General features: G+C 45.6%; 2 protein-coding genes across 2 annotated transcripts in view; both read left to right on the forward strand.

Annotated features, from left to right (window-relative positions):
• Positions 1-8,963, forward strand: part of LOC309557326 (microfibril-associated glycoprotein 4-like) — a 25,856-nt gene extending 16,893 nt beyond the window's left edge. The window contains exon 6 of the mRNA XM_082259993.1: positions 8,260-8,963. Coding sequence (XP_082116119.1) covers positions 8,260-8,507 — 248 coding nt within the window. The 3' untranslated portion in view covers positions 8,508-8,963. The remainder of the gene's footprint in view (positions 1-8,259) is intronic.
• A 29,393-nt stretch (positions 8,964-38,356) lies between these two features.
• Positions 38,357-60,679, forward strand: LOC309558483 (microfibril-associated glycoprotein 4-like; the record flags this gene model as incomplete). The annotated part of the gene is made up of 6 exons (XM_082261554.1): positions 38,357-38,394; positions 38,474-38,580; positions 38,969-39,123; positions 54,585-54,681; positions 57,048-57,242; positions 60,426-60,679. Exons 2-6 carry the CDS (start codon positions 38,481-38,483, stop codon positions 60,677-60,679), a joined length of 801 nt encoding a protein of 266 aa, XP_082117680.1. The 5' UTR covers positions 38,357-38,394; positions 38,474-38,480.
• Positions 60,680-60,948: the final 269 nt, after the last annotated feature.

Consider the following 60,948-nt stretch of genomic DNA (forward strand, 5'->3'; position numbering starts at 1 on the left):
TACCTACAGCACAGTACCAGCCAGCAGTACCAGCCTTAGCCAGAAGTACCCACAGCAATACCAGGCAGCAGTACCAGCCTGAGCCAGCGGTACCCACAGCAGTACCCGTCTGAGCCAGCAGTACCCACAGCACAGTACCAGCAATTAGTACCAGCCTGAGCCAGCAGTAGCCACAGCAGTACCAGCCAGCAGTACCTACAGCACAGTACCAGCCTGAGCCAGCAGTACCCACAGCAGTACCAGCCTGAGCCAGCAGTACCCACAGCAGTACTAGCCAGCAGTACCCACAGCAGTATCAGCCTGACCCAGCAGTACCAGCCAGCAGTACTCACAGCACAGTACAAGCCAGCAGTACCAGCCTGAGCCAGCAGTACCCATAGCAGTACCAGCCAGCTGTACCCACCAGCAGTACCAGCTAGCTATACCCACCAGCAGTTCTTTTCAAAACTTACCACCACAAAAAAGTTGACTGCGCTCCAGACTGACCGACGCAAACCTGGAAAACCTGTTGCGAGTAGCAACATCATCAATACCAGCTAACATCACACACCTCACCAAAGAGAAGCAGTTGCAGCCATCACATTAGGGGTGAGTTAATTAAATGTTTGACAAAATATAAGGTTAATTTTTAAGGTGATAATTTTGTAAAGCCCCCGAATGGTTTTATAAATACCCAAATGGCCCTTGGCAGAAAAAAGGTTCCCCACCCCTAACAGGGCCTAACAGATCACTTCAATCTCCCAACAGGTAATTATGTCAACAGGTAATTATGCCAAAAAATTCCAATCTCTCAGATTCTTACCAGATCAGCTGACCCAAACATAAGTAAATGGGTCCAATAAAGCTTTAATCTCCAACCCTTCTGTGTCTTCTTTATTATTCTTCTTCCCAAAAAAAATAAAGCTCATCTAGTGTGATACCTTCAATATAATAGTTTGATCTATAATATTTATATTATTGTGCTCACTTGTGTATTCAGGGTGATGCATGTAACATCACCAGTGACTCGTGACCTGTTCTCTTCTTCTGCCTATATTGTTATTAGAAGACAAACTTTGTAGAACAAAAGCAATTCTTTCTCCAAACCACCTTCAAGTCCTGAATCTTCCTCTTGGCAATATTCCCCAAGAAAAAAAAATGCAATAGTGTAGTATATCCAAAACAAACATATATATATATATATAAATATCCTTTAAATTGTGCTCACATAAACCTGTGCTTTTGTAAGTGCTAAATAAGTGACCCATTTCATTCAACTAAAGTACATCTTCCCCCATGTACCAAACACCTTACCTGAACAACCCCCTAAGACACCGGGTTGGGTGATCTTGCTTGTAACTTCATTGTTTATGAACTTCCTTCTCTGGTGATAAAATACTCAGCTCCTTATAAACAGTTTAAAAGCAGGACATGTAAAGAAGAAAATTAAACTCATAGTGTAGAAAATCCTATTAAAATTGCATTTAATAAAGTCAAAATTCTCACATAGGCAGGTATTGTAATTTTTCCAATAACCAAGATACTGAAGGAAGAAAACGCTGCTCCACGTGTGTGATGGTAGCTTAGAGGTGGAATATCCCATAGAGTGCCAGCCCCGGCCCGCCTCTGTGGAGAACTTGTAAGAAAAGAAACGGCCCCACATCCAGGAATTCCAATTGCCTTTAATTTCCAAAGTAATGACACCAAAGACACCAACATAGGGTCACGTAGACCTGTTCCACACATACATCTTGTGCTTAATCATTACGATTTCCAATAACCAAGATGGCGTAATGGGCACTTCTGGTTCCGATGTAAGCGCCTTGACATCCCTTCTGATGTGCTTCATCAAGATGACTTTCTGCACTATTAGTTTTCTTTTTTAATATTAATAATAACAATAATTATAAAGAAGAAATGGAAGGGTTGGAGAATAAAGCTTTGTTGGACCTATTTACTTTTGTTTGGGTCAGCTGATCTGATCTGATAAGAGTCTGGGAGATAGGAATTTTTAGAAATATTTATTAGTTGAGGGCTTAAAGTAATCGTCATGGCTATTCAAAGCGCTGGACTTTTTGGACTGACATCACTGGAATAATGCCATTGTTATATTGTCTGGCTACTGGGGAGTTACTTTGGGACACTTGTGCGCTAGTCAATATTTGAACTGACATGACAAATTAATGTATGGAATAAATTTGCCTCCTCTTCTCTTCTTTCCCTTTATCTCCTCCTCTCTGCCCTCCTCTTCTTCCTTTTTCTTCAGCTTCTCATTCATCTCATCTCCACTCCTTCCTCCTCATTTTCACTCTTTCCTTCAACTTTCCTCTCCTCTTCACTATTCTGCTAACCCTGTGTCAAGGTCTTACCTTGCCCTCCTGTTGGCAGCCATCTTGGACATGTGCAGAGTGCTGCCTCTTAAAAAAACTCTGATTGCATCATCACTTGCCTGCTGCCTGGGTGTCACACAGTGATGATGCTGCACACCTGACTATATCTATCACCTGATGAGTTGCAGTCCTTGCCCTTGCGTTTGTCCTCCAAAGCGCATCTCTGCTAGCAGTCTTCTGTTCTCCATGTTCCTCCGTTTATGACCTGGCTTGACTGAGGACTCTCCTGGCTCTCTCGACCCCGCATCGGCAGACTGCCCGCTTCTGGACTAGACCCCAGTTTGGATGACTACCCACTTCTGGACTTGACCTCGGCTTGTTCCTGATCTTGCTTCCTCACTCTTGCTGTGCGTTTATTGTTGTTTGCTTCAATAAACTGCTTTATTTTACCTGCATTCCCGTGTGGTCTGGTTTCCTGGCACCTGACAGTACGCAAGGGCCATGAATCCTGATGATGCAGGTACTCCTATGCTCTCCATGCTGGTTACCGGGTTCAATCAACCTTTTGGGTCAGTTTGTTTAGTCGTTGCAGACGTTGCTTGCATGCACAGCGCACCTTGCTCCTGGTGCTGCTAGGCCGTTGGTTCCTCCTGGTGTTGCTCCTGCTGCTGCCCCTGTTGCCACTCCTGCTCCTGCAGTTGCAGCTGGAGTCGCTGTTACCAGAGGGATGACTGGTTCAGCGCCCCTTTTGCAAGGCTATGGGGGTGAACCGAGTCAGTGTGGTGGCTTTCTAAACCAAGTGGGCTTTTCTTATGAGATGGTTCCTTAGGTGCTTCCTTCTGATAGGTCCATGGTGGGCTTCCTAATCTTGATGCTCTTGGACGAGGCCTTGGCCTGGGCAAATCCCTTATGGGAGAACGATAATCCTGTGATACTCGATTACCCGAGTTTTGTTGCCTCCTTTTGTAGTGTATTCAATGTGCCTGCTCACTCTGCCTCTGCTGCAAAGCAGCTCCTGTCCATTCAACAGGGTATATGAACAGTTGCCGAGTATGCCATTAAATTTCGTACCCTGGCAGCAGAGGTGGGCTTGAATAATGAGGCTCTGGTGGCTGTCTTCTCCCATTGTCTCCCCGAAGCATTAAAGGATGAGATTGCGGCCAAGGATCTCCCTGACGGACTCGAGGTTCTCATTTCCTTCCTAATTTTGATAGATACCAGGCTCAGGGAGATATCATCGTTCAAGGAGTGCCTGCGGAGGCCTCCTACCAGATTGGCTCCTATGTTTTCTTTCCCAACCATTCCTCCCTCACCTTCCACGCCTCCAGGGGATGGTGTGTCTGGCTGTGAACCCGTGCAGCTAGAGTTCACTCGCCTTTCCAAGGCTGAGCGGGTCTTTAGGGGGAGGGAGGGCTGGTGCCTGTATTGCAGTCTTGGTGGACATTTCCTGAAATCTTGTCTGACCTGACCTGGAAACGCTCGCATATAAGGTCCTGTCGGGGGCAGATCTTAGGTGGAATTTTGGTCGTCCCTGGTTTCCCGTAAGATAAAGTTGTCACAGTTGTCTTCACTTGGGCAGCGGGTTCAGTGGCTACTCAGGCGTTGGTAGACTGGCGGTTATTTTGTTGACAGTACGTTTGCTGCTGCAAATTCCATACCCTTGCAGCCTCGTGTTTCTTCACTAGGTATCGTGGCGATTGATGGCAGACCCCTGCAACCGGCACAGGTTACCAACGAGACTGTTCTGGTTGATATGGCGATAGGGGCTGTTTACAGGGAGTCAACCTGTTTTCAAGTTATTTCGTCCCCGCGCTACTCCATTGTTTTGGGGTACCCTTGGCTTCAGAAACACAATCCGACCTTTGATTAGTCGAGATCCTCTCTCCACAGTGTGGTGCTGTTTGTATCCATGGGCCTCTTAAGGTGCTTTTTACCTCCTCAGATTCAGTGTTGCCTACTGAATATAGTGAGTTTCAAGATGTATTTGACAAGGTGCGCGCTGGTGCTCTTTCTCCTCATCTTCCGTACGATTGTGCTAAAGACATGCAACCTGGTGCCATTCCCTCAGGGGCAGGGTTTATCCTCTTTCAGTTGCGGAGAATAAGGCTATGGAGGAGTACGTTGCAGATGTGCTTGCCCGGGGGCAAATTCAGAAGTTCACTTCTCCAGTGGGTGCCGTTTTTTTCTTCATAAAGAAAAAGGGGGGTGAGTTGAGACCTTGCATTGATTATAGGGGCCTCAATCACATCACGGCCAAGAATGCATACCCGATTCCGTTGATTACTGAATTGTTCGACCGCCTCAAGGAAGCAACGGTCTTTACCAAGCTTGACCTAAGGGCCGTGTATAACCTTGAAGGGATCAAGGAGGGCAACGAGTGGAAGACCGCGTTGAATACCAGAACCGGTCATTACGAATCTCTGGTTATGCCCTTTGGCTTGTGCAATGCGCCTGCTGTTTTCCAGAAGTTCATCAATGAAGTCTTTCGTGATATGTTGCAGCAATGTGTGGTAGTCTACTTGGACGACATTTGATTTACTCTGAGTCCATTAAATCACACTAGCTGGATGTCAGCGGGTGCTGCAACGTTTACGTGAGAATGGGCTTTTCTGAAAGCTTGAGAAATGTGAATTCCACCTGTCTCAGGTTGCCTTCTTGGGCTACATCATTTCTGCTGAAGTTTCTCCATGAACCCACAGAAGGTTTCGGCTGTTCTACAATGGCATTGCCCCAGTGGTCTCTGTTCCATTCAGCGTTTCCTTGGGTTTGCCAACTACTATCGGAAATTCATCAGGAGTTTTTCCTATTTGGCCAAACCTAGCTCAGATCTGACCAAGAGGGGGAAAGATTCCCACAACTGGACAACTGCTGCGATCCAAGCTTTTGAGGCCCTTAAGTCTGCTTTCGCTTCGGCTCCTATTCTGTCTCATCCCAATCCTGGTTTGCCCTTTGTCCTAGAGGTGGTTGTGTCTGAAAAGGGAGTAGGCGCCCTCCTGTCTCAGCGTCGGAACACCTGATGGACCCTTTAGTTCCTTGTGGGTTCTACTCCAAGAAGCTGTCTCCAGCTGAATGCAATTACGAGATTGGAGACAGAGAACTCTTGGCCATTATTCTGGCTCTAAAAGAGTGGAGACACTTGCTCGAAGGTTCTGTGGTTCCTGTTCTCATTCTCACTAATCATAAGAATCTGACATATCTCTCGGAGGTCAAGAGGCTCACACCGTCAGGCCAGATGGGCCTTATTCTTGTCTCGTTTTAACTATGTGGTCTCCTATTTGCCCAGCTCCAAGAATATTAAGGCTGATGCCTTCTCCCGCTAGTATTCTCAGTTGTCCAGGGAGGACTCCATGTCGATACCAGTCATATCTTCAGATCATATCCTGGCTGCCATGTGCACCAACTTAACCTCTCCTCTTGGGGAAGAGATCTTGGCTGTCTAACCTGATGCTCCCACAGAGAGATCTGCTGGCAAATGTTTTGTACCTAAGGGGTTGTGCATCAGACTGTTGCTCACATACCACAATTTCAAGACTGCCGGCCAACCTGTTAAGAACCAGATGTCCTGGGCTATTTCCCGTCAGTTCTGGTGGCCATCTCTCTGAATGTTATTGCTGCATATGTGGCTGCTTGTTCGGTCTGTGCCCAGAACAAATCTCCTCGGCACCTTCCCTTGTGCCTACTGCATCCCATTCCCAATGGGGAGCATCCCTAGTCTCATCTGGAATTGGATTTTATTGTGGAACTTCCCGTGTCTCAAAGTTACACAGTTATCCTCATGGTTGTTGACCGGTTCTCCAAAATGTGCCACTGTGTTCCTATTTAAGCGGCTGCCTACCGCCCAGGAGCTTGCTTCTGTGTTTGCCAGGGAGGTGTTCCATTTACACGGGAGATTGTCTTGGACCTTGGGAGCCAGTTTGTCTCTAGATTCTGGCACGCCTTTTGCTCCCAGTTGGGTATTTGACTCTCTTTCTACCATCAGCAGTCCAATGGTACCGTTCCAACCAAGCTCTGAAGCAATTTCTCCACTGCTATATCTCTGACCATCAAGACATTTGGGTTGATCTGTTACCCTAGGAGGACTTTGCCAGAAACTCTGCCATCAACTCTTCTTGTGGAATGTTTCCATTCATGGCCAATTATGGGTTCCAACCCACTTTGTTGCCCGAGTCGTTCTCACCACAGGACATCCCAGCTGTGGTGGATCATCTTCGTGCCCTCCAATCCGCTTGGGTGCAGATTAAAGAGTCTATACGGGTCTCTGCACAACATCAGAAGCTCCAGGCAGACCAGAGACGTTTATCTGCTCCTTCGTACCAGGTTGGGGAGAGGGTGTCCACTCCAAAACTGGCACCCTGTTTTGTTGGTCCTTTTCTCCATAAGATGAACGGTGGCCTATGCCCCTTGGTCTTCCCCATGGCATGGGTATTTCCAATGTCTTTCACGTGTAACTTTTGAAGCCACTGGTTTGCAATCGCTATACTTCTTCACTTCCTTGCCCTCATCCCGTTCATGAGGAGTATGAGGTTAGCAGCATCTTGGATTCTCATTCGTTCTGAGGTCAGGTTCAATACCTGGTGCACTGGAAGGGTTATGGTCCTGAGGAGCGCTCCTGAGTTCCCTCCACTGATATTCATGCTCCCGCCCTTCTCTGCACTTTCAATGCTCGCTTTCCTTAGAAACCATTTTTTTGCTCCGCAGAGGAGGGGCCGTTGAGGAGAGGGAACTGTCAAGGTCTTACCTTGCCCTCCTGTTGGCAGATATTTTGGACAAGTGCAGATTGCTGCCTCTTATAACTCTGATTGCCTCATCACTTGCCTGCTGCCTGGGTGTGGCACAGTGACGATGCTGCACACCTGACTATATCTATCACCTGTTGGCTTGCAGTCCTTGCCCTTGTGTTTGTGCTCCAAGGTTCATCTCTGATAGCAGTCTTTTCTGTTCTCCGTATTCCTCCGTGTATGACCTGGCTTGGTAACGACTCTCCTGGCTCTTGACCCCGCATAGGCAGATGACCCGGCATCGGCAGACTACCCGCTTCTGGAATCGACCCCGGCTTGGATGACTACCTGCTTCTGGACTTGCCCCTGGCTTGTTCCTGATCTTGCTTACTCACTCTTGCTGAGCGTTTATTGTTGTTTGCTTCAATAAACTGCTTTATTTTACCTGCATTCCAGTGTGGTCTGATTTCCCGGCACCCTGACACCCTGCCCCCCATTCTTTTGATCTCTCTTTTCCTCGTTTTGTCTGCTCTCTCCATTTCTGCTTCACTCATTTTCTTCCTAGCCTTTCCTCCCATCTCCTCTTCCCTCACCCCACTCTCTCTTCTCTCCTTCTTTTTTTCCTCTCCTACTTACTTTGCCCCTTTTTCTTTCCTCTTCTCTCTCACCGCTCCTCATTTCTTCCCCCATCTTCCTTTCTTTCCTTACCTTCATCTCCTCTCATTCTCTTTTCCTTGATCTCCTCTCCTCCCTCCTCCCCTCCTTTCCCTCAGTTCAGTTGATTCCTCTTTTCTCTTTCTCTCCTAATGTCTCCTCTGTCTCATCTGTTTTTCTCCTCCTCTTGCTGTCCTCTCATCTTCTCTTCCCTCAGCCCACTCTCTCCTTCTCTCCTTTCTTCTCCACCCCCCCCAACACGTTTCACTTTTCCTACACTCTTCTTTAATTTCTCCTATCTTCTCTATACCTCTTCTTTCTCTTTCCTAACCTCTTCTCTACTGGCCCCTTTTTTCTTCATCTCTTATTATGTCCTAATCTATCCCCTCTCCTCCCTTTCTCATTTCCTTTCCTCTCTCCTCTTTTCCTCCCTCCTTATCTCCAATCCTCTTTCATTTGTCATTTTCTCTCTATACTTCTCCTTTCCTATCATTTGCCCTTTCCTTTCAATAGAAGAAAACATCAACATATAAATAAGTGGCCATCCACACTGATTTCTGAATGTTGTTCTCCTACAGGGGATTCTTTGACCTACCACAATGGAATGAAGTTCTCTACCTACGACAATGACCGTGATGTCTTCCTACAGAACTGTGCCTCCCTCTCAGCTGGAGGGTTCTGGTACCGAGCTTGCCACCTGGCTAACTTGAATGGGCCATATCTGCGAGGGGCCCACCTATCCTATGGCAGCGGTGTCATCTGGTCCCAGTGGCGAGGTCTTTATTATTCCCTGAAGTCCACTGAAATGAAGATACGTCGTGTGTGAGGACCCTTGCTTTGGTCCAAGACCTGTGATGTCTACTGCCTGTAGGACCTATGACTTCCGTTCTGTTTTATCCTATTGTCCTCCAAACACAGGCAACCACAAACCATCCCATGAGATATTTAACCTTTGACCTTTTCCCAAAAACTGTAATATTTTCCATGACTTGATACTTTGTATCTCAATAAAGACCCTGATGATGGAACTTCATCTTGATTCCAAATCTTAGCCAGATATATTCCTCAAAGCACAAGTGGTTAGGATCCTCAAAGTAAAGTAAGGGGCAGGAGGTCTGTGATTTAGGACCGAGTTCTGATTCTCCCCTAGAGGAAGCAATGAAAAATTTCCTAAATGGTCCAAAGCAAATTGAGCCAAAAAGCAAACCGGTCTGTCCTGTTTGATATAGGCCAAATTTTGGTTTGAGTGGATAGATCCACTTATATCCAAAGGATATCCGTTATGCCAAATTTCGTCAGTGCAGTATTTAGGTTTTGCCGATACCATCATTGAAGAATTCCATGTTAAAATATGTTACAATAACGTTAATCGAATTCTTGAGCATTCTTGCTAACTTTATGGTGCTACCCATATCCATTTGTTGGGAAGAACTGTCCCTTACTCTTGAATAGAGGACTGAGATGAAGTTCCATTGGACAGTATTCTATGTCTATTGTTTGCTTAGTAATCCCCTTTGCATGCCTGCATCCCTAAGGTCCTCGGTGTCCAGTAGTTATCACTGCCATATAAAAATATTTTCTCCCAAAATTTGTATTTAAAAACTCATACAGATACAAAAAGATTTGCACAGTATTACCTTCACATTAAAAGGAAAATAAATATTGTTTAAACATGAGACTGACGTTTAATTTTTTTACATTTTAAAATTAAGAACATGTGCTTAGCCCTTGCAAGACAAAGCAACAGATTCACCTAAAGCACACTTTTCCCCAGCAGCACCTACACGTGCATCTCAAAAAATTAGAATATCGTGAAAAAGTATGCAAAAGTTAATTTATTTCAGTAATTAAAATCAAAAAGTGAAACGTATATATTATATAGATGTGTTACACCAGGCCCGGATTAGCTAATCGGGAGCACCGGGATCATTCCCGGTGGGCTGGTGGCCATGAGGGCCGTTGTCCTGGCACTGGGTCGGCCGGCCCGACGTGCTGCTGTGGCGCCTTAGATTTAAAAATGGCGCCGCCAGGCAGCTCCATTTTTAAATCTAAGGTGCCTCAGGAACAGGTAAGTGAGGACACAGGGGCGGGGTTTACAGGACACACAGGGAGGGAAGATCGATGCTCGCTTTCAGCCAGCAGGCGGAGGGAGAACGGTTTTATTTCTATATTGGACAGGTGAGAGTCTCTATTTCTGAATTGGATGCCATCAACCTTCTCTAAAGGAGACCCTCGGGATGGGGAAACACGCATGCGCATTGTGGGTGTGTCACATGTAGATGACGATATACCATGTGATTGTCGAGCCACATGGTGGTTTGCTTTGGAAATAGTTCTGTCGGTGGGCTAAGTGAGCTGACAGTGACATTTGTCTTATTTGGGGCATATAGAAAGAAAAGCTGGCCTCCTTCCTGCAATACATTTTGTAGTAGACAATCTTGTCGCTTGTCTATTTTTGCACATTCTTCCCTATTTATAGGAGTTAATGGCATAGTTCACCTTTTGCAAAAATGCAATCACGCTAGGGTTGCCACCTCATCCCTTTAATCAGGCCCGGATTGGCTGCGAGGGCCGTTGTTCTGGCACTGGGTTGGCCAGCCTGACGTGCTCCTGCGGCGCCTTAGATCTAAAATGGCGCCGCCCGGCGCCAACATGTCACTGTGCATGCGCCGCCACCGCTCGGGAAAGGCCGTACACATTCGGCTATTCTCTGGAATAGTCGAACGTATACGAGCTTTCCCGAGCGGCGGCGGCGCAATGACGTGTTGGCGCCATTTTTAAATCTAAGGCTCCTCTGTAACAGGTAAGTGAGACTCCTCCATCCCTAAGCCTAACCCCTCTATTATACCTCCACCGTGCCCTTTCTATCTATACTGATAGGGGGGTCAGTGGAGGGATCAGTGTAGGGGGGGTCAGTGTCAGTGTAGGGGGAGTCTGTGTAGGTGTCAGTGTAGGGGGGTATTTGCACTGAATTGGAAATGATGATATTTTTTGAAAAATACAATGAATTACAAGGCTGTAGAGAACAGTGCGCCATTGCAAACATATTCTGAGGTTTTAATTACATTATTTTAATATATTCAGTCATGAACTGAAGAGAGCCGGTCTAAGGCATGAAACTCCAGGGCTGAAAATTAGTCCCTCTCCGGCCCTGTGTTACACACAATAGGAATATATTTCAAGCATTTTTTTCTTTTAATTTTGATGAATATGGCTTACAGCTAGTGAAAACCCAAAATTCAGTATCTCAGAAAATTTGAATATTACATAAGACCAATAAAAAAAAGGATTTTTAATACAGAAATGTTGGCTTACTGAAAAGTATGTCCATGTACAGTATAGTATACACTCAATACTTGGTCGGGGCTCATTTTGCATGAATTACTGCATTTATGCAGCTTGGCATGGAGGCGATTAGCCTGTGGCACTGCTGAGGAGTTATGAAAGCCCAGGTTGCTTTGATAGCGGCCTTCAGCTCATCTGCATTGTTAGGTCTGGTGTCTCTCATCTTCCTCTTGACGATACCCCACAGATTCTCTATGGGGTTTAGGTCAGGCAAGTCTGCTTTCCAATCAAGCACAGTGATACCATGATCATTAAACCAGGTATTGGTACTTTTGGCAGTGTGGGCGGTGCCAAGTCCTGCTGGAAAATGAAATCAGCATCTCCATAAAGCTGGTCAGCAGAGGGAAGCATGAAGAAGTTTGGAACCACCAGGACTCTTCCTAGAATGGGCCGATTGGCCAAATTGAGCGATCAGGGAAGAAGGGCCTTAGTCAGGGAGGTGACCAAGAACCTGATGGCCATTCTGACAGAGCTCCAGTGTTTCTCTGTGGAGAGAGAAGAACCTTCCAAAAGAGTCACCATCTTTGCAGCATTCCACCAATCAGACCTGTATGGTAGAGTGGCCATACGGAAGCCACTCCTTAGTAAAAGGCACATGACAGCCCACCTGAAGTCTACCAAAGGGCACCTGAAGGACACTCAGACCATGAGAAACAAAATTCTCTGGTCTGATGAAACAAAGATTGAACTCTGTGGCCTGAATGGCAAGTGTCATGTCTGGAGGAAACCAGGCAACATTCATGACCTGGCCAGTACCATCCCTACAGTGAAGCATGGTGGTGGCAGCATCATGCTGTGGGGATTTTTTTCATCTGCAGGAACTGGGAGACTGGTCAGGATAGAGGGAAAGATTAATGCAGCAATGTACAGAGACATCCTTGATAAAAACCTGGTCTAGAGCACTCTGGACCTCAGACTGGGGTGAAGGTTCATCTTCCAACAGGACAACGACAACAACAGCACAACATAACATGACAAAATTTGGAAAAAGCAAACCGTTGTGAATACTTCCTGGATGCACTGTGTATGGGTTTCACTTTTTAGAATTGAATTACTGAAATAAATAAACTTTTTGATGATATTCTAATTTTTTGAGATGCACCTGTACTAACTTGCATCCTAAAAACAGCTAGTACAATTCCTGAAGTCAGACTTTATACACTGCTCAAATTAAAGGAACACTTTGAAAACACATCCGATCTCAATGGGGAAAAAAATCTGTTGGATATCTATACTGGTATGGACTGGGTAATGTGTTAGGAAGGAAAGGTTGCAACATCGTTTGATTGAAATTAAAATTATAACCCCACAGAGGGCTGAATTCAAAGACACCCCAAAAATCAAAGGGAAAAAATGATGCAGCAGGCTAGTCCATTTTGCTGAAATCTCATTGCAGCAACTCAAAATGGTCCTCAGTAGTTTGTATGGCCTCCACGTGCTTGTATGCATTCCTGACAACGTCAGGACATGCTCCTAATGAGACAATGGATGGTATCCTGGGGTATTTCCTCCCAGATCTGGACCAGGACATCACTGAGCTCCTAAACAAACTGAGGTGCAAACTGACAGTGTCGGATGAACCGAAAAATAATGTCCCAGAGGTGTTCTATTCGATTTAGGTCAGGCGAGCGTGGGGGCCATTCAATAGTATCAGTTTTCTTCATTCTCCAGGAACTGGCTGCATACTCTCACCACAGGCTGCTATTGTCTAGCCTGTAGAGGTCTGTGCGTCCCTCCATGGATATGCCTCCCCAGACCATCACTGACCCACCACCAAACCAGTAAAGCGGACCTGCGAATTCTGGTGTTTAATGGAAAATATCATTTAAGCTCCACGGTGCTGGGCAGTGAGCACAAAGCCCACTAGAGGACGTTTGGCCCTTAGGCCACCCTCATGAAGTCTGTTTCTGATTGTTTTGTTAAAGACATTCACAGGGGCCTGCTGGAGGTCATTTTGTAGGGCTCTGGCAGTACTCATCCTTGCACAAAGGAGCAGATACCGGTCCTGCTGATGGATTAAGGACCTTTTATGGCCCTGTCCAGCCAGGGCTGTCTTACCATATGGGTGACCAAGCCCCAGCCAAGAATTTGCAGACATCCCATCTCTCGCGATGTGCGGGAATCCTCTGCATGCGGCCTTCGACTCCCTGACACTTGCAAGTGCCATGCAATATCCCGGCTGCCTGTGTCAGCTGAGCTGTCAGAATGGAGCCGATGCTTCCTGTATAGTTCCGGATCTATCCTGACAGTCAGAGGCAGAGTGATATCAAATGCACTCCACCTGTGAGGAGACCGAGAGATACAGGAAGCATCAGCTCTGCATGCTTCCTCCAGCGCGGCGCCGCTCCTCACTCTGTTGATGTCATGTGTTTTGAGCCAGCATTTCCCACCAGCAGTACCCACCAGCAGTACCAGCCAGCAGTACCCACCAGCAGTAACCACCAGCAGTAACCACCAGCAGTAACCACCAGCAGTACCAGCCAGTCATACGCACCAGCAGTAACAGCCAGCAGTAACCAGCCAGCAGTACCCACCAGTAGTAACCACCAGCACAACCAGCCAGCAGTACCCGCCAGTAGTACCCACCAGCAGTACCAGCCAGCAGTACCAGTCAGCAGTACCCACCAGCAGTACCTGCCAGCAGTGACCACCAGCAGTACCAGCCAGCAGTACCAGCCAGCAGTACGCACCAGAAGTATCTGCCAGTAGTACCCACCAGCAGTACCAGCCAGCAGTACCCACCAGCAGTACCCACCAACAGTACCAGCCAGCAGTACCCACCAGAAGTACCCACCAGCAGTACCAGCCAGCAGTACCAGCCAGCAGTAACATCCAGCAGTACCAGCCAGCAGTACCCAACAGAAGTATCCGCCAGTAGTACCCACCAGCAGTACGAGCCAGCAGTACCCACCAGCAGTACCCACCAGCAGTACCTACCAGCAGTACCACCAGCAGTACCCACCAGCAGTAACCACCAGCAGTACCAGCCAGCAGTAACCACCAGCAGTAACCACCAGCACAACCAGCCAGCAGTAACCACCAGCAGTACCCACCAACAGTACCAGCCAGATGTACCCACCAGCAGTACCCACCAGCAGTACCAGCCAGCAGTAACCACCAGCAGTAACCACCAGCACAACCAGCCAGCAGTAACCACCAGCAGTACCCACCAACAGTACCCACAAGCAGTAACCACCAGCAGTACCAGCCAGCAGTACCCACCAGCAGTAACCACCAGCAGTACCAGCCATCAGTACCCACCAGAAGTATCCGCCAGTATTACCTACAAGCAGTACCAGCCATCAGTACCCACCAGCAGTACCCACCAACAGTACCAGCCAGCAGTACCAGCCAGCAGTACCCGCCAGCAGTACCCACCAGCAGTAACCGCCAGCAGGACCCGCCAGCAGTACCCGCCAGCAGTACCCACCAGCAGTAACAACCAGCAGTACCTGCCAGCACTGCCAGCCAGCAGTAACCACCAGCAGTACCAGCCAGCAGTAACCACCAGTAGTCCATCCAGCAGTGCCTGCCAGCAGTAAGTCACCTGTGCTAGGGGTGCAACTAGTCCCCAGCACATAATTGTAAATATCCCAGCTTGTGCAGTGTTTCTGACTCCTAGCACCATCACCAGTTCAAATCACTGGTCATGGTGGTTAGAGTGTTCCTTCAATATCTCTCAGAAGAAGTAAACCTCTGTATACTGATTCCATTTAATTTGATCATCCTCTAGTTGTGTTAAATTGGTGGGGGGAGGGTGGGCACGGAGTGCCATCTCCCTGAATTGAGTTTGCCACTTCCCTGAAATTAGTTTTTGCAGGTTGGGATGTCTGCATTAGTCCCTACTCCCATGTGCATCCCGCTGCTGAACTTAGCAGGTGGCAAGCGCCTGTCGGCCCTGCGCTGCTGTCAGGCCACTTGGGCCGTGGAGGGGGAGCCCACAACTGCAAGAATGCCTGTCCGTCTCCATGGAAACAGGCACACACAGGACAGTCGAGTCTGACTCCCGTCCGTGTGTGTTCACTGGACCAAACCGCCGAACTTGGAAACTTTCATCAGCCTGGCACTGCTGTCAGGGTAATCGGGCCATGGAGAGGTGCCCACAGCAGCAGGAGTGCCTGCCTGCTTCCAAGGTCCGCCGGGAGACAGGCACACACCAGGACAGCAACAGCACAAGCTGCAAGGACGGGGGGCACTGCTGTAGAAGCCTAAAGTGGAAGCTAGCATGGCCAAAAGGAAAGAAAGACAGAAAGGGTAAGTAGTAACTTTTTTATATGCAGAAATGAATATTGTCTTTGTATGTTCAGAAAGCCAAAACATCTGCATGTCACTTTCATTTTTTTATACAATTGATGCCCAAATTATTAAGGATATCAGTGCATTTTTTTCTTGTGAGTTATGGTGTAGGCAGCGCCCCAGTGCGCTGCATTGCCCGGGGCCTATAATGCTCTTAAAATGGGACCGTGTCCAGCTAGAGCAGGGATCCTCAAACTACGCCCCTCCAGCTGTTGCAGAACTACACCTCCCATGAGGCATTGTAAAACTCTGACATTCACAGACATGACTAGGCATGATGGGAATTGTAGTTCCTCAACAACTGGAGGGCCGTAGTTTGAAGACCCCTGAGCTAGAGTAACTGCCTCTCTCCTGGAATCTCCTCCATGCTCTTGAGACTGTGCTGGGAGACACAGCAAACCTTCTGGTAATGGCACGTATTGATGTGCCATCTTGGAGGAGTTAGACTGCCTGTGCAACCTCTATAGGGTCCAGGTATCGCCTCATACCAGTACCAGTAGTGACACTGACTAAATGCCAAACTAGTGAAAAACAGACAGAAAAGATGAATAGGGAAAAAAATGTCCATGGCCTCCACCTGTAAAACCATTCCTGTTTTGGGGATTGTCTCATTGTTGCCCATCTAGTGCACCTGTTGGTAATTTAATTAACGCCAAAGCAGCTGAATCTGATTAACAACCCCCTCTGCTACCTAACTGACTAGATCAATATCCCAGGAGTTTAATTGACTTGATGCTAAACTTTGATTAAAAAGTGTTACTTTAATTTTTTTGAGCAGTGTATTAGCTTCCAGTAATCAATTGCACAGCAAGGAACAATGTACAAGAGGGTGGTCCAGGCAGAGTGCTGACAGCATATAAAACTTGCTGTGCAATCCACCACACTAGGATTATACAGTGTCCACCCTATTGGATTGTTGTAGAACTAGACTATAGAGAAATTGGGAAGTGGCAGTGGTGAGTTTTTATATTTATTAGATGAGCAATTGAAGCTTGCTGATAGGAGGAGACATTGAACAGAGTGATTACATCATCATTGTGGTGTAGCACCCTCCTAGGTAGGTGCTAGGTAAGAAAAGCCGAGAACCTCCATCTACATGCTCCTTTGTCAAGCTACATAGCTTGTAAGGTAAGGTAGCTTAACAAAGGAGCATGCACTATCTCTGGTTCCAGAGTGGGCATGCTCCGAAACGTGTCACAAACATGCCAGTGACGCCTTCGCACCCAAGGCCTTGCGGTTCAGCGTGCGTCCCAGCCCTCGCTCCAGGCTCTCTCCCAACTCACCATCGTCCAGCTGGTGGAGACAGCAATGCTAGTGGCAGTGACAGCTCAAGCGCAAGCCCCTGACTCTCCATAAACACCAAAACACCAGACGTTGAGCTATTAGATGTGTCTGTTTTAAACTTCCAACATGTGAGTGTTATTTTCCTGTCTGGATTGAATTTTTTTTACAGTCTACACTCAGAGGCCCTGTACTCTTTCCCTTTGCATGTGATATTATATAGAGTCACACATTTAAAGGGATTGTAAAGGCAGAAGGTATTTTTTTATCTTATTGCATTTTATGCATTAGGATAAAAAGCCTTCTGTGTGTAGCAGCCTCACCAGCACCCCCTATAACGGAACAGGACGCCCCTGACTGGGTACCTCCGTAGACCGATGATCCTAGTGCTTCCCGAGGGCTCCAAGCACTCCACACCATCACTCCCCCTAATTCCTACCTAAGCCCCATCTCTATCCAGTGATGTCCATGAGTCTCTTGCATTCTCCCTCCTGATTAGTTGAGATACAGCAGCGGGGCCATTGGCTCCCGCTGCTGTAAATCAAAGTCAGTTCGCCAATCAGGAGAGAAAGGGGGCGGGACCGAACTGCAGTTCCGTGTCTGAATGGACACATAGAGCTGCAACTTGGCTTGGTGCCCCCATAGCAAGCTGCTTACTGTGGGGGCACTTGACAGGAGGGAGGGGCCAGGAGCACCTAAGCGGGACCCGAGAAGAGGAGGATTGGAGCTGCAAATCCACTGCACAGAGGAGGTAAGCATAATATGTTTGTTATAAAAAAAAAAAAAAAAAAGACAAGACTTTACAATCACTTTAAGGACTTGACAAATATGGACTTTTGGCATTAGTAGAATTACCTCCACTATGCACTAAATAATATATGTTTGTTTTGGTGGAGGCAATGTGGTGCTTTGGGCAATGTTCTGCTGGGAAGCCTTGGGTTCTGCCATTCATGTGGATGTTACTTTGACACGTATCACCTACCTAAAGTACACCTCTTAATGGAAACGGTATTCCCTTATGGAAGTGGTCTCTTTCAGTGGGATAATGTGCCCTGCCACACTGCAAAAATGGTTGAAAAATGGTTTGAGGAGCACAACAACAAGTTCAAGGTGTTGACTTGGCTTTCAATCATCCAAGATCTCAATCTGATTGAGCATCTGTGGGATGTGCTTAAAAAAAAAAAAAATGGCCCACCTCGCAACTTACAGGACCTATAGGATCTGCTACTGACAGCCAGGGCCAAGACATGGGGTGGACAAGGGGGGTGGCTGCCCTGGGCACTGTGGTATCATGTGAGGTGGGGAGACAATGGGGGGGGGGAATTTGTGTTTGAATGGGGACATTGGGGGGCTGCAGGGGGTAAGTATTGTTTTAGGAAGGAATTTTTTTTTTTTTGGAGTGGGGGGGGGGGGGGTGCTATGAGTGGTGATTTAGGGGAATTTGTGTTGGAAGAGAGATGAAGACTTGTGCTGGGTGGGGGGATTTGGTCGGAATTTGTGCTGGGTGGGGGGATTTGGTCGGAATTTGTGCTGGGAGGGGGGATTTGAATTTAGGTGGAGAAGATGTGTGCAAGGAGGGGACATTTTAGGAATAAAGGATTTGTGCTAGGAGGGGTGATTTTTCTTTTTTTTTTTTTTTTTTTTTAGGGGGACGGGCATTTGAGCTGGGGGAATTTGGGTGGGGGGGGGCAGATTTGTACTGGGAAGAGGGGGAATCATTTTTTTTTGGGGGGGGGATATGCATGCAGATTAGTGCCCAGTCTTTTTTTTGGGGGGGGGGGGGGATGTCACAGTTTGCCATGTTTGCCCTTGGCTCTAGATGACCTTGTCCCGGCACTGCTGACAGCTTGGTGGCAGATAGCAGATACCACAGCATCCATGCCTCAAATCCACGCCTTGGCAGCAAAAGAGGGATCTACTCAATAGTGGGTGGGTGGGCCGGACTAATATAGTTATGGCTGATCGGTGTATTCTCTTCCCCTGTACAGTTCAGCTTTAAATATTTGATACTTTTGATTGTCTTGCTGTGATGCAAATAATGTTCTGATAATGAGAATAGGATTTAACCTGGCATTAAAAGAGCAACTTCAGATTGCACAACACAAAGTAAATAGTAATAAAGGTCACAAGTTCCCCCTTCCGTGTTACCAGAATTGTTTTTTTGAGGAAGTCAGTTCAACAGGAATATTTTATGCTATCAGTGTCCTAATATCTGGATTAGGAAACTTTAAAGTGGTCTGCAGTAGATTTCTGACAGGTCACAATATATTAAACAGGGGTATTGAATTAAAATTTATGGAGGTCTGATCAGTAAAATGTTCTTCCATCAGAGACCTGAATGGCAAGTTTACCCATTGACTCAGATCCTTCACTTTACATCCTCCCTCCTCTTATATCATAAATCTGTTCTTACATCAGTGTCCTCTGTAGTGATCTGCAACCCCTTCACATTAGGCCCCCCCTGTAGCTGGCCAGCTAGAACCTGTCCTAGGTTGCTAATATGACCTACATGTATATACAGCTAGACCTGTTAATAACCTCAATACAGAGTTATTTACTGTGATTTCATGTTTGGATGTCACATAACAGTTGTATGTTGTGTTCGCAGAAGCAAAGGAAAAATATGCCTGTAAGATTCATTTGTATGCATGTAAGGTAAGCTCAGACACAGCAGAGTTGAAACCAGAAAGCACAGAGTTAAACTTTATTACGCATAAGGAGTTTGTGGCCAATCACAGCCAATCTCACACTCAGCAACAGTCTTGGCCAATCACAGCCAGCCTTACACTCATTTTTTTGTCTTAATCCTCATGCTTCAGCCAGCCTTCTCATTCCACTACAGAGCAAGAGAACTGAATAGACACACAGATCCACAGAGCAGTTTTATGGAAGCAAGTGGCCAAAAATAGGTAATTAACAGTTATACATGTTCCTATTGTTAGTAATGTGATTAGAACTGTACACTGAACTAGTTATGTGTTCACTTGTAGCTCCACCAAAACAAACAAACAAACTATCAAACTTCAAAAGTTATATCGAATTCAAACTATCGAACAAACCCAAACAACTCTAACAACTCAAAACCAAACCCAAGCAAACAAACTCAAACAGCAAACAGCAATAGAGAGAGAGAGAAATATATCCACCATTTGTTATACTGTATTCAGCACATGTTGTACATGGACTGTCTGCTGCAAAAGTGTCACTGTTATCTATGAAGAAAAGTTGAAGTTAATGAAGAAGATATCTTAAGCGTTTGGTGTGCTCTTTAAACCTACTGCTTTCCATAGAACGGTATTAGAGGAATTATAGAGTAACATAGAAACATAGAAACATAGAATGTGTCGGCAGATAAGAACCATTTGGCCCATCTAGTCTGCCCAATATATCTGAATCCTATGAATAGTCCCTGGCCCTATCTTATATGAAGGATAGCCTTCTGCCTATCCCATGCATGCTTAAACTCCTTCACTGTATTTGCAGCTACCACATCTGCAGGAAGGTTATTCCATGCATCCACTACTCTCTCAGTAAAGTAATACTTCCTCATATTACTTTTAAACCTTTGCCCCTCTAATTTAAAACTGTGTCCTCTTGTGGTAGTTTTTCTTCTTTTAAATATGCTCTCCTCCTTTACCGAGTTGATTCCCTTTATGTATTTAAAAGTTTCTATCATATCCCCTCTGTCTCTTCTTTCTTCCAAGCTATACATGTTAAGGTCCTTTAACCTTTCCTGGTAAGTTTTTTCCTGCAATCCATGTACGAGTAACAGACAGTCTGGTTAGACTGAAGTCAGAGAGATCCAATTCTTCTAATGCCACAGCGCATAAGGCACTTTGTAGTGCTGCGCCTGCCACAGTGGAACTATTTAGCCCTTTGAGGGCAAAGTAATAGTGCTCCTCAACTTGCACAGTAAAGAGCGCATTTGAGCTACATAGAGGCCATAACGTGTGGGTTTAGTCAAACTGCAGCCGACTCTTAAAGTGGCAGAACGGCTAAGGCAAGATAGTCACAGAAAGAGCGCCAACCCTCCTGCGATTCCTAGAGAGAGAAAGAGATGCATGGTGGGAGGCCAAAGTCCAGAGCTAGAGTGCCTGCACCGCTACCCACGGAGAGACCACGTACTGCAGCCAGCTAGTTTCCTGCCACTAGGCCCAGAGCATCGCAAGTCAGCGCAGATCATCGCAAGTCAGTGCAGAGAATCGCAAGTCAGCGCAGAGCATCGAAAGTCAGAGCAAAGCATCGCAAGTCAGCGCAAAGCATCGCAAGTCAGAATAGAGCATCATATCAAGAAAAGACAAGTCTCCTTTAACACTGATATTTGTTCCAGCAACTTACAGATCGCAGTATCCTGCTCTTCAGAATAAGGTCAGAACTTTCCTTTATTACTTATCATTGCAATAGGCTTGACAAGAAAGAGACATTTTCGTGTTCAGGAATAAAAGGACTGTAAGTAAAAAACAAGAGGCAGTTGTAGTACACGGACTCTAAAGAATTTAAAGTGAAAGTCATTTTTATTGCCTGTACCTATTGCTATTGCATTTAAAGTGAAAGTCTTCTTAATATTCTTATTGAGTGTTATAGCATTTAGAGTAAAAATGTCTAAGTCTAGTATTGCTATGTCACTGTTAGAGGATACAAGGATAGATAAGTTAGAAAGTGAAGAGCAAGGGAACCTGTCTGAGGTAAAAGAGTCAGATGCAGCATCAGTCTTGCCCCAAACTGATATATCCCAACCAGACGAACTAAGACGTTCAGAACATATCAGAAAACCGACCGCAAAGATGGTGGAAAATTTGGAGCAAGAAGCAGCATTAAAAGGAAAAAAGTTCACCAGAATGTATGATAAGTGGAAATTATACATTATAGGTGTTCGTAGAAAGCTAAAGCAAGAAAGTATAAAAGGAAACTTGAGTGATATTATAGAGATGATAGAAGAATCTGAATCAGAGCTCATGGCAGCATATGTCAACCTGCGGTCATCCACGACCCCTTCCCAGGATATTGTAAGGAACATGGACACATGTACTGCAGTCACTAAAGATTTTTTTTTTTTCCATAAACAAATTTTTATTTTGAAAAAAGCAAAAAATAACAAGAAATGTATACAGTACAATAGAATGAGGGCCAATGAGCCCACGTAATAACAAGAAACATAATGGCACAAAGAACATAAGAGATTGCGTGGTTACAGACACAAGAAGACATAATCAAAAACGTATAAAGTGGAAGCACTCTAATAAGATAGGAGTGAGGCTTTAAGTAGTACTCTGGCAAAAAGATGTGTTGAGAAATAAAAGGAGGAAAAAAAAAAAAAAAAGGAAAAAAAAAAAAAGGAAAAAAATTGGATTAGTGTCCAACTGGTGGGGAAGGAGTCCTTGTTTGTTATTATATACAAGAGTCTGCTTCCTTCATGTGTCTGAAACAAGGGAGCTGGCTTCTTGGTAACCATCTGTGGGAGTGCCGAAATATAGCTTGTCAAAGAGATAGAAAAGGATAGGTAGAGAGGCGTAATAGAAAAAAAGAATAGATAAGAAATTAAGAGGAGAGGTGAAAGAAAAAGAAAAGAAAAAAAAAAAAAAAAAAAAAAAAGGAAAAGTAAAGGGGTTGGGGGGGGGGGGGATGTGTACATGAGGGTCGAGGGGGGATATCCGGAAATAATGGACTTCATGGTGACAATGTGCTCAGCTTCCCAGTTCCCGCTCCTACAGGGAAGCCGGTTCCAAAAAAAAAATGATAAATCTATGAGTTCAGATTATGAAGAGCTGGCAATGGATTTGTATTCGTTCGTCTCTTTGTATCTGATCCAATCCAGCCACTCTGTAGAGAACTTGGATATGTCTTCTCTTGAAATAGCTATCAGTTCTTCTATTTCTTCAGTTCTATTTAGTCTGTGAAACCATTCTTTAAGTGAGGGTATGTCAGATGTGCGCCAGTGGCACGGCACACAAAGTTTGGCAGCGTTTATCATGTGTCGTGCTAGTTTAGTTTGAGAGAAATTGGAGGTTCTAGGGGAATAGTTAAGAAGGAATTTTTCCGGGGTGAGAGGAATTTCACTGGATGTGACTTTTTTTATGGTGTTTTGTACCTTTTCCCAGAAAGTTTGCAATATTGGGCATGTCCACCATATGTGAAACATGGTGCCCGGAGATTCATTGCATCTCCAGCAGGTGTTGTCAACTGTTGGGGCAAATCTATGAATTTTGTCTGGTGTCCTGTACCAGCGGGTAAGGATTTTGTATCCATTTTCTTGTGCAGTGACATTAATCGAGGTGCGGTGGGGTGAGCTGCAGATTGCTTCCCAGTCTTTTTCAGGAAGGGACAATTGTAAGTCTTTCGACCAGGCAAGGGAAAAAGTAGCAGAGGATGCAGATGGGGCATCAAGTATGTGACCATATAGTTCTGAGATTGTGTGTCTTTGAGGATGGGAACGTTCACATATGTTTTCCAATGGTGTCCTGGGTCTTGACCATAAAGCCGGGGTGCCTTTGGAAGAGAGGAAGTGGCGTATTTGAAAAAAAGACCACAATGGTATGCTTAAGGGGTGTAGTGAGGAGTTAAGACTTTCCCATGAGATGAATGCTCCATCTTTGTAAAAGTGTTTGGCTAAGATTTCTTTGTGAGGCCAAAGGGAACGCAGAAAGCCGGTAGACATGCCTGGTGGGAAGGCTGGATTTAGCCTAAGGGAGGTCAGTGGGCCACAGCGGGGATCAATTTTTAACTTCTTACGCCATGAATCATGGATGAGTAGCGGAGGCCCAATGAAGGGGTGTATTTTAATAGATTGAGGTATGTCTGATAACGGAAGCCACGGTAAAAGGTGTAGCGGAGTGAATGACCAGACATTCTCCATCTTAACCACCTCTTTATGTTCAGCATGAAGGGTCCAATCAACTATTCTGCCTAGAAGGCATGCTTTGTAATAGCTGGTCACATCTGGCAAGTTGAGACCTCCTCTGTGTTTGGGGGCTGTAAGATGAGAAAACTTAATCCTAGGTGGTTTATCTTGCCAAATAAAGTTCCGCCATGAAGAGCGTAGGGTAGAGAAAAAGGCTGGGGGAATATGTATGGGGATTGTTTGGAAAAGGTATAACAATTTGGGGAGAATAGACATTTTAAGAATGGCAGCTCTTCCAAACCATGAAACCTGAATATTCCTCCAAGATTTTAAATCTGTATTGATTGCTGACAGGAGGGGTTGGTAGTTGGAAGCATAGAGATGTGACAGGTCACGGGGAATATGTATGCCTAAGTATGGGAGTGTTGTGTTAGCCCAAAGAAAGGGGAAATTAGATTTACAACGATTCACCTCGGTAATAGGTAAGGAGATGTTGAGAGCCATTGATTTTGAATGGTTAACTTTGAGGTTGGATATAGAACCATAATATTCCAGGTCTTTCAATAAGTTCGGAATGGAAATGTGCGGTTGCGACAAAAAAAGAAGCATGTCGTCCGCGAACGCAGCTACTTTATGGGTGGTATTACTAATCTGTACCCCGTGGATGTTGGGGTTTTGGCGAAGCATGTTCAGAAAGGGTTCGAGGGATAGAACGAAAAGGATAGGAGAGAGTGGGCATCCCTGTCTTGTGCCGTTGGATAGCTGGAAGGCGTCCGACAGGTGACCATTGACCTTGACTCTAGCAGTTTGATCTGTGTAAAGTGCCTGAATGTTCGAGATCATCCTGGTACGGAGTCCAATGGACTCCAGGGTCTTAATTAGGTAGTCCCAGGCCACCCTGTCGAACGCCTTCTCTGCATCCAAAGAGAGAAAGAACCCAGGGGTTTTCTTTGTTGTCAACCAGTGGTGGATATTTAGGGCCTTTGTGGTATTATCTCTCGCCTCCCTGCCGGGAACAAAGCCTACTTGGTCAAGGGAAACGAGAGATGGCAGTGAGTGGTTAGGGGATGTAGCTAAGCTCCCAAATGCACGGAGAAAATGTGGCGTGAGGGTATCAGCAAAAGAGCGATAGTACTGAAGCGAGAGCCCATCGGGGCCTGGGCATTTCCCCGGCTTCATTTCTTTGAGGGCGCGGTGTAGTTCTTCACCAGTTATGGGAGTTTCCATGGAGATCGCGTCGGACTCGGAAATGGGGCTCATGCCGTGATCATGGAAGAACTTATCTAATTGGGCTTTCCTGACTTCTGGAGAAGGTTTAGTGGCAAGTGAGTCTGTGAGATTATATAGTTTCCTATAATAACACTCAAATTGTTTTGCAATGTCAGGGTTAGAGTGGTGGTTCTTGCCAGAAGCATCCTTAATAAAGTGTACTGGGGATGACGTGTGCTGTGGGCGTATAGACCGCGCCAGAAGGCGACCACTTTTATTCCCCTGTTCGTAGAATAATTTGCGAGAAAGAACGAGTCTGCGGTGGGCTTGTAAGCCCAACTTATCTCGCAGTTCGGTTCGTATCGCTGTCAATTCTGATAGAGTGGATTGTGCCTGTGAGCGTTTGTAGGATTTTTCAAGTGCTTCGAGTTTAGAGTATAGTTCCGTAAGGTCTTTCTGTCGGGCCCGTTTAAGTGTTGCAGATAGTGCCAAAAATTCTCCCCGGATCACACACTTGTGAGCCTCCCATTGGGTGAGAGCTGAGGTATCTGGGGTATCATTCAAATTGAAATAATCTTTCAGGGAGTTTTGGATCCTGGTGATTGCCTGTGTGTCTTTTAGGAGTGAGGCATTTAGTTTCCAAGTCTTACTTCTTGTTTCTACTTCTGGAAACTTCAAAGTTAAGGTGATAGGATTGTGGTCGGATAGCACACTGGTTTCTATCGAGGAGGAGGAGAGGTAAGGAAGATCTGGTTGGGATAGGAAAAGGTAGTCGATCCTGGAGAATTTTTGATGAGGTGAAGAAAAAAAGGTGTAATCTCTGGTGTCTGGATGGGTTAATCTCCAAGTGTCGTGGAGACGGAGGGATTGAAGTTGTGTAGTGATTTGTCGTAAAGCCTTATAGGGAAGGACCGAACTGCCTGTGGAGGAGTCAATTAAGGGGTTCAGAGGGGCGTTGAAATCACCTCCAAGAATTAGAAGCCCAGTTGTAAAGTCCTGAAGTTCCTGTAAGGTTGAACGAAAAAAGGCCACCTGTTTGGTGTTAGGGGCATATACGTTTGCGATTGTAATTGGACGAGAGGCAAGGAGTCCTTTTACAAAAAGAAATCTACCATTAGGATCTCTTTTGATGTCAACCAGCTTAAAGTCTAATTGACGTGCAAATAGAATCGAGACTCCTCGTGATTTGGTGCCTTCTGTCGTGGAGTGGAAACCCGTAGGGTATCGTTTGTTGGAAAGATAAATTGGGTCTCCGGTTCGAAAATGGGTTTCCTGCAATAAAATAATTTGTGCCCGTAGTCTATGGGCTTCTGATAGCGTTTGCGAACGTTTTTCTGGCACATTTAGGCCATGTGCATTCAGTGAGAGAATTCTGACACTATGTTGAATTTGTGTCAACTTGGGGTTGGTCATGATGGAAGGGGAATAGTGAAAGGGGGGTAAAATCTGGGGGAAAATAAAAAAAAAAAAAAAAAAAAGGGGGGGGGGAGGGGAAGAGGAGAAGAGTAGAGATAGGAAGGTTGGAGGGGTTATTGAGAGTGACAGAAAAGAGATATAGAGGGGGACGCCCCCAGAAAGCTCACCAAGATTACCAGGAAAACTTTATTCTGGGGGGTGAAGAAATGCGCACTTGGTGCTAGGTTCAACGGGCGCCCGAGGTCAACACAGGCACCCGCTGTGGTGCGGGGAGGGGTCTTAGAACAAAAACCAGATAACCGTGGGACTGCACGGCACTGGGGGATAGCAGGAAAATGTAGGCAAACAAAAATCTTTGGTGTCTCGAAATGTAGATAAAAAAAAAAAAAAAGTGAATTGTAGAAAAACAATTGCAGATAATGGTCTTAAGGAGCCCGGGTCGTCAGGGGCTTTTTTTTTTTTTTTTTTTTGGAGCCTGTATGGAATGCAAAAAGGAGAAAATTGTCTCCGGTATACCTAGAGATATATGTAGTATAGGGTCATGAGCGTCCCTGTGTTCCTATTTGGTCCAGATCAAATGTAACAGTGACCAGCTCAAGCGAAAGGTGAATAATGTAGAGTAGTGAAACCTTAAGGGTGTATGTAACATCACATATAAACAAAATTGCATAACCGCTAAGGTATTTAAATCAACTTGACAGTTAGTAACAAGATAGTATGAACATTTAAACAGTTGTATTAGATCGGTTGAGAAGTTTTGGTGAGCCTGGATGCCGAGAAGTAGTTGACTGTGAGGTCTGGCAATGTTGAGTAGGGATTAGAGTCAGATCACTGAGGACTGAGGAGGGTATAGGGAGATGAAGATGCAGGGGACATGTGGGGTAATTGGGATGAGGGGATTGTAGGGGAAGAGGGATGAGAGAGTGAGGCTAGGGACGGGGGGGGGGAGAGGGGGGAGGGGGAAGGGGGGAGGGAGGAGGGGAAGGGAAGGGAGAAGGAGAGGGGTGTAGGGGGAAGGAGGGAGGGGGGATGAGGGGGAAAGGGAGGGAAGAGGGGAAATGGGGGGGAAAGGAAGGTGGGAGGGAGCAGGGATGGGGAGAGGGGAAGCAATCTATGGGGTCAAGGTTCGATGACTCCAGATCTTATCTTGGCTGGATGCCAATTTTGTATTTCGGTACTGGGGCTTATTGATTGTGATCTGAAGTCAAAATGGAGCATCAGGCAAATATTACATTAATGTTTGCAATACTTTTTGAACCTGTTGTTGATTATTATCGGAATATGGAAATTTAACAAAACACCACTGGTTTAGTAATACCGTACTATTGAGCTTAGAAGTATAGTTGCATTTCAATATGAAGATAGGCATGATTTAAGTAGGGAAGGAGCAAGAACATATCTCCGAGGGGATCATGGAAATCCATCAAAATCCCATAGGCCACATGCACAATCCCCATCCTAAAATGCAACTTAGTGCAACCTAATATTACCTTCTATTGTATAACATAACAAAGTATACATCATCAGTCCCATAGATTATAGATATATGAGTTGGAAAAATAGAATATAGAAAATATAGGGATATTAATTGGAAATAGGAGTTGAAAAAATAGGAGTTGGGAAGGGTATTGAGGGGAAAGGATTAAGGGGGGAATGAGGAGGGGGGAGGGAAGGGACTGAAGGGAAGGGGAAGGGAGAGAGGAAGGGGAGAGAAGGTGAACATAATGATGGAATGATTTGAGCAAAAAGATAGGGAAGTGACAGCTGACGGATATCTGAAGAGGCATATAGAATTGCAATTTCTGCAGCTAGAAGTCAGATAATCAAACTCCCCCTACATCCGCCCCCCCCCCCCCCCCCCATCATCAAACCCAGGTTACCATCAACCAACCAAACAACAGTTGGGAGGTGTAGAAGCCTGATTTCACGAGCCTGCACCATCTTCCTAAGTCATACATTACATTAGATCCTGTTGCGAGAACGTTAACCATCTTTCAGCCTGAGTGCTGGAGACAGGGATCAAGCATCCTCTCTGGTGTCAGACAGTTTCTGCAAAAAGTTCAGTTCAGCTTGGATCGGTGACATCGGTAATTCAGGATGACAGGGATAGCATATATTGCTAAGGTGAAGCATGGTGATGGATCGTGTACAGGGAAATAAGCAGCAGGCGATGCAAACAGTCTCACAGACAGATCGATGGGAGGAGGGGGGGGAGAGGGCAAAAAGCGAGCCAGACAGATTCTGCTTGCAATTCCAGTTCAGGGTATTCAAAGTTTGTGATCGAGGAGGAGGATTGGGGGGGTAATATTCCCAGGAGCTAAAGAGGGCATGGGGTGGTTAGGAATTCTATAAATCTGGGGAAAGGGCATCTTAGGGTAGAGCAGGGAGAAAGGAGAGACTCACATTGTCAGGCATCCAGGCTGCACGTAGGAATGAAGTTATAGGTCTACATGTTCCCTCTGCTGGGTTGGGGAACGACGAGGGCTGCTCCGGTGATCATCTCTTCCACGGTTAGGTGTGGAGCCAGGGTGTGATTGACGGCGTCTGTGTCGGTGGCGTTGGGACTTCGGAGTTGAAGAGGATGTCACTGAGATCCAGGGTTCCGGAGTGTAGAAGGTGCTGTACCAGTCAGGTAAGTCTATTATAGGGATCTCCATGGCATCGCAGAAGGCGGGTAAATCATCTGGGACTCTGAGAGCTGCAGATCTGCCCCGGAATGATGCAGATAGGCAAAAGGGAAAGCGCCATCTGTAAGTAATGCCTTTTGAACGCAGGGTTTCCAGCAGGGGACGAAGAGCCCGTCGGTTTTGCAGGGTTATGGTAGATAAGTCTTGGAAGAGCTTTACCTCAGAGCCTTCATAGGAGATGCGATCTCGGGCTCTCGCTTTCTTCAGGATAGCCTCCTTAACTTGATAGCTGACCAGGCATGCCACCACATCTCTCGGGGGATCATTGTCCGCTCCTCTCGGTCTGAGGGCGCGATGAGCTCTTTCAAATTCCACAGGAGTGTCTGCAGGGCGCTCGAGTAGGTCATTGAAGATGGCGGTCATTGCAGGCACTAGAGCGGGTGGTTCCACTGATTCAGGGAGACCTCTCAGGCGGATATTGTGCCTCCGACCCCGATTATCGAGATCTTCCAGGTGCCTGTTGATCTCGATAAGATGTGTTGTTTGAGCATCAGTTGATCGCTGAAGCTGTTTGATGGCGGTCGCCTGGGTAATCGATGATTTCTCTGTCTCTGTGAGGCGGGCCGTTACAGAACGCAGCTCGACTGAAAGCTCCGTGATAGCTGATCCCAGGGTATGTTTTATATCGGCCGCGACTGTTTGTAGGTCCGCCAGGCTGGGTAGTGGAGTCGCCATGTTAGTCCCCAGTTGGAGCGGTGAGGAGGAGACAGGCTGTACTTCAGGAGAGCGGGGTGCTGGAGATGGTGAGGCCGCTCGTAGGCCTTCCCGCTGAGCCCTAAAGATCGCTGGAATGTTGCCAGAGTTTTGGATCGTCTGGTCGGGTGGTACTCGGCTGGCTGATGCGCTGCGGCCCGATCTGACCATGTTGGGGTGATAGATGAGACACCAAAAAGCTAATATTAATCCCCCAGTGCAGAGAGCTCCTCTACCATGCGGCCATTCAGGTCCGGTGCCAAGCCACGCCCCCGTCACTAAAGATTTAGTAAAGCTCATGAGAGAACTATCATCTGAAGCTAACTATGATGAAGTTAAGGCACGAAAGAGAATGAACGAGTTCTTTATGAGAGACTATGCTAGGTCCTTAGGGGGAACCACAATCTCAAGTGGGACTTCCTTCACTAGCAGAAGTGCCAGTAACATATCGGAGTCCTCAAGTACCTTAATAGCCAAAAGAAAGGAACTGGTCGAACAACTTGCTGTCAAGAAAGCAAAAATTGAGATGGAATCTGCCATTGAGACGCAGCGCCTACGAAAAGCTGAAATGGAAGCTAAAATGTAGGCACAGCGCCATCAAATGGAAGCTGAAATGGAGGCACAGCGCCATCAAATGGAAAGTCTGGAGAGGCTGAAAGAAGTCAAGATTATAGAAGCCAGACTAAGAGTACACGAAGAGGACATAAATAGTAATCATAAGTCCAAATCTGTACTAAGTGAAGATGCAGACTCCTACTTCCTTTCATACGCCCAGGAGAATGAAAGGAAATCACCAGTACGTAGTGAAGAAAAAAGTCAGTGCCCTTCTATCCCTGCTCAGAAAGACAAAGAGAGAGACTTACCTAATTCAGAACTAGGTGAGAAAATAAAACTAGATGATCCTATTCCTAGATGTCACTGCAATGATCAGGAAAATGTTGCAACTATTGTCCCAGCAAGACGACAGAGAACAGTCCCAGCAAGACTGCCCGTTCCAGAACCTGCTGTATTTTCAGGAGACATACTGAAGTTCATAGAGTGGAAGGCGAGTTTTGAAATGATCATTGAGCACTATTGCTCCAGGCCAGTTGACAAGTTATTCTACCTTCAGAAATATGTTGGTGGAGAAGCAAAGAAAGCTCTTGAAGGTAACTTCTATAGAACAGACGAAGAAGCCTACAAACAAGCTTGGGAAAAGTTAAATGCAAGATATGGTCATCCTTTCTTAGTACAAAGAGCCTTTAGGGAGAAATTGAATAACTGGCCTAAGATAGGTCCTAAAGAACATTTCAAACTCCAAGAGTATGGTGACTTCCTGCAAGCATGCAGCAATGCCATCCCACATGTACGAGGACTAGAAGTACTGAACGAATATCTGGAAAACCACAGGATGCTAGCTAAACTACCTGAAGGAGTGGCTTCTAGGTGGAATCGCTATGTGACTGAACAGTTAGATCTAAATAAGGACTTCCCAAGTTTTGAAAAGTTCTCTGAGTTTGTCAATAAGGAAGCACGAATAGCATGTAACCCAGTAACAGCACCTTATGCCTTAAAATCCTTAGAAGAAAGGCCTGCGAGAGATATAAGACGTTCAAGAGCAGCTAGCTTTGCAACCAACACAGCAGCTAAAGGTCTAGATACCTATGAGAGCAAGTTCAAAGTCACTACTGGGATCAGTAGAGAGACAGAACTGACAAATCCTCAGACTACCTTTAAGTGTATGTTCTGTGGAGAGAACCACTCCATACACAAGTGCCAACAATTGAAAGAGAAGTCCTCAAATGAAAAGAAAAAATTTTACTTGATAATCAACTGTGTTTTGGATGCCTAAGGAAAGGCCATATTACTAAGGAGTGTAAGAAAAGGGCCACATGCAGTGTTTGCAAAGGATGCCATCCTACACCACTACATGAAGAACGTCCAAAGAAGGATGAATCCTCAATACCTAAAGATGCTGAGGAAGAAAAGAAAGTATCAGTATTCTCTTGCAGAGTAAGGGAAGGAGAAAGCAACGGCACATCAATGGTTGTACCAGTGTGCATTTCAAATCCTAAAAGGAGGAATAAGAAGGTATATGCCTATGCACTATTGGATGCCCAAAGCGATGTTACCTTCATTGATCAAGAAATCTGCAAGAAATTACAAGTGGCTACAGAACCAGTGAAGCTCAAACTCACCACAATGACGGGGAGAGATACATTAGTGAACAGTCAAAGAGTCAAAGGATTGAGAGTTAGAGGACTTCATTCAAACCTCACATTAAATCTACCTCCAGCCTATATGAAAGACGATATACCTCTAGATCGAGATTGCATACCTACCTGTGAAACAGCCAATAAATGGGAACACCTATCTGTCATATCACATGAAATGTCCCCGCTGAAGGAGTTTGGTGTTGGACTGTTGATAGGCTACGATTGTCCCGAAGCTTTGGTACCACGAGAGGTAATCACAGGAGGAAAGGGTGAATACTACGCTGTTTGAACTGATCTAGGATGGGGTGTTGTTGGAGGAAAACAGCAGATTGCAAACTCAAGACAGGTGACAGGATTGTGTCATCGAATATCCGTCCAAGAGTTACCAACTGTAAGTTCAGCAAAAGTAATCAAGATCCTTGAGTCTGACTTTGCAGACATAAGTTCTGAAGAAAAGAGTGTATCTCAAGAAGACATAAAGTTTGTACACACTCTAGAAGAAAGTATTCAGCAGAATCAACAAGGTTATCTTGAAATGCCCTTACCCTTTAGAGAACGACCTTGTCTGCCAAATAACAGAAATCTTGCCCTAGCAAGATTGAAATGCCTGAAGAAAAAGATGGGAAGAGATCCCAAATTCAAGCAAGATTATTTTAAATTCATGGAAGGCATCCTTGAAGAAGGACATGCAGAGAAGGTGAATAACCAACCTAAAGAAGGAGAAGTGTGGTACATCCCACATCAAGGTGTTTACCACCCAAAGAAACCAGATAAGATTAGAGTAGTATTTGATTGCTCAGCAAAGTATGATGGTGTTGCATTGAACGATCATCTACTAAAAGGACCAGACCTTACAAACACTCTGCCTGGAGTACTCTGTAGATTTAGAAAGTATCCCGTAGCGGTCATGTGTGACGTTGAAAAGATGTTCCACCAGTTTCATGTGAAGAATGAAGATAGAGACTTCCTGAGGTTTCTATGGTGGGAGGACTGAGATACAGATACAGAGCCAGCAGAATACAGAATGAAAAGGAGATCATACCCAGTGAAGGTTACACATAATTGTCTATGGGTGATCCAGAAGTAAAAGTTGTACAAACATTGAGCACTGCTGCCAAGTGTCAAGATGAAATACTTGAAAGACTAGCCAGATGTTCAAAAGGGAAAATGTCTCACTACTCCACTCAAGTTGGAACGTCCTATACAGCAGTTGTTCTGCTTGAAAGTGATAAAAGACACTTGGAAGTTGAGAACCTGATAGAAAATTCCCCAAATTCATGTTCAAATCCTACTATAGAGAACATAGAATTATAGGTAATTTTGGTGGGAGTGTAGCTGGCCAGCTAGAACCTGTCCTCGGTTGCTAATATGACATACATGAATATACAGCTAGACCTGTTAATAACCTCAATACAGTGCATATGTTTATATGTGAGAGACAAAAGCAGAGTTATTTACTGTGATTTCATGTTTGGATGTCACATAACAGTTGTATGTTGTGTTCACAGAAGCAAAGGAAAAATATGCCTGTAAGATTCATTTGTATGCATGTAAGGTAAGCTCAGACACAGCAGAGTTGAAACCAGAAAGCACAGAGTTAAACTTTATTACGCATAAGGAGTTTGTGGCCAATCACAGCCAATCTCACACTCAGCAACAGTCTTGGCTAATCACAGCCAGCCTTGCACTCATTTTTTTGTCTTAATCCTCATGCTTCAGCCAGCCTTCTCATTCCACTACAGAGCAAGAGAACTGAATAGACACACAGATCCACAGAGCAGTTTTATGGAAGCAAGTGGCCAAAAATAGGTAATTAACAGTTATACATGTTCCTATTGTTAGTAATGTGATTACAGCTGTATACTGAACTAGTTATGTGTTCACTTGTAGTTCCACCAAAACAAACAAACAAACTTCAAAAGTTATATCGAATTTAAACTATCAAACTATCAAACTTCAAAAGTTATATCGAATTCAAACTATCGAACAAACCCAAACAACTCTAACAACTCAAAACCAAACCCAAGCAAACAAACTCAAACAGCAATAGAGAGAGAGATATATCCACCATTTGTTATACTGTATTTAGCACATGTTGTACATGGACTGTCTGCTGCAAAAGTGTCACTGTTATCTATGAAGAAAAGTTGAAGTTAATGAAGAAGATATCTTAAGCGTTTGGTGTGCTCTTTAAACCTACTGCTTTCCATAGAACGGTATTAGAGGAATTTATAGAGTAACAGACAGTCTGGTTAGACTGAAGTCAGAGAGATCCAATTCTTCTAATGCCACAGCGCATAAGGCACTTTGTAGTGCTGCGCCTGCCACACACCCTCCCCCCACAGCAGTGTCCCCTGCCCCTGTCACATCACCCCTGACAGTAGTGTCCTCTGCACTCCCCTGTAGTCCTCAACTCCTTCACATCCCCCCCATTACATTACCCCCTGAAAAGCACTGCCCCCCTGAACCACCCCTGCAGCAGTGCTCTCTGCCCATTTACATCACCCCCCCCCCCAACGGTAGGGCTCCCTGTCCGTTTACATCATCCCCCTTCCCCACAGTAGGGTTCACTGCCCCTTTACGTCACCCCCACTTCAACTCCCCCACAGTCCCTTCTGCCCCCTTCACATCCCCCCACAGTAGAAATCACTGTCCCTTTACTTCACCCTAGTAGTCCTTTCTGCCCCCTTCACACAACCAACCTACCCCCTCTCTCCCACACACACATATTAGCATGCCATGTCCCTTTACATAACCCTCCCCAAAAGTCCTTTCTGCCCCTGGGTGAAGTTAGGACAGTGACTCGGTCCGGATCAGGACCATGGTCTGCCTTGTAGTGAGGCCTGATATATAGTAACAACAACGAACAACAAAGCTCCAACTTTTATCGTTAAAAATCCATCTTTGAGCTCCAGTCATTGCCATTGCCTAGTCTGAGATGGTGCCACCAGTCTGCTGCAGGCAGGAGGAAGACTGCAACATTTTTAGCATTGTAGCAAGTCAAAAGGTGAGAAGTAATAAATGCCTGGAAGGGTTACATTTACAGATTACTGAGCAAGAATGGAGATAGGCTAAGTTCACACTATATGCATGAAAGGGGGAGGGGGCGGGGCAGGGTGTACTGTAAGAGTTGCATTAGGCAGGTGAGACCTCCTCCATGTTCTCCTCCTCCTTGGGCAGCAAGTGAGGGTCACATAGGAGGCCTACCCCTGGGGTGGGTTCTTCTGGGCTATGCTAGGCACTTATGGCAGGATCACTAAACTACAGGTGGGGTACCTTTACTTCTGTGTCATTTTCATCTTTGTCAGGGGACAAGGCTGAGGCCGCCATCGGGGAATACTCAACCTTAAATCGGACCTCTGCTTTTAGAGATGGACGTACATCATGTACACTTGCACCATTACTGTTCTCCAGGTAACTCTTGGGTTCCCGTGACAATGTACACCTTCTCTGTAACTCGCATTTAGGGGGGACAAGCTGAGCCTTGTCAACATCCACCTATCCAGCGCAGCACTAATACCTCATTCGTAGTAATAGTATGGGGTCCCACTATGCACATAGCGTGGTCTCCATGCATGCACTTCACTTAACTCTTCCCTACCTGTGTACAGGCTGAGGATCTCTACGGCGCAAGTCTGCTTGCATTGCTTTGGAGACGGATTGATAACAGAGAGATTGCCAATAACAACTCCCTCCTGCTAGAGGATATCCCACTTGTCTCAGGCACATGCTTCATACAGGCTGCTAGATAAACTGCATTACCCTAGGTAATCAATTGCATCTTCACACTGTGGTAACTCTTGTGTTGATGTCTTCATACCCAAAGTACCTTAGTGATCTGAACTTGTAGAAAGGTGCCGGTTACTTGCATTACACCCTATATAGTAAATTCAGACCAGGTGGGAACAAGGTTTCAAAGGCTTTACTTGAAGAACAAATTATCACGACATAAAGTGCAGTCTTTCCCAACATCCCAAATCCAAACTCGACCTGTGTTGCCCTGGCATACCTGCAAAGGTAAAGTCCATGTATAAACAGAAGGTTCATTTGTGGCATTCTCCATCCCCATGATTGAGCTCCAGGGGAATGGGGGCAGAGCAATGGCGTTGGGGCGCAGCCTGGTGGGGTCCATGTTGAGACAACTATTTTCTACCTTAGCAGGTCGGTCTTGATGTGCGGCCTCAGGGGCACACCATTTGGCATTCTCCAGTGCTGCATTTTTTTCGGAAGGAAAACCTCAGGTCCTGGTAATCTTCTTTATGACGGCAGTAACCGCAGCAGCAGGTGGCATTCCTACGCAGTTACGACTCTCCAATTCTCTCTCCCTCGCGCTGGACCACTGTACCTCCATGGTATGCCCCATTCACTGTACCTCTTTCATAACACAGGATCAGTGGGTTGTATGCTTTCTCCTCTCCCTTGCAGCTGCCACTCATTGACACAAGATGATCATGTGACCTGACCAGAGCAGACTACAAATAGGTAAGTATACAGATTGTTTTTTTCACAGCTTAGGCAACATAGACAGCATAGGTAGCAGGAGGGGGAGGGGAAATTTTAAACTCAGTGTTAGGCAGGAATTCAACTTTAAGTATTTTTTATTTTAATCCCTTATGTTTTACTTTTGCTTATTGTCTGTTTTGTGATATATTTTCTGTAAATAATTTAAAACAATATTTAAAATTTAAAATTGGTAATTTCTGAATGCTCTAATTAGAAATAACTTTTTTCTGCAAATTCTGCTGTGTCTGGCAGTATCTCCTCTTCCTGAGCCACAAGAGATGCTTGACAGCCCCCTACTTGATTCTTTGGACAACCTTGCCTTGTGTCTTGTTTTCTTGAACGCTTTGCTCCACCAATGAACTTCTTATTCAAGTCAAGCCTTCGCACTTTCTGTTTGCCAGATTATTGTGCTCTCTCCAGTCAATATCTTGCTCTTGTCACTTTGTGCTGCTATCCCTATCTTCACTAGCACTCGTTACTGACCTTTAGCTTGTTCCTTGACTATGTTTCTGCTTGATCCCAACCTGCAACCACTTGTTACCGACCTTTAGCTGGTTTACTGACTATGCTTCTGCTTGATCTCTACCTTCTGTATCTGCTAGTGGACCCCATTTCTCTGTCTCAAAGGTGAAACATTAGAGGTCTGGTTAGATCCTTGATATTTCACCAAAGTCCACCAACAGGGCTGCTACAAAATTCTATAAAAATAATAAAAAAATAAATTTGTAAAAAAAAAAAAATACAATATCAAAAATAAAAAACTACTAATACCATCCACTACCCTACTGACACCATCCACTGCTCTACTACCCCCATCCTCTGCCCTACTGACACCATCCATTTCTCTACTGACCCCATCCTCTGCCCTACTGACACATCCACTGCTCTACTACCCCCATCCCCTTTCCTACTGACACCATCCACTGCTCTACTACCCCCATCCTCTGCCATACTGACACCATCCACTGCTCTACTGACCCCATCCTCTGCCCTACTGACGCCATCCACTGCTCTACTGACCCCATCCTCTGCCCTACTGACACCATCCACTGCTCTACTGACCCCATCCTCTGACCTACTGACACATCCACTGCTCTACTACCCCCATCCTCTGACCTACTGACACATCCACTGCTCTACTACCCCCATCCTCTACCCTATTGACACATCCACTGCTCTACTACCCCCATCCTCTGCCCTACTGACACATCCACTGCTCTACTGACTGAAGCCATCCACTGCTCTGCTGACTGACACTGTCCACTGCTCTTCTGAATTACACCATATATTGCCCTATGACATCAACCTCTTCCCTACTGACACTGTCCACACACTGTTCACTGCCCTACTCACATTATCCACTGCTCTACTCACTGAAAAGGTCTGCTTTTAAGGTAGGCTCAGTATATATTTTTACAGTGACATTTTTTTAATTTATTTTTTTCTAAGGTTTCCTTACTATTTAGTAAGGCCTTGCTAGTTCATTTCTTTAAAAAAAGGGTGCCAAACCCTGGTGATCTTTGATCTCTTTCATGTTGCGCAGGTAGATCAACACCTCCCAGGTAAACTTTTGCACCAGGACCCACAAGCTTCAAGCTACTTCTTGGGGTGGAGTTGTAGGTGCACAGGAGTATTTTAGTATGCCCCAGCAACAGAGACAATTCTCACTTGATCAACTGTGCAAACAAATTGTCAAGCTCAAGATCTCTGTGCAAGATGGTATATCCATCCTGAGGGCTGTCTTCAGTTTCTCCCCCATTCAGCTATGCCTCCTGTTGGTCCATTGGCCACTCCAGCTTTATCTCCATCCACTGTGGAGCCTGCAGTACCCTTACTGGATCCTTTTTCCAATACAAATGAGTACAATGTCTCCTGCATTTTGTTGCTGATGGTACATCCGTGGACTAATTGGTGTGTGGAATTCCATTGCTGATCAGTAGATTAAACCTTGCACGCCAGAGTAAACAGGACACGGATGTAACAGGGCAGTCATGTATCTGGCGTAGGAATGTATTTTCTCAAGGTGTGGTGTCCCAACCATCGTCTTATTGTGACATGCAGACTCCCACTGTGTATATATATATGACATGTGAGCTAGAGTTTAGACCCAGGACACAACCCAAACAAGGACACAAACCAACGTACCGACTGACCCCTACCCAGAACCAGGACACGACCCAACATACTGACTTATAGAGTCTCACGCAAGTTGGAGGACGCAAATTTATTGGAAACTACACTTTGCTTTCTGTGAGTATTTACAGTTATTCCTGCCATTATTGACTGCCATTATGACAGGCACAGTGCTAAACATGTAATTTCTCACCAGGTAAAAGATGGGTCGAAGGAGGTCATTTCTCACTGCCTTTACTGTGCTCCTCGTCATACATATAGCCTACCAGGCTGCCGAAGTGGTGCCAAGGAATCAAGATAACAGTAAATAAAATCAGATATTTATGATATGGTCTTTATTAAATTTGGCAGCATCTCCTTTAAACATTTGCTGCCTTCAATTATTAAATAGGTGATCTGTAACATGTTCTAAAACTCAGCAACCGCAATCATTTGTTGTCTATGTGTGTTAAATTTTAAAACCCAAATCCAGCCAAAACTTTTTACCCATAGAAGAAGCCCCATAGTATCTCAATGGGGATATTATTTAATCTGTATGTAAAGCCAACATTTGCAAAACTAGGAAATGCTTTCTGTTTCTCAGGGTACATCTTACACACAATAAACATTTCAAATGTTCCATATAACTTGGCAAATCTTCACTTTTTGAGTTCAGGTCTACTTTAATGTATTCTTCATTCTCTGTTTCCAGTTAATATTTGTTCTGAAAGTTGTTACCCCCATGACTGCTCTGATGTGTGGGCTCAAGATCTGAAGACAGATGGAGTATATCTCATTTACCCCGGGGGACTCAAAACCCCCATACCTGTGTACTGTGATATGACCGGAAAAGATGGACCCTGGACGGTGAGTACTCACTAACCCAACTCTGATCCCAACCGTTATCATCCTCTCAACTATTTTATAAAGTGTTGACTTTGTTGGATGTCTTTGAAGTTCTCATTCCTCTAGATCACAGTATAGCAGTGGGTATTCATATTCTACTAGACCGGTTCTGTAATGTTGAAGAAAATTCCCTGCTCAGCCAAATGTCTTCCTTGGTGCTAATGAGTGACAAGAACAAATCTCAGTATTTAAATCCAGAACACTGGCAAACTTCAAATGTTTTATAAGGCCATAGTGCCAACATTGAAGCAAAACAGTAAAGAAAAACCTAATTCACCAGGTAATTGTGTTTTTTCTTTACTTTTTACAATGATTTTTGCCCTATGACCTCATTAACCATTTGAGCTTTATTGGTGGCGCACTGGCAGTTTTTTTTTACTGAGCTATTGTAACATTTACATAGTTAGTGAGGTTGAAAAAAGACATCAGTCCATCCAGTTCAACCTATGATGTGTGTGTGTGTTTGCTGTTGACCGTACATTGTATACCCCTGTATGTTGTACATTGTATACCCCTGTATGTTGTACATTGTATACCCCTGTATGTTGTGGTCTTTAAGGTGCCCATCTAATAGTTTTTTCAAACTATCGATGCTCCCTGCTGATACGACTGTTTGCGGAAGAGAATTCCACATCCTTACTGCTCTGACAGTGAAGAACCCCCTGTGTATTTTAAGGTTAAACAGTCTTTCCTCTAGTTTTAGTGAGTGGCCACGTGTCTTATTGTATTCCCTTTCTCTGAATAGGTTTTTCCATATGCTAGTGTTGCCAGTACAGTATTTGTACATTGATATCATATCCCCCCTCAATCGTCTCTTCTCCAGAGAGAATAAGTTCAGTGCTTGTAGTCTTTCCTCATAGCTGATGTCCTCCATTCCCCTAATTATTTTTGTTGCCCTTCTCTGGACTCTCTCCAGTTCCAGCACATCCTTCCTGAGGACCGGTGACCAGAACTGGACAGCATACTCCAGATGTGGCCGGACCAGAGTCTTGTAGAGTGGGAGAATAATCTCTTTATTTCTGGAGTGAATCCCCTTTTTATATGCATCCCAGTATTCTGTTGGCTTTGCTTGCAGCGGCTTGGCATTGCATGCCACTGCCAAGCCTGTTGTCTACCAGTACCCCCAGGTCCTTTTCCATCCTAGACTCACCCAGAGGTTTCCCCCCTAGTGAGTAGCTTGCTTTCTGGTTTCTGGCACCCAGGTGCATTACTTTACATTTTTCAACATTAAACCTCATCTGCCATGTAGTTGCCCACCCCATTATTTTGTTCAGGTCCTCTTGTAAGGTTTCCACATCCTGCCCAGAAGATATTGGCATGCTTGATTTAGTATCATCCACAAATACTGAGATTTTGCTCGTTATCCCTTCCTCTAGATCATTTATGAATAAATTAAACAGGATTGGCCCCAGGACAGAACCCTGGGGGACCCCGCTTTCCACCCCCGCCCAATCCGAGTACTCCCCATTAATCACTACCCTTTGTAACCTCCTCTGGAGCCAGTTCTCTATCCAGGTACTCACCGTATGGTCCATACCTACCTTCCTTAGTTTGAACAGTAAGCGTTTGTGGGGAACGGTGTCAAAGGCCTTTGCAAAGTCCAGATACACCACATCCACAGGCTTTCCTTTATCTAGGTGGCAGCTCACTTCATCATAGAAGGTTAATACATTGGTTTGGCAAGAACGATTTTTCATGAACCCATGCTGACTACTACTAATAATACCTTTTTCATTACTAAAGTTTTGTATTTGGTCCCTTAACATTCCCTCCAAAATCTTGCAGACTACTGATGTTAGGCAGACCAGCCTATAGTTACCCGGGATATATCTCGGCCCTTTTTTAAATATTGGTACCACGTTGGCTTTTTTCCAATCAGCTGGCACCATACCCATCTGTAAACTATCCTTAAAGATCAAGAATAATGGTCTGGCAATCACCTGGCTGAGCTTTTTAAGAACCCTCGGGTGCAAGCCATCCGGTCCCGGTGATTTATTTATGTTAAGTTTCTCTAGTTTAGTTCTAAGTCTATCTTCTGTTAGCCATGGCGGCACTTCCTGAGGTGTTTTGTTTAGTTTGGCCTTACAAGCTGGGTTAGTGTAGCCTCCCAATACTTTTGTAAAGACTGAAGAGAAGAAATGATTTAACACTACCGCCTTTTCCCTGTCCTCTGTGGCCAAAACTCCTTTGTCGTCTTTTATGGGGCCAATGTGTTCTGGCCTCGCTTTCTTACTGTTTATATACTTAAAGAATTTCTTGGGGTTCTTTTTACTCTCGTGTTCTATTTTAGCCGCCCTGATTTCATCTTTACATTTCTTTACATTTCTTATTACACTCTTTGTAATGCTTAAATGCTGCCAATGACCCCTCAGTCTTTTATTTTTTGAAGGGCTTTCCTTTAGCATTAATATGCATTTTTATGTTGGAGTTTAGCCACCCAGGGTTTAGTTTTGCTCTTTTAAATGTATTTCCCTTTGGAATGCACTGGCCAATCCCTTTGTTAAGTATGCTCTTGAAGCACTCTCATTTTTCCTCCGTGTTCTTTGTTCCCAGGGTTCTATCCCATTTGATATTTTCAAGCAGAGAGCGCAGTTTTGGGAAATTGGCTCTTTTGAAATTCAGTGTCCTTATATTGCCCTTGTGTTTCCTATTACTGTAATTAATACTGAAACTAATTGACCTTTGGTCACTGTTTCCTAAGCTGCCCCATATTTCTATATCCGTGAGCAGGTCTGTATTGTTGGTAATCAGTAGGTCAAGTACCGCATTGTTTCTTGTCGGTGCATTCACCATCTGACCCATGAAATTGTCCTGCAAAACATTTAGGAACTGCCGAGCCTTGGCTGAATGCGCGGTTCCTTCTGCCCAGTCTATATCTGAATAATGAAAGTCCCCCATTATAATGACATTTCCCATCCTTGCTGCCAATCCTATCTGTAAAAGGAGGTCCGCCTCCCCCTCCTCCCTCTGGTTGGGGGGCCTATAGCATACGCCCAATATTACCTTCCCCGCAGTGCCTTCCCTTAGAAGTTCTACCCATAGGGATTCTGCCTCGTCCATAGCTCCATTATTAATATCATCCCTCATATTTACCTGTACACTGTTCTTAATATACAGACATACCCCTCCCCTTTTTTACCTTCTCCATCTCTGTGATAAAGGGAATACCCCTGAATGGTCGCCATCCAGACATGAGAGCTGTCAAACCAAGTCTCAGTTATCCCCACAAAATCTAAGTCTTCCTCAAACATCAGCAGCTCCAGCTCTCCCATCTTGTTAGCCAGGCTTCTGGCATTGGTATACAAGCCTTGTAATTTTGACCGGTTGCATACCATGTCCTGATTTGATGTTTTTAGGCTGCTCTCTTGATTTTTCCCCATATCCACCCTGGGTTTAGGAGCTCCGAACACCATACCACTAATGTCCCCATTTCTGCCCTCTGAATCTTGCTTTCCACTGGCTAATTCTACATCTGTACCCTCCCCCCATTACTTAGTTTAAAAGCCCCTCTAACTTTATGGCCATCCTCTTACCCAGTACGGTTGCACCCTCCCCATTTAGGTGCAATCCGTCCCTACCAAAGAGTCGGTGGCCGACTGAGAAGTCAGCCCAGTTCTCCAGGAACCCGAAACCCTCCTTACTACATCCCGAAACCCTCCTTACTACACCCTCCTTACTAATCTCCCGCTGCCTCTCTGGTGTGGCTCGAGGTACAGGTAGTATTTTGGAAAATACTACCTTGGAGGTCCTAGTCCTCAACTTAGCTCCTAAGTCCCTGAAATCGTTTAGGACTCTCCATCTTCCTCTGCCTATGTCATTGGTACCCACGTGTACCATGACAGCCGGGTCTTCCCCAGCCCCACCCAGTAATCTGTCCACCCGATCCGCGATGTGCCAAACCCGAGCGCCCGGTAAAAAACAGACTGTTCGGCGCACACGGTCTTTGTGGCAGATTGCACTGTCTGTCCTCTTAATAATTGAGTCCCCTACCACCAGCACCTGTCTTTCCTTTCCCTTTCTCCCAGCCTCACTGGAGGAGTTCTTCCCCTGGCAGCTAGGGGCGTCGCTCTGCTCCAGCAATGCTGGTCCCTGACTGGTTTCCCCAAAATCATGCAACGGGGCGTATCTATTGGGGTGCTCCAGCCTCCTTGCCTTGTCCCCTTCTACCCCTCCAAACTGTCACCCCTCTACTCTGCTCTGATGCCTGCATCTCCATTACTTTGCCAACCTCTGTACAGGCCCCTGCCTGCGCCTGACTGGTACGATCCCAGCTCTCCTCCGGTATGGACATTCGGCTCAGTGTTGCCAGCTGCTTCCCTAGATTCATGACCTGAGCTTCCAGGGAAGCAACGTGCTTACATTTTGCGCATTGGTATTCACCCTCAATCGCATGATCGAGGAACGCATACATATCACAAGATGTACACCGAGTCGCATCTCCACACCCTCCGGGCATTGTACCTACTAATCTAATCTAATGGGGATTTAGTAATTAAAGTCTGTCCTGTGTGGCTGTTTCCTAGCTTCCTAACTCTACCTTCTCACCCTCTGGTACTCCGCTACACTCACTTGACACTCAGTCGCACAACACTCACAATCGCACAGCCTGGTCAGTCGCACAACACTCACGGTCGCACAACGCTCACAGTCGCACAACACTCTCAGTCGCACAACACTCTCAATCGCACAACACTCTCAGACGCACAACACTCTCAGACGCACAGCCCGGTCAGACGCACAACACTCAGTCGCACAACACTCTCAGACGCACAACACTCTCAGTCGCACAACAGTCTCAGTCGCACAACACAGTCAGTCGCACAGCCCGGTCAGTCGCACAACACTCACAGTCGCACAGCCCAGTCAGTCGCACAACACTCACAGTCGCACAGCCCAGTCAGTCGCACAGCCCAGTCAGTCGCCCAGCCCGGTCAGTCGCAGTCGTAGAGCACAGTCACACAACACTCACAGTCGCACAGCCTGGTCAGTCGCCCAGCCCGGTCAGTCGCACAGCCCGGTCAGTCGCACAGCCCGGTCAGTCGCAGAGCAGTCAGTCGCAGAGCACAGACAGTTGCCTACAGTCCCTAGCTATTCCCCTCTGGTTCCCATCCCCCCTACCAGCTGCCAAACAGCTGATCGGTCACCTACTCATGTGCTGCTGTTCCGGGTCGCCAGCTCACTCCCAGTCCTTCAGCCCCCCTGGCAGTCCTCCGCCGCTGCCGCCGCCACTGTTCGGTGGTCCCAGGTGGTCACAGGTGGTCCCCCACACGTCTCCCCCCCGCAACTCCTAATCACTCACACAAACTCACAGCGCTGCACACGCTGCCACACACACAAACAGCTTCTGGCTTCCGGTCCTCCTCTCAGCGCCTCCCCCGCACGTCTGGCTCACAGCGCGCCTCCTCGCTCACAGGAATGTTTGGAATGTGTTGGAACATTACTGTGAAGTTGGCAGCCACATATTATCAAATGTAGCAGACCCACATACTTGATGCTAAATGTCCCAGGCACATACCTCTCAGGGTGAATTCTTGTTCTTGTGTTAGTTAGAATAAATGCACCGGTCACTTTTCTTTAGGTTTTAAAGGTTTATTGCACATGTGCAGAAAAAAATGGAAAGGAGGGTGAAGGCACAGGATACTGTCATGTTTCTTCTCAAAGCACAGTGTCTTGTCTTCCTGATTGACTTTCTAGCTTTCTGTAGTCATCATTGGGCTATATTGGCTAGACACTGAATCTCTTGTTTGGCTTCTTGCCATGAGAATTTCTAGTGATGTGATGGGAGTCACTGTGGTTGAGGGGCCCATGGAACCCAGCTTACCTTAGAGAGGTTGAGAAATCCCTGTCTTAGCTCCCCAGGTCCCTCCTATGTGTAAGTCACCCTGTGTCTAATAGGGGCACAGAATGACTGAGAAACTACACAATGGACACTGAGAATATGCTTTGGATTACTTCAAATGGGACAGTATTATTTATTAACAATATCTCTCAAGAAATACATGAAGACTATTCCTGGATTGTTTGATTCTGAACTATACATGCTCATTGAAAGAGCTGGTCACATTGGCCTCTGTTCCATGTTCTTCAATGTAGGAGACGGACAGTCTGTTACTAGTGGTCTCCTGCTATTGTCTGTATATTGAGGTGTTATGTGTTTTCTGCTAAGCATGTATTTCCTATTGTTAATTGTTAATTGGGTCACCTATTGTCTGATTAATCCCAACATTGTCTGGGTAGACATTGTGTCACCTAGGCTGGTTTAAGTGCTGAGTTATTCAGCATGTTAATTACAACATTGTCTAGGTGTGGATTCCCAGTCACCTATTGTTTCTGTCCAGATGGCTAGTTAATTAGCTCAGGTTAATTATGTTTTTGGTTACAGTTTGTATTGTTAGGGTAATCTGATTATGAGGGGGATATCCTCCTGGTGGGGTATACATTCTGCGTGAGTTTGTTCCATGAAGAGTTACAGATCTTATACAAGCTATTATCAGCTAGTCTTGTATATTGTGGCTAAAATATCCAATATCTATGTTCAAGACTGGAGTAAGCGGTATACTGACGGAAGCACACAAGCACGTCGTGCATCGGTTCCGTCACAAGTGGTATCTCAGGTTTGTAGTTCAAGGCAGGACAGCAATGGAGAAGTTCCTGTGCAGGGCCAGTGCAAGGATTTTTGTCAACATAGGTAAAGATACATTTTGATGCCTAAAAGTGGAAGCTCAGCCTATCTGCCTCCTCCCCTCTACGTTTCCACATTTGGGACCTTTCGGGGTTTACCTGTTTTTGACTGGTACCGCTGCCCACTTCCGGGAGACAGCACTATGGCGAGGTCACTCAGAAGTTTGGCCCCCCTCCTCCTTCCCCTGCAGCCGGGCCATCCAGAAAGTGCAGCATACTTACTGCATGTGCAGTAAGGAACCGGCTGTGAAACTGCAAGGCTTTACTGCCGGTTTCCCTTAGAAGCAATGGTGGCGGCAGCACCCAAAAGCCGATGTAAAAATCAGCTGGGGTGTTGACTAGTGATGGACGAACATCGGCCGGGGCGGTTCGCCAACGTCAGCCGCAAATTTTCTCAAAAGTCTGTGAACCGTAAGTTTGCGGCGGGGCCCATTGACTTTAATGGGAGGCGAACTTTAAAAACCTTTAGGTCATATTTTCAACCACAAAAGACGTACTAGCTGTGCACAAATAGTCCCAGCACATGGACAATGTCATAACAGAAGTATTGCAATTGGAAAAGTTGCCCTAATTTTTTTTTTTTTTTTTTTTACAGCAAAAAATAATTTTTGTTTTTTTTCATAAATCAGCCAAAACTGACAGCAGCCAGTAAATACATGTCAAATACACATAGGGTCCATTCACACATCTGTAAAATGGGTCCGCATCCATTCCACAATTTGGCGGAACCTTTACAGACCCATTGATTTTCAATTCCAGTCTGAAAAATTAGGCATTCAAAGGATAAAGAAGTAAGTATCGGCCATTCCAGGCACCAAAAAGTAGCCCACATGCGTTTACCTGACAGCTAAGAACATTGTATTCTGTGGCTGAAGGTACATTAGGCATTCACAGGATACAGAAGTAAGGTTCGCCCAGTATTGGCCCCAAAAATTAGCCCACATGCGTTTTCCTGACAGCTAAGAACGTAGTATTCTGTGGCTGAAGGTACATTAGGCATTCACAGGATACAGAAGTAAGTGTCGGCTTGTATAGGCCCCAGAAATTAGCCCACATGGGTTTACCTGACAGCTAAGAACGTAGTTTTTGGTGGCTGGAGGTTAATTAGGCATTCACAGGATACAGAAGTAAGTGTCGCCTGTATTGGCCCCAAAATTAGCCCACATGGGTTTACCTGACACCTAAGAACGTATTATTTGGTGGCTGGAGGTACATTAGGCATTCACAGGATAAAGAAGTAAGTGTCAGCCAGTATAGGCCCCAAAAATTAGCCCACATGTGTTTAACTGACAGCTAAGAATGTAGTATTCTGTGGCATAAGGTTCATTAGGCATTCACAGGATACAGAAGTAAGTGTCGGCCTGTATAGGCCACAAAAATTAGCCCACATGGGTTTAACTGACAGCTAAGAACGTAGTATTCTGTGGCTTAAGGTTCATTAGGCATTCACAGAATACAGAAGTAAGTGTCGGCCAGTATAGGCCCCAAAAATTAGCCCACATGGGTTTACCTGACAGCTAAGAACGTAGTATTCTGTGGCTTAAGGTTCATTAGGCATTCACAGGATACAGAAGTAAGTGTTGGCCTGTATAGGCCTCAAAAATTAGACCACATGGGTTTAACTGACAGCTAAGAACGTAGTATTCTGTGGCTTAAGATTCATTAGGCATTCACAGGATACAGAAGTAAGTGTCGGCCAGTATTGGCCCCAAAAATTAGCCCACATGCGTTTACCTGACAGCAAAGAAAGTAGTATTCTGTGGCTGGAGGTACATTAGGCATTCACAGAAAAAATAATTGTCGGCCCTGAAAGGCCCCAAAAAATTTGCCATTTAATGGACATGAAATGCCTTTTATGCCGCTGTATTTAGCGAAGACAAGGACCAGGAATTGTGGGTGGATGGCGGTCTGGCAGATATTTGTGGCCTGGCATGAGGAATTTCAATGAAACATGGTCTACTGGTCACATGTGTTGAATTCCTCAGAGATCCATGCCTCATTCATTTTTATAAATGTGAGGTAGTCTACACTGTCATGAGCTAGGTGAGTGCGCTTATCACGATCCCCCCTGCTGCGCTGAATGTCCTTTCGGACAGAACACTGGACGGGGGGCAGGCCAACATTTCAATTGCAAATTGTGCAAGCTCTGGCCAGAGGTCAAGCCTGCCCACCCAGTAGTCCAGGGGTTCATCATTCCTCAGAGCATCCACATCGGCCGTTAACCCGATGTAGTCGGTCACCTGTTGGTCTAGGCGTTCCCTGATGCTGGATCCGGAGTACAGCTGTCGATGGTTCGGCTGAAAGAAGGATCTCATATCTGAAGTGACCAAGACATCTTCAAACCGCCCTCTTCTTGCAGGTGCTGTTGGATTGCTACCTGCAACTGTCTCTCTGTGACTGGAAATTCCTCTGCCAGCGCACGCAAAAGCAGAATGCAGCATTTCCCGCAGCAAGGCCTGGAAGTGCTGCATTCTGACCGCCCTCTGTGATTGTGGTAACATTTCCGCCATTTTTTGTTTGTACCGGGGGTCTAAGTACGTTGCCACCCAGTACTGGTCCTTGGCCATTATGCTTTTTATACGGGGGTCCCCCTTAAAACACTGGAGAATGAAGGCCCCCATTCGCACTAAACTGGAAGCGGTGTAGTGGCCTGCTTACAGCTCATTATCCAGGATAATGTTGCCCTCGTTCTCCTCCCCCTATCCACGGAAAACACAAGGGATCCCAGAAAGGTTTAAAGCAAGCTTGCTCCTCCTCATTCCCCCCCGCACCATCCTCCTCTGACTCCTCTTCAGACTCCTGCTGTTGACTTGTCTCAGATGGAGTAGCACCCACTGGGAATTCATCCAACATTTCGACTTCCTCATCTTCCTACTCCTCGATGGCTTGATCAATGACACAATGCAATGCATGCTCCAGAAAGAAGGCGTAAGGTACGATGTCACTTATGACGCCCTGGCCGTGACTGACCAGTTTGGTGATCTCATCGAATGGCCGCAGAAGTCTGCATGCGTCCCGCATGAGCAGCCACTGGCGAGGTGAAAAAAACCCAAGCTCCCCAGAACCTGCCGCAGAGTTCGTACAGGTAGTCGTTAACTGCAAGTTTCTGCTGGAGCAGCCTATCAAGCATATGCAACGTTGAGTTCCATCGCGTCGGGCAGTCACAAATAAGACGCCTGACGGGCAGGTTGTGTCGCCGCTGAATGTCAACAAGGCGAGCCATGGCTGTGTAAGATCTTCTGAAATGGCCTGAGAGTTTCCAAGCCTCCCGCAAGACGTCCTGGACCCCAGGGTATTTGGCAACGAATCGCTGCACCACCAAGTTCAGGACGTGTGCCATGCATGGCACGTGTGTTATTTTGCCCTGTTTCAGTGCACTCTGCAATTAGGCACCGTTGTTGCACACCACTTTACCAACTGTCAAATTCAGCGGTGTCAGCCAATGATCTGCCTGTGAACGCAAAGCTGAAAGGAGTGCCGGACCAGTGTGGCTCTTGGCTTCCAGGCATAACAGATGCAGCACAGCATGGCAACGTCTCACCTGGCATGTGGAATAGGTTCTTGGGATCTTGGGTGGCGCAGCGGAAGAGACAGTAGGAGCGGAAAAGGAGGAGTCAGCCGAGGAGGAGAAGGAGGATGGAGGAGGAGGAGAAGAAGAGGCAGGCCTGCATGCAATCCGTGGCGGTACAACGAAATCTACACGGGTGTCACGGGTTACATGCTTGACGGCCATCAGAAGATTCACCCAGTGGGCAGTAAAAGTGATATACCTTCCCCGCCCGTGTTTGCTAGACCATGTGTCTGTGGTCAGATGTATCTTGGCACCAACACTGTGTGCCAGAGATATATTCACTTACCACTGAAAATTGCCATACAGCTCTGGAATGCCCTTCTGCGAGAAATATTTCCTGCCTGGGACCTTCCATTGTGGTGTTCCAATGGCCACAAATTTACGAAAGGCCTCCGAGTCCACCAGTTGATATGGCAGTAGTTGGCGGGCTATAAGTTCAGACAAGCCAGCAGTCAAAGGGCAAGAGGGTTATTCGGCATCATAATTTTTTTCTGCTCCAACATTTGGGCCACAGAAACCTGCCTTTTTCCAGAACAACGTGACAACGGCATCATGGAAGGTGGAGTAGAGGACAAATGTGAGGAGAGAGGAGAAGGAGAAGGAGAAGAGGCTGGATGGTGAGAGCCTGGAGTGTGGCTTTGTGGGTTCTGACAGTGTTGCTCCCACTGGGCTCGTTGATGGGAGTTCACGTACCTTCTTAAGGCGGTTGTCCCTAGGTGAGTGTTGGGCTTACCGCAACTTATGCGTTGCGTGCAAAGGCTGCAGATGGTAACACTGTTGTCAGCAACGGACACATTAAAAAAAAGCCCACACTGCGGAGCCATGTGCCGGTGTTCTGGGAGTGCCAGATGGCTCGCTCCTGATACATTTTCAGTCTAATTTGTACCTCTTGTGCAATGCAAGTTCTGCCTGCCTCTCCTCCCTATCTGCCGGTCCGTTCCCCCCCTCTGAACTCCCCCCCCTCTTCCTCTCTTGTGGGCACCCATGTGACGTCCATAGACACGTCATCATCCACGTCACCTTCCCCACCACTAACAATCGAGATCTCGGAATAGGCAGCAACAGCGGGGACCAACCTCCTTGGGCTGATCTGGGTACTGTCGTCAGACTGCTGAGTGGCGGCTGTTTCTACCTCCTCTTCCTGATCCAATGCCAACGATGGCTGCGCATCGCAAATGTCTTATGATGGATCGGAAAATAATTCCAGTGACTCAAGCGGAGGGCATGTGGTGGTGGTGGTAGTGTTTGTGGTGGTGTCTTTGGGGGTGCACACAGCAGAGAGTGAAGAGGGTGCAGATAGAGATGATGAAGAGGGTGCAGAAGAGGAAGGCTGAGTGAGCCACTCAACCAAGTCTGATGCGTCCTTTGACGTGATCGAACGTGCCTTCTGAAACTTCACACTTTGGTTCCGGCCTACTGATCCTGCCCTACCCCTACCACCCCTGTAAATTACCCTGTGACAAAAGTCTCTAGAGAATCGCAGTATATCTGGAAAAAGGTATATAACACCCCGCTTCAATCTGTGGTATAGCACAGTTAACACAGCAAAAGAGGCCAAATTTTTGCAGGACTAAAATACAATCTTAGAAAAGTATACTGTTAAATAACACCCCACTTCAATATGTGATATTGGGGGGGCCACAGTTTTATCACACCAGTTCTACAAATAATTTGCCAGTAACTGTTGTCACTGTGTGTAGCACAGTTAGCACAGCAAAAGAGGCCACATTTTTGCAGGACTAAAATACACTCTTAGAAAAGTATAATGTTAAATAACAACCCACTTCAATATGTGGTATTGGTGGGCCACTGGTTTATCACACCAGTTGTTCAAAAAATTGGCCAGGGAGTTTGGCACTGTGTGTATCAGAGTTAACGCAGCAAAAGAGGCAATATTGTTGCAGGACACAAATACTCTTATGAAAGTATACTCAGATAACACCCCACTTCAATATGTGGTATTGGGGGCCACTGGTTTATCACACCAGTTGTTCAAAAAATTGGCCAGGGAGTTTGGCACTGTTTGTATCAGACTTAACGCAGCAAAAGAGGCAATATTGTTGCAGGACACAAATACACTTGTAAAAGTATACTCAGATAACACCCCACTTCAATATGTTGTATTGGGGGGCCACTGGTCTATCACACCAGTTGTTCAAAACATTTGCCAGGGAGTTTGGCACTGTGTGTATCAGACTTAACACAGCAAAAGAGGCAATATTGTTGCAGGACACAAATACACTTGTAAAAGTATACTCAGATAACACCCCACTTCAATCTGTTGTATTGGGGGGGGGGCACAGGTTTATTACACCAGTTCTACAAATAATTGGCCAGTAACTGTTGTCACTGTTTGTAGCAGAGTTAACACAACAAAAGAGGCCAAATTTATGTAGGACTAAAATACACTTTTAGAAAAGTATACTGTTAAATAACACCCCACTTCAATATGTGGTATTGGGGGGGGGGGGGCGCTGGTCTATCACACCAGTTGTTAAAAAAATTGGCCAGTGAGTTTGGCACTGTGTGTATCAGACTTAACACAGCAAAAGAGGCCATATTGTTGCAGGGCACAAATACACTTGTAAAAGTATACTCAGATAACACCCCACTTCAATATGTGGTATTGGGGGGCGACTGGTCTATCACACCAGTTATATTACATTAAAAGTGTTTTTGTCACTGTTTGCAGTATTGGTGCAGCAATGCTCAGTCACCACACCAGTCACAATACTGCACAGTGCACAATTCAAATCCACTATAATATGCTTTCTATATTACAAAGTATATTATACCGTGGATTACACCCCTATATAGTACACTGCACAACAATACCAAAAAAATTCCAGCCCTTTAAATGACATTAACAGAGTGATTTGTGTCCTGCAGATCTGTCCCTAGAGAACACTGGATACCTGTCCCTAAACTGAACAGAAACTGCACACCAATACCAAAAAAATTGCAGCCCTTTAAATGACTTTTGTGGACATTAACAGAGCAATTTACTGCTGCTGATCTCTGACTGCCCCTAAAGCACAGACTGGATACCTGTCCCTAAACTGAAAAGATACTGTAGTAGACCTATGTTCTGTCCCCACATGAAGGCGAATGAAGGTATAACTGATAATAGCTGTGTGACTTCCTACCTTCGTATCCAAGCAGTGGGGCAGACCGGACCCGGCAGAAGCTCAGGTTAGATGAATCCAGACTTAGGCATGAAGATGAAATCAAACGTGGGGTTTATTCAATCCAGATACAGCAATAGACGGTGATACAATACTGTTCTTTAGTAGTGGTATCAATACTGTCTTGTTGGTGTCTATCCTGAGGCTAATTGCTGGTCAAAAACTGATGCCTTCACAAGTCCAAAAATGTGGAGTTTCCAGTCACACAGCCATAAAGAACTGAAGATGGCTAGTGGATGTGATAAGACACACAGTCTGAAAAACCACGCCCATAATATCAAAAACTTTACTAACAAGAACAAAGGCGTGGGGCATGCAAATTCTGGCCAGCAGATGGCAGCAGTACAACAATGCATAGAAACAACATAGTGAAAGAAAAATTGATAATGCAATGTACAAAATAACTATGAGGAGAACAGCACAACCTATACCGAAATACCAGCCCTGAAAAGGACTTTTGTGGATCTTCTCAGAGCTATTTGTGTCTGGCAATCTCTCACTCATGAACACAGCCAACCTTTCCCTACGCTGACAAAAAGCAGAATGTGAAATTGCCGCCTGCTCTGGTCTATTTATAGGGTAGGGGGCATGTCCATGTTCTGAAATGTTTCAATTGGCTGTCCCGTTCCACCTGACGGCTGTGTCATGGGTCAAAGTTCTCCCCAATGTAAACTAATATGGCAGCCACGAACAACGCCGTGTGTTCGCAAAATTGGCATGTAGCGAACAAGTAAAATTTGCCACGAACCACAAGGCCATCTCTAGTCTTCACCCCTGCAACCCTTGTCGGTCTCCACAATTCGGAATTCCGCAGCAGTTGACACCTGTGTTTCGTCATCATCCGAGACGTGCTGCGATGGTCCTCCCATGTACTCATCTTGAGACATAAGTGGTTGGGCATCGGTGCACTCAATCTCTTCCACTTCTGGGGCAGGGCTAGGTGGATGGCCCTGGGAAACCATGCTGGTTACGGTTCCCCTGGGTTACCATTAGCAACAGAAGAACAATCTGGCATTTTCCAAGTGTTTTTACCTCAGACAAGGACCAGTCCAGTTTCTTTGGTTTTTATGTTTTATTAGGAACTTCGATAGGAGAATGTATAATTGGGATACTCCAACTGAACTGAATTATGCACAATAGGCAGGGACGACTTGAGTAAATGCTGGTTAACGCTGGTTAACGCTGAGTAATGCTGGGTAACACTGAAATTGAGCTAGTCACGGCTAGGCCGCTGGTTTCAGTCTGTCACTAACTGTGACCCAGAACTGAAGTAATTCTCTGAGGTAATCTGTACTCTGAAGCAACTGAACTGTACTGCTGAAGTAATCTGTACTGCTGAACAACTTCAGGGCCCTTCCTGGCACCCCCTTTGTTCTTAATCTTCAGGGTTCACTACATGGCACCCCATTTACTGTAATACTATGAATGAGCTGGCTCCTTGATCCCCTGACTTCTCTGGAGTGGTCCCCTCTCTTAGGCAGACTCCTAGGAAGTTCCCTTGGTACTCACGATACTGTTTTTCCCAAAGTCCTCCTGGTCCCTAGGCCGACCGTCTGGACCACCTTCCACACTCTGCAGGAGGAGAGACAGCCGTCCACCTCCTCCTGGGACTTTGCTCCCGACAAAAGACACCCTGACTCAGATGCTCTCCGCTTTTATTTCCAATCCCATGATGCACCCCTCCAGGTGCCAACCCACTGGGACTGTTACAAAAGCCTGTGTATCATTGGCCAGGTTTTTCTTCCTCTGTCCAACATGCCTCCCTATTGGACGCAGTGGGGACACTCCCTCAGACCAGATGAATACACACTGAGCACACTGAGCAGGCCTAACTAAAAATCAAACTCCTCTGATAAGCAGATGAAGCAATTATGGTTTTCCTGCTGCATTCCTGTTAAGCAGAAAATGCCAAACTATATCTTCTATCTAGCACTTGACTAGGAGGGCGCTACACTTACATAAATATGTAAATTGTGTTGTTGCAGGTCTTTCAGAAGAGGTTTGATGGAAAGGTGGACTTTTATCGAGGTTGGAAAGACTATAAAGCTGGATTTGGAAGAGCGGATGGAGAGTATTGGTTGGGTAAAGACTTCAGATCTAATCTTTTAGGTTGCTTAATGTTCTTGTACAACATTCTGTATAGCAGCTGACACAGATATTCAGACAAAACATACATTTTAGGTGGGCGTTTCATTTTAGGCAGTGACTTTAGTCAAATTATAAATTTCTGTTGAATTTCTATTGCCCTTTCCTTCCCCACTCCCACCACTTCTGACACATGGGGTCTGTTTACGCAGCCGCCACAAATAATTCTGAATGTGTCTAAAATATTTGTTTCCTATGGTTGTCAGCTCCATCCATGGGTGTAAGCAGCATTAAGAGCACTGTCACACTCACACGCTTTGGCGTCCGCAAGGTGGGGCAAGTGCCTCCCCCTGGAGTCTCAATTTCCCCTTTAAAGTGGTTGTTAAGCCACTTTTTACCATTCTGTCTGGTCTGTTTAATAATCCTGTGTGCCCCTGTGTCTGTGTTTTTAAAAAAATAAGCCATTCTTTACCAGTTTTCTGAGCGCCGATCGCTGCTGAGGTGACCTGCTGGCTCTCTACTCTCTCCATCTGACAGCTGCCTGCAGTGGGTGGGGCTGAGGATTCCCCACTGTCATCAGTCAGGAGAGGAGGAGGAGGGGTGGAGGAGAGGATGAGAAAGGCGGTGGGTCACATGAGCAGCGACCGGTGCTCTGAAAACTGGTAAAAAACTACTTATTTTTATAAAACACAGATATAGGGGCACACACCATTACTAAACAGACAGGATATGAACCTTAAAATGAAACTACAGCAGCAGGAGGGGAGGAGACGGGCACTGACACAGGAGCAAACAGGCAGGGAGGGAGGGGAGAGAGAGGACAGAGGAGGACAGGAGGGCTGCAGATGACTGAAGCACTTGGACTGACCATGGTGTCAGGGCTCAGCAGCCATGGTATACCATGGTCAGTTTACAGCCAGGCAGGATCAGCCAGGTATTTTAAGTGATAGAAGAGGCCAAATTACACAGCACAAGCACTGTGCTGTAACACATGCTTTAGGGCAGGGGTCTTCAAACTATGGTCGTCCAGTTGTTCAGGAACTACAATTCCCATCATGCCTAGTCATGGCTGTGAATTTCAGAGTTTTACAATGCCTCATGTGATGTGTAGTTCTGCAACAGCTGGATGGCCATAGTTTGAGGATCCCTGCTTTAGGGGAACAGGATTAATATTTTTTTTTTTAGGTTAACAAACTCTTTAAAAATTCTGCCATTTCCCCATTAAATATAAATACTCAAAATAAATATAATGACTAAGCCCCTCTCCTTCATGACATTGTCAGAAAGGGGTGGAGCATGGGTGACATTAAAATAATGCCCCCCTGAAAAAAGTTATGTGGACGCCCACGCTCATAAACGAAACCTAAGACTTTTGGAGCTCCGCCTGTCAGCCAATGAGGAGTGATGTTACGTCCACGCACATCACCTCTCCCATCCCTTGGATGAGAATCTTAAACTGGGAAGACCAATCGTGGATCTCAATCTGGGAAGGCCTGCTGCGTAGCTGATAGGCGTGACTGGGGACTCAGGTTTACGTTTTTTTGCCTAAGGCCTCACAAAGCCTAGAGCCGCCTCTGGCTCCAACTATTAGCCATAATGTGGTATTTTCCTGAGTAAGGTGGGTGATTCAAGAAATGACCACATCAAGGCCACTAGATTGTGCTTACCATTATAGGAAATAAACATGTAGGGCACATTGCGGCATTATTCGCACCAGCTGCATAAAGTTTGAAATAAGGGCTCTCAGAAAAGTTGAACAGAAAAGTCAAAAGTTGCTGGACAACTGACCATAACATCTATATGATCTTGTTGGACATCCTATTCAAAAACATTGGACTTTAATATGGAGTTACCATCTTCCTCTTTTTCCCTTCCAGCTATAACTACCTCCAGTCTTCAGGGAAGGTTTTCTATACGTTTTTGGAGGTATTGGTGTGGATGAGGGGACTTCACCAATTACCAATGGCGCACCAATTCTTCTCAAAGGTGTTCAGTAGGGTTGAAGTCAAAGCTCTTTGGAGGCCACTCAAGTTCCTCCACACCAATCTGGTCAACTTATGTCTTTATAGAGCTGGCTATATGTAGGAGGACACAGTCATCCTGGAACAAAAAGGGCCTTCAGTAAACTTTTGTCAGAATTTACTACAATGTCTTTGTATGCTGTAAGATTAACAGTACTAAAAGTATTAACACTTGACACATCTGAACTCCATTATTGGGAGTGGTGTCCTCATGCTTTTGACCATGTGTGTCTTGCAACTCCAGGACAATAAAACAAATCCCTGGACATGTAGGCTGGGTAATCTTATGCATTTTCAGGCCACAATTCTCAGGGTAACTACTTTGTGGTTTTTCCACTTCAGGTCTGCAGAACATCTACCTCCTAACCCTGAAGAAGTCCTATCGTCTTAGGATTGATCTGGAGGATTGGGACAATGTCACTAGTTATGTAACCTATAAAAACTTCTCCCTCTCCCGTCTGGCCATCAATCCAGAGGAAGATGGCTACAAACTGTACATCGAAGGGTTTACAGAGGGAAATCCCGCCAAACCTGTTGGTATGGAAAATACTTTTACTATGTTCACATTGTACATTGCTACTGTTTCCTCAGTTTACAATGGGCTCAACCAATCCTAGGATACATATCTGTCAGAACACTGCCTGCTTGGAGTAGACACCTGCATCATAGATATCACTAGATATACACTACAAATGACGTCTAATAGGCAAGGAGCCCTATATTTTATTGCAACAACATCATCTTAAAATAACTTTTTTCAGTTTTGGATGGAGTATGGAAGACTATTTTGCTTTTATCCTTTTGGTTACTAAGCCCTGGTTCACACTGCCAAGACTTCAAAGTCATGTGACTTTCACGCAACTTTTCAGCTGATATCTCAGCCCAACTTCAGCTCGACTTGCAAATTACTTCTTTAACAGAATTCAATGCAAGTTGTGCCGAACGTTGCCCCAAAAGTAGTGCAGGAACCTCGGAGTGACTCAAGTGTCTCCTATTAGAATGGTTCCATTGCACTTAATTGGGCTCAACTTATCAAGCAGCATGTACTCCCAATGTTGGAGCGCAAGCCTGCCCTTTAGTTACCCAAAGCCACAGGTTTTCATTATGCACCATAAGGGCTTTTTTTCTCAGACAATTGGTGCAGGAACTCAACCACGACCCCCCAAACCCTCCAAGCACACACACACCCTCCAAACTGTATAAAATAGTGGCTGTGGTCAAATTTCACTAACAGTGGGAGGATCTTAACGGGGCGCTAAATGCCAGGAGTGCATTAGATACCAAGTGCAGAGTTGGGGTGGGGGTTACACACAAAGTGCAGAGTTCAGGGGTGTGCTACATGCAGAATTTGGGGGTGCGTTATGTACATATTGTAGAGTTCAGGAGTGCACTGAATACAGACTGAAGAGTTCAGTCTTCTTCCATAGCTGCATCCCCTATCCACAACTCACTTTCACTCCTCTTCAACTCTGACCTCTGCATGCAAACCCACCTCCACTGCCCCATCTTCTCCACCCCTCCTCATTAAAAGCTTCACCATCTTCCACATCCACATCTTTATTTTGTTTCTTTATTAGGCTGAAGCACTCAGCCCGCTCTATTACCTCCTCATACACTGTAGGGGACTACACCTCTCTCACTTGCAGAGAGATCATCCAATAGGTGTGTAGGGATCTGCATCTCCCTTGTCCCCATCCTGTACTCAGTAGGAGCTGTTCAGGAGATCAGATTTGTCAAGCTGTCACTTGTAAATACAGAAGCCGGATTCCTGTATTTACAAGTGATAGTGGTGAGAGGGGAGCAGAGGGCTTGAGCCAGGGGTGGTGGAACTAAGTTCCACCAAGATCCAGCTGAAAAAAAAGCCCTGTGCACCATTAAGACCAGTCACTGGCATCCTAACAACCAATGACGTCACCAGTTGATAGGGAGGGTGTCTTTTGCCTCCACGGCATCCTTGTTTGACCCTCCCCTGCTCGTCTCCCTCAGCATTGGGGTCACATTAACTGAATGATGGAGAGAAATTTAGGGAGGAGAGAAACATTGGAATACTAGTCAGTATCATTGTGGAAAAGAGTATTTGCTTTGGAAGAATAAATCATCTCTAACATTGGGTGTCCTACATGTGGCTGTTGCTACAATATGTAGAACTATTAGAATAGTTTTTTACATTTTAGAATCAGGTGCCTTGAGATTGCCCATAATTTTAAAGGGTGCCTTGAAATTGTCTATAAGTGATGGCGAACCTTGGCACCCCAGATGTTTTGGAACTACAATTACCATGATGCTCAACTACACTGCAGAGTGCATGAGCATCATGAAAAATTTAGTTCCAAAACATATGAGGTGCCAAAGTTCACCATCCCTTCCCTAGACTAATAGCCCACTATGGCATTGTAGTGATGGAAGCAGTCCTTGATGCAGAGGCCAGGTTGGCCAGGAGAGGAGGGACAAAAAATGGGTGTCCCGTCTTATTCTGTGTTTACCACATACACAAAATCTTTTTGGGGTGACCTTTGTGTTGGGGTAGGTGGGAGGACATCTGGAAAATGCCTCTCATGCAGCTGGCTAGCTTCATCTGGATTTGGGCTTTGGGCCACAGCATACAAAAGGTCTGTATACAAAAGGGCTGGGATTATCACTTCCTGAAATGTAAGGAAGGATCTACTTTGTAAATAACAAAACCATTGTATAAAGCCAATTGAAATACATATATGGACACTTTATGGTAGCAGTGTCTAGCTCTGGGGGATGTTAAATATGATTTCATATTCAACATTTGGTTGTTGAGGTCTACATCTCCCATATTTAGATTATAGTTGTATACTGTTCCCGTTGGGCCTCCTCTGATTACGTGCAGACAGTCACTTAGGGTACAGTTCGCACATTTACTCATTCTGTCCAGTGGTATTGGTGCTTGGTATTTATTGTGGAACTTGGATGGGAGAAGGGAATAGTGGGATACTCCAACTTGAACTATATACAGTTGATAAGGACAACTCTTACTTGACCTCACCAGGATGCTTATGGAAGCAGTAACACTGCTTGACCATACTGCCACAGGTATGGAATGGGTTAAGTCTCTCTCTCCAGCAATGGACTTGGTGAACTACATTATCTTCAGGATACTCTCTAGCATCCCCTTTACTGACACCCATCCACTGACTCTTCTAGCTGCAGGGATGGCCCCCCCTTGTGTCAGGCCCCTTGATACAGATATGTACTTACTGTATTCAGAATCAGATCCTTCCAGTGTCCCCCTTCCAGTCTGCTTTAAAAGACCTCCGAATTTAATTCCTCTCTAGCTCTTTCAAGCCTTAAGGTCGACCACCTGAGGCCGCATGGCAACTTCTACATGGCAAGTTTTATCAGTGTCCACTCACTAGCATACTAAGCATTCCGGCACTGGGCTCCTGGACACAACTGGGATCCCCGAAAGATGGTATTTTGCTAAAATTTCAGGACAGTTCCCCAGTGTGCTCTACTGTACAGTGCATGGGGGGGGGGGGGGGGGATATTCTGAATTAATGGAACTGCAACACACTCCATGTAGAGCTGCACACGTGTTTTAATTATCTACAGAAAAAGTTTTGATTGGCCTTCTGATATCTACTGATCATCCTGATTTTCACTTTGCACTGAACGAATAAAGCAGGAAAGGTTTGGGACAGGATCACTTTGTTCCCATAAATGCAAATTTGAATGTTGTGTCTTTTCGTGCAGGAAATTCAATGGACTATCACAATGGCATGAATTTTTCCACGTATGATAGAGATGCATCCAACTCCAACTGTGCAACGGCGTTTCACGGAGCATTCTGGTACAGTAAATGTTACATGGCCAACCTAAACGGGAAATATCAGAATGGTACCACTACAGAGTACGGTACAGGTCTGGTCTGGATTACGGGAAAAGGAGTCTACTATTCCTACAAGAAGACAGTAATGAAGCTAGCACCATCTGTGCCGGCAGCCTGAAGCCGTTCCGTCTATGGCAAGGTTTCAGAGCATGCTGGGTGTGTCCTCATTATAAAAACAGTGAAATTTCATCAACCAAATCTGGTTAATTGTATAAATAAATAAATAAATAAAAAGCTCTTACGTGACTTCTATTAATGTTTATTGGTAAACAACTCCACCACTTGGAACTTACACATGTGCAATGACTTTCTCCCCACCCCCCATGTGGCAGAGGCCAGTCATCAAGCACTAGAGCTGTCTCACTAGAGCTGTAGGGGTCAGCTTAC

Source organism: Pelophylax lessonae (genome assembly GCF_965119305.1).
Source record: "Pelophylax lessonae genome assembly, chromosome: 6".
NCBI classification, from domain to species: Eukaryota; Metazoa; Chordata; class Amphibia; order Anura; family Ranidae; genus Pelophylax; species Pelophylax lessonae.